Source organism: Arachis duranensis, chromosome 1 (genome assembly GCF_000817695.3).
Source record: "Arachis duranensis cultivar V14167 chromosome 1, aradu.V14167.gnm2.J7QH, whole genome shotgun sequence".
NCBI classification, from domain to species: Eukaryota; Viridiplantae; Streptophyta; class Magnoliopsida; order Fabales; family Fabaceae; genus Arachis; species Arachis duranensis.
In genome coordinates, this window is record NC_029772.3 from 104,803,912 (window position 1) to 104,864,529 (window position 60,618).

The 60,618-nt window shown below is 37.1% G+C and overlaps 6 protein-coding genes and 1 long non-coding RNA gene across 10 annotated transcripts; 3 read left to right on the forward strand and 4 right to left on the reverse strand.

Moving 5' to 3' along the window:
* Positions 1-7,411: 7,411 nt before the first annotated feature.
* LOC107467973 (putative pentatricopeptide repeat-containing protein At1g74580) lies at positions 7,412-12,272 on the reverse strand. Of its 2 annotated transcripts, XM_016087206.3 has the most exons (3): positions 11,445-12,272; positions 10,915-10,962; positions 7,412-10,194 (listed from the first exon to the last, which is right to left on the reverse strand). In XM_016087206.3, exon 3 carries the CDS (start codon positions 10,067-10,069, stop codon positions 7,748-7,750), a length of 2,322 nt encoding a protein of 773 aa, XP_015942692.1. In that variant the 5' UTR covers positions 10,070-10,194; positions 10,915-10,962; positions 11,445-12,272; the 3' UTR covers positions 7,412-7,747. The 2 variants fall into 2 exon arrangements, with proteins under 2 accessions (XP_015942692.1, XP_015942702.1); XM_016087216.3 differs by lacking the exon at positions 10,915-10,962.
* An 11,019-nt stretch (positions 12,273-23,291) lies between these two features.
* LOC107467965 (NAP1-related protein 2) lies at positions 23,292-26,237 on the reverse strand. The gene is made up of 10 exons (XM_016087195.3): positions 26,052-26,237; positions 25,835-25,957; positions 25,673-25,723; positions 25,492-25,563; positions 25,223-25,336; positions 25,056-25,117; positions 24,748-24,808; positions 24,529-24,585; positions 24,309-24,353; positions 23,292-23,573 (listed from the first exon to the last, which is right to left on the reverse strand). The coding sequence occupies exons 1-10, from the start codon at positions 26,172-26,174 to the stop codon at positions 23,484-23,486; spliced, it is 798 nt and encodes a 265-aa protein (XP_015942681.1). The 5' UTR covers positions 26,175-26,237; the 3' UTR covers positions 23,292-23,483.
* An 8,779-nt stretch (positions 26,238-35,016) lies between these two features.
* On the reverse strand, positions 35,017-36,824 carry LOC107470708 (probable methyltransferase PMT2). The gene is made up of 6 exons (XM_021129089.2): positions 36,742-36,824; positions 36,453-36,654; positions 36,071-36,359; positions 35,537-35,890; positions 35,380-35,457; positions 35,017-35,300 (listed from the first exon to the last, which is right to left on the reverse strand). The coding sequence occupies exons 1-6, from the start codon at positions 36,772-36,774 to the stop codon at positions 35,069-35,071; spliced, it is 1,188 nt and encodes a 395-aa protein (XP_020984748.1). The 5' UTR covers positions 36,775-36,824; the 3' UTR covers positions 35,017-35,068.
* A 2,273-nt stretch (positions 36,825-39,097) lies between these two features.
* On the forward strand, positions 39,098-39,786 carry LOC107467940 (uncharacterized). Its single transcript, XM_016087172.3, has 2 exons — positions 39,098-39,608; positions 39,674-39,786. The coding sequence occupies exons 1-2, from the start codon at positions 39,314-39,316 to the stop codon at positions 39,688-39,690; spliced, it is 312 nt and encodes a 103-aa protein (XP_015942658.1). The 5' UTR covers positions 39,098-39,313; the 3' UTR covers positions 39,691-39,786.
* Positions 39,787-40,432: 646 nt separating this feature from the next.
* Positions 40,433-44,024, forward strand: LOC107467950 (uncharacterized). 3 transcript variants are annotated; one of them, XR_001587930.3, is made up of 7 exons: positions 40,433-40,535; positions 40,792-40,919; positions 41,154-41,239; positions 41,342-41,430; positions 42,029-42,080; positions 42,189-42,245; positions 43,632-44,024. It is a non-coding gene; the product is annotated as an uncharacterized LOC107467950 (long non-coding RNA). The 3 variants fall into 3 exon arrangements; XR_001587926.3 differs by having other exon boundaries at positions 41,149-41,239; positions 43,632-44,018; XR_008001971.1 differs by having other exon boundaries at positions 40,474-40,492; positions 41,149-41,239; positions 43,632-44,019.
* Positions 44,025-44,422: 398 nt separating this feature from the next.
* On the reverse strand, positions 44,423-47,340 carry LOC107467931 (uncharacterized). Its single transcript, XM_016087161.3, has 4 exons — positions 47,167-47,340; positions 45,919-46,596; positions 45,736-45,834; positions 44,423-45,168 (listed from the first exon to the last, which is right to left on the reverse strand). Exons 1-4 carry the CDS (start codon positions 47,320-47,322, stop codon positions 44,809-44,811), a joined length of 1,293 nt encoding a protein of 430 aa, XP_015942647.1. The 5' UTR covers positions 47,323-47,340; the 3' UTR covers positions 44,423-44,808.
* A 1,600-nt stretch (positions 47,341-48,940) lies between these two features.
* Positions 48,941-49,768, forward strand: LOC107470699 (uncharacterized). The gene has a single exon (XM_016090113.1). The coding sequence runs from the start codon at positions 48,941-48,943 to the stop codon at positions 49,766-49,768; it is 828 nt and encodes a 275-aa protein (XP_015945599.1).
* Positions 49,769-60,618: the final 10,850 nt, after the last annotated feature.

The following is a 60,618-nucleotide window of genomic DNA, read 5'->3' on the forward strand; positions in this document are numbered from 1 at the left end:
GAACCACAGCCATATCAGGCACCTGAGCCCTACATACCACAGCTGGTAATTCCAGTCGATGGTCACTTTTATCCAATGGGTGGATCTGACACCCTCATCTTGTCTCAGGTCCTGAGAGATACAGATTATCTATTTTCGACGCCACCGCAAGAAGGATCTGCTCCATCTCAGCAGTTTGGCAGTCGTCGCGCCACATTAGGTCATGCCAGTGACTTCGACTTTGATCGATCGACGAGTCATGTAGATCCACCCGGTCCTTCCGTACCACTGCGTCCCCAGTTGTTTGATTTAAATGAGTACCCACAGCAGGAAGAGGGGGATTTGGGACATGACTTGTAGCACTGGTATGATCTTGGTGGAGCGAGTGCTCCGGGGATGAGTGGTTCCGGTTTGTATGACACTGGTGGTGCGAGCACGCCAGATTTCAGTGGTTTCGACGTTGGCAGTGGTCTGGATGCCAGTGTGCCTCAGGGTCATCCGTATAACTTACGGACACAGACTGCGCCTCCGGACAAATACACCCCATCCTTGTATTCGAAGAAGGCGCCGAGGAAGTAGTCTTGCAGTTGATCTTGTATTCAGTGTTGTATACAGAGTTATATTCAGTGTTGAGATTATCATATTTCACTTTTGGAACAAAATGTTTATTTATTAAAAAGTTACATAACGAGGTTAAAAACTTTATTTATTATAAATTGTTAACTAGGTTAACATAAATGACGAGGTTACATAAAAAGTAAAATATAATTGTGAAGTAGGTCATAACAAAGTTACATTGAAAAGCTTAACCACTAATGACCTCCAACGGAGCTTGGACCTGCTCGTTGAGGACATCGGCTGCGGCTATGTCCCTCGCGTCCACATATAGTACACCGGCCAGGACCACGCATATCATGCAAATCCATCTCATTCAAGTAACGATTTGACTTCGATCTTCCTTTTGTTGCGTGCCTCAATGTCCAGTTGGCGATCACATTTGCTCCTTCATATCTATCCCACGTAGATGGGTCACCCATCGGAACAAACTCGCCTCTATACACCTTGCAAATTTCAGACATCTTGTACACGTCGTGCACATATACTTGCCAATCAAGACGCTGGTTAGCGCAACATGCAAGAACGTGGCGACATGGGAGTCGCTCGACCTGGAAATGGCCACAGTCGTAGTGTCGTTGCGCAAGGTTAACAGTGTGAACAGAACTATCTTGCATTTCGCGAGCCTCAAACATCTCATTCCGCCTGTCGAACCGGTTGACCACAATGTTTCCTGCACATCGACAACTCTCTTCGTTGCAAATTTTAAATACGTGAATCCGTTGCGGACAAGCTCATGAGCCTCGGCACTCTTCCGAGTAAACAATTCATTCAGTCGATAGAAAGTAAACCTAACAATGGCAGTCACAGGAAGGTTGCGTGCACCATTCAGGACAAAATTTATGTACTCTACCAAGTTTGTCGTCATATGTCCCCAACAATGACCCAATCGAATGCCAATACCCATCTCTCAACACCGATGTCATCGCACCATTGAGTATATGTCTCACCCTGCTCTTTAAGCCTCTGGTAGTTTTTGTTGTACTCCTGTTCTGTCCTAGAATAGCCTGTTCAACAACTCATTTAATTGTAAGCAGAAACCACAAAATTACTATGAATAGGACCATAACAGCAAAATGAAATACATGTGTTAACCAACAGTTTATGCAAATACGGAGCCTTGAACCTCCTTAAGAAGTTGGACCCAATGTGCCTGATGCAGTACATGTGCCACGCTCTTGGTGGTGACCATGCACCGTTACTGCAATTTACTGCAGCGTCAATGGTAACAACATATCTCCGCAATTGGTCAGAAAAAACTCCCACGCATCTGCCATCTCACCCTCGACTATCGCAAATGTAATGGGCACAATGTTTTGGTTCCCATCTTATGCAACCGCAACTAGAAGTGCACCTTTATATTTACCGTACAGGTGCGTGCCATCAACTTGCACCAGTGTCTTGCAATGTCTAAATGCTACAATACATAGATAGAAGCTCCAAAAAATGAGGTGCAGTACTCTTACACCTTGAACATCCTTACTCTCACGGTAAACGGGGAGCGTTTTAATTAGCACACGAGACCTTGGCATCTTCACAGTCATTTCTTTTAACCATACTAGCAGAGTCTGGTAAGAAACTTCTCAATCACCAAAAACTTTTGTGACAGATTTCTGCTTTGCCAACCAAGCCTTGCAGTAACTTACAGTGTAGTTGAACCTGGATTGAACTTCTGCAATAATAGACTTCACCTTTATCGACGGGTCTGCTTCGACCAATGGCCTAATAGCCTCTGCAATTTTGTCTGAGTCCAACTTGGCATGATCTTGTGAAATTGTGCCCATGGTGCACGTGTATTTGCCATTGTATCTTCTGATCTGCCAACAAGTTTTCTTTCAAATCAAGTTAACTCGGATAAGCCAATCACAACCTGCACCATAACCCTTGCATTTCACATAGAATGTCTGCAGCTCAAAGTGATACACAGTGTAATCAACTCCTCTAAAGATAGTGTAGCTTTTAATTGTAGATATCACCGACTCTCTCGAACCAAATTCCATTCCGACACTAAACTCACCATCTTCCCCCGCAGCGTTGCCTTCACCTACGACATGGTCAGTCAGACAAGGCAAATAAAATAACCACCGTAGGTAACTTGAATTAATAATCATAACATACTCATGTTCACATACTCAGGAAATTCCGAGGCATGCATGGCTTCGAGATCTAGAGTCCGCATAAAAGACGGAACACCAAACGGGTGCTGGCTTACAATTGCATCCGCTTCATTCTGCACCACCGAATTGCCTGCCAAGTCTCCGTCATTGTTTTTGTCATCGACTTCATAGTTGGCTTCGAACTCCTCTTCACTGTCATTATTAACTTCTTCCCAATCTATATCCCTGAGCTCATCAACATTGACCTCCTCGCCAACTGCGCCCAACCCCGACTGCTGTTCGAACTCAATGTTCAGCTTTATCATCGGCACGTAAAATCGAGTTTATTGATAAATACATAACATTTGCTACATAATATCATCGTCAATGATGGGAATCATTTGAAACTGTATTAGCCTACCAAATACTTGTACAAGATTTCTATATAAAATGTTGCTCACCCTTTTCGAAATGTGGCTTTGAATGTTATTACAAAGCTCATTTTGCAACTCTACAAAACTCATTGTATATGGAATAGCAAATGGCAATAGACATTCACAAACAAAAGTCACTCCTTCATGTGTGTTTGGTATAACCTCACCGTTATAATACACTCGCAAATTCGCAATATTTTCCATAACTTCAACCTCGCCTAATCTGACTTCTTCGACACACCTAACTGCCAAAAAAAAACTAAAAACTACGACAAATGTGCTAAAAAAAAAAAAAAAAACTAAAAAATACGAAAAATGTGCAAGAAAGAAAAAAAATTACTACCTATAGCTAAACGCAGGCTGCGTTTGGGCTTAAAGGGAATAAAAAAAATTGAAAACCTTGGAAAAGACAGAACGCAAGCTACGTTTGTTTATTTCCATGAACAAAAAAAAGAAAAGGAGTAAAACGTAACCTACGTTTTGGACTGACACCATAGCAGTGCAAATTTTGTCCATACGTCTATTTCATTGCACAACACTAACACCTTTTCCATAAAGTATTTAAAATATTTTTATTTTAATAAATAATAATATATATTATTTCTAAACTCATTTCAAGAATACATATTAAGAATAAAGCTAGACACACTTATATGTGATGATATTTAGATGTGTCCAAGTATATTCGAAAAAAAATGTTTATATTTTATTAAAACATAGTTGGACACTGCAGACACGCGTGTCAGACAAATGTCGATGAGTATTGTGTCTGAAATGTGTCCAATACGCGAACACGACAATTCGGTATAGTGTCCGTGCTTTATAAATTTAGATTTTTTACACATAAAAAAAATAATTTAGGATTAAATTTTAAGAATTTTTAAAATTTAATATTTAAGATTTAAAATGTAAGATTTAAAATTTAGTATTTAAGATAGTTGGTTAGTAGCGATAAATAACCAACCTACAGAGGCGGTTTTGTGGCCGTTTTGTGGCCGGCAGTGATAATGATGATGAATGATAAATAGTAAAGAGTAAAGTTGTAGTGTTGAAACTTGAAAAAATGAGAAAGAAGTGGGAAGGAATAAGATAATAATTAAAAAAATAGAATAAAATAGCAATTCAATGGACTTGGCTGATGACATTGACCGATTTTTTGCTGGTTCTTAAATTTTAATTTAAAATATGTTAGATGATTAATGTAATTTATTATTTTTTGATTCGTAGTTAGTTATTAACTAATATTTTTGCTTTAATAGAAATATAAATTTTTTAAAATTATATAAATTTTGTCTTGATATTATAGATTATGACAGAAAAAATTTATAAAATTGCATTATTTTTATAAAAAAAATTATAAAAGACTAATATGATATTGTATCAAGAGATAGAGAAAACTAAATAGAAATGAAAGAAAATAGAATAGAGATTTTTAGAATTAGAACTAAGAGAAGAATTAGAGTTTTTAATTACATCATATTTATTCACATTATTATATCATATTCTTATTTATAACATAACTAATATTTTTATCCGTAATAATATTACAGGAATATAAATCTTTTAAAACTACGTCGGTCTTGACATTATAGATTATGTACAAAAAATCTATAGCATTAAACTACTTTTACAAAAAAGTCATAACGTAAGAGACAAAAGTTCCTGTCTATTAAGAAGACTAGAGTCTCTACAGATAAAAAAATAAATAATAAGTTTTTTAGTTATTATTTTTGTATGAAAGAATTTAATTTTTAACTAATAATTGATTTTAACATCGTTATCTAAAATTTGAAAGAATTTAACGTATACTTTTATATTTGATTAGGTATTAAGTCTATTACACAAATAGAAATAATTAATTTTTATGCTTGTTATTTAAAAATAATATTTTTATATATATAAAAATATAATTAGATATTAGCATAAAAAAATTATATTGATAATTATAAAATTAACTCAAATTTATTCTTTTCTAAAAACAATTGAATTTTGATTCTAATTTTTAATCACAATAATAATATTTTCTATAAATTATATGCAATAAAAATTTGAAGAAAAAAAAGTAAAAATATAGATTAGAAAGTAAATAGTAAAAATTTAAAACTAAATAAAAAAATATGCATATAATAATATTTTTTATTTAAATTATATTATGTTATTAATTTTATTTTTTGTAAAATAGAAAGGTAGAGATATAGAGAATGAGAGAAAAGAGAGAGAAAAAAAGATAAAACAGAAGAATAAAAAAGAAAATTTATTAATTTTGGAAGTTAAGAAAATTTTTTATTTTAATTATAATAAAAAATATCTGATGACACATTTTAGTTTATCAAATTATTAATATAAAATATAAATTATAAATTATATATACAGAACTCGATGTATTCAGGTAGTGGGGGCAACTGCCCCAGTAAAATTAAAAAAATTAATAAATAGTTCTTAGTGAAATATCTAATTTGCCCTCACTACCCAATTAATTTTGAATTTGGATCATCTAAAGTTTGAATTTTACTTTAGAGAGTAAATTGTGATCTCTCACCATTGATTTTAAAGGTGGGACCAATAATAAATATAAAAGAGAAACTATTCAAAGGTAGAAGATCACACTTTACTCTCTAAAGTGAAATTCAAACTTCAGAGGATCTAAATCCATTAATTTTGACTACACCCTCCTAATTCCTAATCCTTCTCCTCTTCACACCAGACGATCACATCTAAGGGACACGCATTTCCCTCCAGACCATGACACATAGACTTTAGTATGTGTAGATGAATCTTTCTTTTAGCACAATAGAATTTTCCATTATAAGTTATATATAGAGTAGAAAAAATGGAGAGAAATAGAGAATGAGAGAAAGATATATAAGACTATTGAAGAAGGAAATTTATTAATTTAAAAATAAAATATTTTATCTCAATTTTAATGAGAGAGTGTTATGTGTCATATTTTAATTATTAAATTAGTAATATAATATAACTATATTTTAATTTTAATATTTTAAATTTAATTTAATTTTAATTGTAATTAAAAAAATTATATATATTTTAATTGTCAAATTTATAATTAATCATTGATAATGATACATAAAAAAGATAGAATTAATAAGGGAATAAGAATGATAGAGAAAGATAGATACTTAGATAGAAAGAGGAAGAGAGGACTCTTTAATTTTAGAATAAAAGATTTAATTTTAATTACAATAAAAAAGTAACATTTGACATATTTTAGTTGTAATTTGTAAAATTAACACAGTATAATAAATGTTTAAAAAATGAGTTAAAAGCATTTCTCATTATTAAATTTTTAGATTAAAGAAATTGAACTGACTGCTAAAAATATTAGAAAAAAACAATCAACTCTGTTGGTCTGAGTTTTTCTCTTTCAATTAATCCAATTTGAATTTCTAAATTTCTAAAAATTTTGATTTGTGATGCGTGTTAGCAAAAATTGAGTTGACTCGTTAAATTACCAAAGTGCAAAGGTTGCTTAAAATTGTGTTATGGAGGAAAAGGAGGGTAAAATAAAGTTCAGAGGATTTTGTATGAGAATGATGATCTCTTTGTGAAGAATGATATAATTTAACTTATTATGAACTTGTTTGGAAATCCTTTAATATAAGAAAAAAATTATATTTTCTTTAAGAAAAGAATTTATTTTTATTTAAAATATAATTTTATAATTTAAAATGACTATAATATATCAATAGAATATAATTTAAATTTAAAAAGTGTGTGAATGGATTTGGAATTCAAATTTAAAAAAATGAGAATTAAAATTTTTAAAAAAATTCAAATAATTTATTTTTAATTATTCCAAAACAAAAAAATTCAACTTTTGAATAAATTTTAATTCCTAGCATTCCAAACAAGGGCGATGAGACTTCTTTTTTTCTTTCCCACAACGACAAATTAAAGAAGAAAAATTGCTAAAATCAGAAAACAACATATACCAATCACATAAAAGATATAACCAGATGCAATTTCTTCTCAATATCCTTTCAACCATTATCTTCTGTAGAATACAAATTCATGTAACCTTACTAGCAGAGCTATCTTTAAAGTTTAAACTATACCTAATTCTTGTAATTGTTTTTTTACCAAAAATAAGAAGACTCAGATCTACAATTTCTTAAGTGTCTTAAGTGAGTATAAGAAGACTATACTATTTGAATTATAAATCATTAGCTACCTAATTCTTGTAATTGTAGGTAAATAGATGCACCTTTTAATGAATTTTGTAATAATATAACTAACATGAAGAACTGAAGACAACTTTCGTCATGGCATTAAATTTCAATATCCTTTTTTTTTCTTGAGTAATTACAAAACAATTAGATTTCTGATTTCTCTGTACATGTTATATTCTCTCACACTCACACTCGAGGCCAAAATTTGGTTTAAGTGACACTCCAAGCAGAAGACACATCATACTTTGTGCCCCTTCAATTTCTTGCTATGAAAGTTGGTGATGTGCTTGACATGAATAATCACGTTTTCATGTCTAGATTCCTTGATATTTCCGGTTCCTCTTTTTGTCTTTCTTTCCCAAATGTAAAGAAGATTTTCCACCATGAAACTTCCTACCATTTTGGCAGGATTCTTCCAGTAGAATCAGCAATTTTCTTAAGTAACAGCTGCTGACATGGCCCTTCGATCGTGAGACTTCACTGTTGGAAGCGTTTTCTTAAGTATCTTCCTATCTCTAATGCCATCAAATAGTAGTTCATAGGAATGGTAAGTTATGTGGCCTTTCTTCAACAAATCTTCTACAACAATCTTGGGTGCTGCAACCACCTTTTTATCAGCTTCAAAGATTGTATTTACAATATCCGGGACGATACCCTTTCCGATCATAAGGTTGATGATACCAACTGCTTCATGAAGCTTGTCCTCCATGCAAAGACAATTTAGAACTCGTCCAAATGTAATTAGCGATGGAATAAACCCCTTTTCAATATTTTCCACTAGAAGATTATACCCTTGTGTAACATTTGCAGTTTTGCAAAAGCCATCAATCATGACCCTATAGGTATAGTTATCTGGTTCACAGCCATTTCGCTTCATCTCAGAGAAGAGCTTTATTGCCATTTTCATGTTGAGCTGTTCAGAAAACGCACAAAGTACAATGTTATATGTTGCTGTTGTATGATAAACATTGTATTGTTTTTCCATCCTTCTAAATAAGCTGTAAGCACCATCAAGATCCCCAATCTTACAGAAACCAGTGATCAATGTGCCAAAACTAACCACATCAGGTGCCAAACCCTTGCTTCTCATATCCCCAAGCAAATCCAAAGCTTCATTTACTTTCTTATCTTTACAAAGGCATTCAATGATAATGTTGTATGTAATTATGTTTGGAGCGGATCCCTTCTCCGCCATAGCCTTGAAGATCTCCATTACTTCATCACTTTTCGCAGCCTTGCAAAGCCCATTCAACAAAGTATTGTATGTGATAACATCAGGAGTCACACCTTGGCTCCACATTCTATTTACCATCTCAATTGCAGTGTCTAACTTCTGCTGTTTACAGTAGCCATCAATCAAAGTATTGAAGGTAAAAATGTCAGGTAGGCATCCTTTGGCAATAGCATCATTGACAAGATCATTGGCATCAGATACACAACCCATCTTGCACAGTCCATTTATGACTAAATTGTAAGTCCACATATTAGGGTGAGAGCCATTTTCTGCCATCTCCTTCATAAACTGCAAAGCTGGCAAAATCAGACCCAACTGAGACAACCCTTTAATCATGGTATTGTAAACAACAATGCTTGGCCTCAAACCCTTCTCAATTCCATGCTTAAAAATAGCCATGGCTTGATCAGGATCACCATCCTGGCACAATCCATTGATCAAGGAACAATAAGTAAACTCATCAGGCTGGAAGCCCTTAAAAACTGCATCCTTCAGAATCCTATTAGCATCTTGCACCTTCCCAGTCTTGCAGTATCCATTAATAATAGTATTATAGGTGAAACCATCAGGCTCAAACCCACAATTAACCATCTTATGCAAGTATCCCTCAGCTTTGACAACCTGAGAATTCCTACAAAGCCCACAAATCAAAGTGTTATATGTGACAACATCAGGACTCGAACCTTCTCTCGCCACAACACCAAGCAACCTAACAGCACCATCAATATGACCTCCATTACAAAGCCCTTGAATAAATATATTAAAAGTAAACAAATTGGGATTAACCCCTCTCTTTAAAACCTTGCTCAGAAGCCTTTCACTCTCTCCCACAATCCCCTTTTTACAGAGCCTATGAGCAAGCTTGTTAAAAGTTGTAACATCAGGAAACAAAAGTCTCTCGAGCATTTCATCAAACACCTCACGCGCATCATCAAAACACCCGGATTCATAAAACCCTTCAACAACGTTACAATACGCCACCGCATTCGAATTACACCCCATGAAATGCATGTTCTTAAGAAGCCTAAGAGCAGCATGGGGTCTCCTAGTTCTACAAAACGACTTGATCCTCACGGTGTAGGTGCACACATCGGAACAAACCCCTCTATCCTTCATCCTCATGTAAACCTTATGTGCTTGGTTGTGGTACCCGTGCTCAACCAGAATGTTCATGATAGCGTTGTAGGAGTGTACGGAAGGGTCGCAGTTGAAGAGGTCCATGTGCTCGAACGTGTCAACAGCTTCCTGAACTTTCCCTCTTCTTCCGTAGCTCCTCATGGCTTCGACGTATGCTCCTTCTAGAATCGCGTTGTTGAGGTTGGTTCTCATCTCCGAGAGAATGTTCTCCATGTTCTCGAACTCGCCGTGGAGACCAAGCTTCTGAACCATGCATTTGTATGTTAAAAGCGTATGCTTGAACCCTTCCTCGGTTTTCACCGAGTTGAACATTTCCAATGCCCTAAGAGGGTTCTTTTGGGATTTTATTACCGCAGCGACATGTTTCGGAAGAAGAACACGATTCATTCCACAAAAAAGAAACTATAAACATAGTCTTCAGAACCGAACTGGTGATCGAATCGGTCAGACTCCTGATTCACTAGTTTATTGGTTCAACTGATAGATCACTGATTGAACCGATAAAATCGGTCCTACATAAATAAAAAATATAAAATAATTTATTTTAACAAGTATTAAACGTAAATTAATATAAAATACATGACAACAATCAATTATCAATTTCTAAAAATACCTAAAAAAAATTTCAATTAGCATTAAACCTACATTAAAACAATTAAATAAAAATAACAATAAAAATTAAACCTACATTAAATCAGTATCAATCAAGTATTTAACCTACATTAAAACAGCAATAATCAAGTATTAAAATAGTAACAATCAACCGCAACAATTAAGTATTCTATACAAATTTCAATTAGCATCAAATTTTTATTTTAAACTTACATTAAAACAACAACAACAATTTATACACAAATTCTAATTGCTTTTAAATTTGTTATCAAGTGTCATTCTATACCAAGGTTCTGAAAACCGGACCGATTATCGAACCGCTTTAGATACTGGTTTACTGGTTCATTGGTTTACCGGTTCAACCGTGGTTCAACTAGAAAAATCGTTTTATAATAAACACCTGATTCTAATAAAAATTCAATGAATAAAGCAACTGGTTCTAAACACTCTTCTGCTGCATTTTTTTACTTCAAAGGGGGATCATAAACTACTAGTTCTATGAATAAACAAACTACAATGATATGCAATGCCAAAAATAGGCCAATGATGAAATAATAAAGGGCTTCACTCTTCAATTCTATATTAAAGTTTGTAGGGGACCAGAATCAACAGAGTAATACCGTTGGAATAGTCTTCCTTCTTAATTCTCATATACCTCAAAGAATTTCCTACAAAATGAAAATTGAACACAACACACAGCCTTAAAACAAAAACAGAACAACACTCAGAAATCAATCACCTCTTCCAAACACAGCCTTAAAACAAAACAGAACAACATTCAGAGTATGAGCATTGATCACCAAAAATTGATTTCTGAAACAAAACAAACACAGCAAAACCAGCAGAACAACATTCAAAGTTTGAGCATTGATCACAAAAAAAATTATTCCAGAAACTAAACAAACACAGCAAAACCAGCAGCACATCACTAATCATAATCAATAATCAAAAGACATTCAATAATCAATTATCTCACAAGACCTTCAATAATCAATAATCAGCAAAATCACAACACACAAAACAGCAACACAGGAGAACCAGAGCTAATCAGTAATCAAATAATCATTCAATAAAAATTTTAAAACACAAAACTTTCAAATAATCATTGAACAGGGCATAAAAAAAACGCAGAAGTGAGCAGTGAACAGACCTTCGAAGTCTGGGGCTCTGGGCAGAGTACGTTGCCGCGACTGACGACGCCGACCACACGACAGCAAGCAGGACGGCGAGCAGATGAAGACGAAGCATGGGCCGAGCTTGCGGAAGAAGGGAGGCAGGGGTTGGAGACGGGGAGAACAGGACGAAGAGAGAAGACCTGCGTGCGACGGACGGCGGCAGTGGCTAGACGGACGGACGGCGGCAGAGAAGGGGATTGGCTAGGGTTTTCAACTTTTTCTTTGGTTGAGGACTTGAGGTTGAGTTCTGAGTTCTGGAGAAGGAGAGAAGGGGATTGGCTCAGCGCCACTGATTGTAGACAAGACGAAGAGAGAAGCCCATGCTGCGTGCGACGGACGGCGGCAGCGGCGAACTCCTTGCGGCGGTGGAGGAGGCTAAGGTTTCTCTTTGGTTGAGGGAGAGGGAGAGGGAGACGCGTGCGACGCGGTGACGCAGAGGGAGACGCGTGCGGCGCGGTGACGGGGATCGGTGAGAGGAGAGAAATCAAGCTGAGGCGAGGCGACGACGCAGCGACGAAGGTGGCTGAGCCGACGAGGAGGCAGAGGAGCCGGCAATCGTGAGTGTGAGAGAGAGAAAGCGCCTCTGCAGCTCTGCGGAGGCTGAGTGAGGATGTGAGATTGAGAAAGAGTAAGGTTCACTTCACTGGCTTCAGGGAGGGAGAGGAACTGAGGGTTAGGTTAGAGTTTTCTTTGCATAGGTTGAAGGGAAGAAGATCAAGATGAAAGAGTAGAGGAGTTTGGTGTTTATCTGCTAGTTCACAGCACAGTTCTCGGACCGAACTGGTCGGTTTGACCGGTCTAACCATAAACCGAAAGTAATTATGGTCCGACTAACCTCATAAAATTGTTGAGCAAAAAATTAATGGTGAATTGCAAAACTGCTCGGTCGGATCAAATCGGAACTCAGCTGGTTTTTACTTTTCAACTAAAAAATTAAAAAGAAGCCTCCAGTAGGAGAGGAAGCAGGACCATAGGTCATCTGAGACGGGTTAGACGGAACTGTCCGGACTCTCGGAGTCGGGATAATCTTCTTCGGACCCTCGGACTCAGCCACCAGCTTCTTCGGAGGCAGCTGTGACAAAGACCCCTCCCCCAAGTCTTATTTGACAGATTTTGGCGGCCACCCTTTCTTGGCCTTCCGAAAAGACTTCATAGAATCCGAAGATTTAACCATCTCTAAAAAGAAGCCAGGGAAACAATTACACAGAAGGAAAAAGATAAATTTACAGACAATAGAAGAAAACTACCAGTGAAGAAAGAGGCTTGTTCCACAAAGGGGCTCCCCCAGTGCTCCTCTAAAACACCCACAAAGGCTTGTTCCACCTTATCTAAACTTTCCCAATGATACTTGAGAACTACTGTATCTTTTTGCCAACATAAAGAAGATGTTGGCTCATCATTTTCATCCAAAAAGAAAGGATGAATACCCTCAACAGTTCGGACTTTAAAATAGTAGTTCTTAAAGTCGCGGAAGGATTCATCAAACATCAAAAACACTTTCTTCCCCTGGGAAGCTCGGAAGGAAATCCAAGAAGCCTTCTTCTTGGCCACCCCGGGTTTGGTCAACACAAACAGGTAAAGAAAAAGGTTCAAGGTAGGTCGGGCACCTAACTCTTGGCACAGTAACTAAAAGATCTTTATGAAGGCCCAAGAGTTTGGATGAAGTTGTGAAGGGGCCACATTACAGTTCCATAGGAGCTCGGTTTCAAAAGGAGTGAAAGGAAGGATAATACCTAACTGGTTGAAGAAGTAGTCGTAGGCATAAAAGTAAGGGCACTCTTCCCGAGTCAAGGGAAGGAAACAAACCCTCTCCTCAGGGTCGGGCGACAACAGCTTATAATTTTTCTCATCCTCCCTATTACTACACACCCTATGGAACCTCCTAAATCTCTCACAGTACTCTGGATCGGCTATAGTAACACACATCAACACTATAGAGTCTAGCCAATTGGCCACGCCAGCAGGGACTTTGGTGGACATCTCGACAATATTCTTACGGGAAGACATATAGCAACTACACCTACAGTAAGAAAAAAGAAAAAGGTCACTACCAAACAACTCGGACAGTAAGAGAATGACAAGAAACAATCAACAAGCGTCAAATATGGCAGCAAAAGGGAACCTCAGGACTCGCGAAGAACAGAAGATCAACACCAAGAGCTTAGGGGCACCCTTTGGAGGCAACAATAGAGCAGAACGCAGAAAAGAAAACGACGCAAAAGTCACAGCCCTAACCCTCTCAAACAAAAGAAAATACAAGGAGGCGAACAGAAACCTAGGTACCAGCATTTCTTCATACAAACAGCAAGATAAAAAGACTGTAACTATCAAAAAACAGATGCACACAAAGAGACATGCAGAAAGCTTCAATATTCTCGAAGGAAGTCCAGCAAAGATAAAAACTTTTTCCAAAAAGATAGCATGCAACAGTTATTAAAACGCATAAAAAAAGGTATGAAGTAAAATACCAACCTGAAAAGAGCAACAAGAGATAACAACGGATGCGCAGCAAAAAGCATGAACGGTCCAACAGACTCTTTGGAACTCCAAAGAAAGAAGAAAGCAAGGGGCAAATTGAAAGCAAAGAAATAGGAGTCAGACAAAAGTCTCTTCGAAACAAGAAAGTAGAAGGAAGAAGATAAACTTCTCTAAATTCAAAATTGAAAGGAGGGAAGGAAATGGCAAAATAAAATTAAAAACCCTATTAATGGGCTTTTAAAGCGCTCGCACATTCCAAGGAAGTTAAACGCACCCCAAAAGCACGCCGCAATTAAAAGACTAGAAACGCTTCGCATTAAAGCAGAAGCAATGCTAGATTCGCCCAAAGAGGAGCTACTCACAACCAACTAAAGCAATGCTCGAGCACGACTTCCTCAAAGGGGTCAAAGTCTAAAAACACGACCTCAAAGGGAAGATCGAAACTCAAGTAGGGTCGAGATAGGCGATTTGGGTTGGACGAAGACAAAAACGACCGACCTCTTATAAGGGTGGCTCGTCACTGACTTCTTCTCAAAGAGCTCGGCCAAATCGCTATGAGGGCCTAAGCAGGTCCAAAGCAGAAGATCACAACCCACCTGAAGGCGGCTGGCCAAAGATAGGTGGACTCACCCATAAAAAAATAAGATAAGATAACTAACTTATCTCAGGGGAGTCACTCCACACTACTATAAATACACTGGAGCACTCAGGTATAACTCACACCATGATTCTACACAAAAAAAACTGCCTAAAGTCCGTGCTAACTTAAGCATCGGAGTCTCTTGCAGGTACCACCATCCTTCGGTGATCAAGGATCAGCAACATCTCAAGATTCAGCAAGTCGGACCTAGCAGCTCCGATCACACCCGAAGATCTCATTCGAGATCGACCTTCAGTTTCAAGAAACCCTCGGAACACCTAGCTTCAAGTAGAAACCTAATGATGTTATATCCAGGCAGAAAAAATGACGGAAACCTATGGTAGATCCAGGAGACAACAAGCGGCATGCACCCCGCAATGTCAGTCACATCACACCCAGCAATGGTGCAGAGTGAATAGTACATGTGTGCCAGCAGTGCAGACCCCAAGACAACTGCCTGCAACAATCAAAATTCACCAGCAATGTCAGCCATCTCAAAGGAACAAGTGTAGCTGACTTGTCTGTGAAAAGAAAGCCCCCGATAAGCATCATCAAGTAGCACATGACGTACTTACGGAGTGTCTCTAGATCTTCCCCATATGGAATGTGTGAAACCCTGTTCCTCAGCCAGGTCATCGTCAAACTGAAAACCTGCTTCCCTTCCCCTGGCTGTGGTGGTAGCTTGGCACCAAGTAAATCCTCAACCCACTCCCACGTGGGGTGGCCATGGTATTGCTAGAAGTCTCTAGTACAACCCCCAATTGGCTCATCCTCAATGTGTAGACCAAGATGATAGGAAACATCTTGAAGTGCAATGCTAAACTCACCCTGATGCACTACTATTTCGTGGTATATTTTGTACTTAATTGAGTGGATTTTATCCACTAAACTCACACTTATTCATATAATTCGCATGTTTTACATTTTCCTTCCTAATTTTATGCTATGATTGAAAACATACTTCTTTGGCCTTAAATTTGCTAATTTTAATCCTCTCTTATTACCATTCGATGCCTTGATATGTGTGTTAAGTGATTTCAGGGTTTATAGGATAGGAATGGCTTAGAGGATGGAAAGGAAGCATGCAAAAGTGGAAGGAATACAAGAAATTGAAGGAATTGTTAAGATGTCAACCCTAACCTCTTCATACTAAATCGACCATAACTTGAGCTATAGAGGTCCGAATGAGGCGATTTTAGTTGCGTTGGAAAGCTAACATCCGGGGCTTCAAAATGATATGCAATTTGCCATAGTTGCCATGCAGTTAGGCGACGCGTACGCGTGCATCACGCGTACGCGTGCATCACGCGTGCATCACGCGTACGCGTGCATCACGCGTACGCGTGACCTTGCGAAAGTTCAATCAACGCATACGCGTGACAGAGCCACGTGTTGGACGTATCAGAAATTGCTGGGGGCGATTTTTGGGCTATTTTTTGCCCAGTTCGAAGCCCGAAAACACAGAATAGAAGCTGCAGAGTGGGGGATTCATGGATTGATACAAACTTCTTATTCACATAATTTTAGGTTTTAGATGTAGTTTTCTAGAGAGAGAGGCTCCTCTCTCTCGGTTTTAGGATTCTTAGTTTTATTCTTTTTCAATTTCTGAATTATATCTTATTTCAATTTAGTTTCTCTTCTTCTTTTAATTGTTCTAGCTTTCTAGTTTATTTATTTCCCTTGTTGATTACTTTGTGTTGCTATTTTAGTTTATGAATTCGATGAAATCCCATAACCAATTATATGTACACTTCCCTGCAATTCCTTGAGAGATGACCCGAGGTTTGAATACTTTGGTTTATTTTATTGGGTTTGCTTAGTGACAACAAAATTTTTGTATGAAAGGATTCTTTGTTGGTTTAGAAACTATACTAGCAACGAGAATTTATTGTAAAATTCTAAACCGTCAAAAATCCGTTCGTCACACCCCTTCCAAGGTTTAATAAGATTCGGGTATCGCCTGATTTGTTGCATAAAGATAAAAGACATTTCGCTGAATTAGCTCCAGTTTTATTTATAGAATAGAGCAGAGAATCCATCTTGAGCAAGGACTTTCAAGGAGCCAATAGAAAATATAGATCTTATTTTTTCTTTGTTTGACTAGGTGTATATCTCTTTATTTATTTTTGGGTAATTGATGTGCATATGAAATGGCAGAGTTTCTTGTGCTTTCTTTGTATATAGCTTTTTGAAAAATACAATAGTCATTTCTTCTAACTTGTCTAAGTCTTCCTCCAACATTCCAAAGGGCGTTCTAAGTTTTAAAATTCTTTTTTTTTTCTTTTGTGTATGATCATTTTAGTGTGAAAGTAGCGAGTGTTTTGATCATCTTCCACTACCCATAAATATCTTGAGTTTTGCATCCACATCACTTCCTCCTTATCTAGACTTTCTTCTAATTTTTCTATTAGTTTTCCTCTCAAGTTAATTAAGAAAAGGGTTTCTCCCATAGCTTGCAACACGTTGAATGTCCCAAATTTGTTAAAAAAAAAAAACCTTTTCTATTTGTGGATGTTTCCAAAGATTTCTTTGTTACATATTTTCAGACCTTCTGTCAAATGAGATAAGGACACAAGTAAATCAATATACTACTCCCAATTCCTTACTATACAATCTCTAAGATCAGGGTCAAAATCTCACATTGTCTCATAGCGAAAGTGTAATGTTTTCAATACTCTTCCTGTGGGTTAAGAGTGACTAAAATCAGATGGTGGTTTGAGTTAGATCTCGCAAGAACTTTTACCTTTGCATTTAAGAACCTATTTTGCCAATTAGGATTTTCTAGAGCACGATCCAACTTTTTAAAAACTCTTTCTAATCCTTCCCACTTTGGACTTTTCCATGTGAACTTCAACCTGACCCATCCAAGATCAATGAGCCTGCAATTTCTAATCCATTCAGCAAATCTCCTACAAGCATTAACATTTATTCTATCTCCCCTATTTTCTCTATAGTGTCAGCAATTTCATTTTGAAATCCCCACAACTAAGAACTATTCTCTTCTCATACTTTGCACAATGTTCAAGAACTCCTTCCATAATATTCTTCTTTAACTTTCTTGAGGACTAACATATACTGCAGTGAAAAGTCATCTTTTTTAATTGTTCTCCTTCACCTCCATATGAACAAATTGAGTTCTCGCGAGAATTGAGATCAATAAGTTATGGTCATTCCAAAGAATCCATATTCCACCATTGAATCATATGGCTTCTTCTAAATGATACAACTGCAAGCCAAATTTTTTAATAACATCTTGGTCCTTCTGGCCACTACATCTCATCTCTAGTAACATGACAATAATAGATTTAAACTGTTTAATTAACTTCTTTAGGGTGTAGCATAAAATTTTACTAGCTACCCTCTACAATTTAATGAAAGAATATCATTAAAAGGAGAATAGAAAAGCAGTTACCTCAAAAGGTAGCATGGACATACTATCCTATGGGCTCATCACCATTCTGTTCTCTAGTTGCACTAGATGCTTCTTCACATTTCATATCATTGTTTCCTATATTTTAGATGATTTCTCTGTTTCTTGTCATAGCGGAATTTTTCTCATACATCTTTGTAGCTTTCCATCATGATATCAGAGTCAATAGAATGAAGATCCAAGGCTCTAGGTCAAGGGTGGCAAGGGCTTCTTTCCATCTGTTCTATATTTTCTACCACAAGTTCCAACATGTGTGTTGTATTCTCCACCATAATTTCGTCCATAGGTGTGACATGTGTGGTGGGTTGGGTTTGGATCCAATTTTTAAGGTAGTGTTAGGGGTTGTGTCTTAGGTGTTGTTGTCTAAATCAGTATTGGGCTAAAGGATGTCAGGTTCTGGAATTTAGAATTCTATTTATGGTTTGTGGACTTGGTAGGGGCGGGGTTAGGATTCTGATAGTTTTGTCTTGGTAATTCAAAAGGTTTCTGGTTGGGTTCATAAGTGATGAGTTGTGTTTTGTTCTTTGTTGGAGCTGCTAGGTTGTCTTGAATTGGGTCAGGTATGGGATGAGGCTGAGTGGGGTTAGTGCGACTTAGAATATTCTCTATAGTCATTGTTATCACTCCATCAACATTCTTATTATTTGGAACATTTTGATCTCTTTCATTGTCTTCATTCTCCATGTCATTGTCCTGCGTGCTTAGAATTGCAAACCTCATACTAGCACTGCTAATTTTTCTTTTGCCCCACTATCCATGCCACCATTGCTACTAACATCTCCTTCGCCTCCTTTTTTTCCGTGTCACTTTTTGAACCACCATCTATGGCCCATGTGTTTCATTGTTTTTTATTGGACTTATTTGTCCCTGTCTTTTCTAGTAATTCCAAAGCTGCCATTTTTTGCTCTCTCCTATTTTTTGCTGATCTAGCCTGATTCGCCGCCTTGATGCTTCCATTTCTATGGTTGTTCCTTTTAAATTTTTAGTGTCTTGACTTTTCAGATAGTTTTCTTTCTCATGTCCAACTATGCCACATCCAAATTAGATATTATGTAAACCTTCATATTCAATCTTGTTGTGCATTGATAGAACTCAATTTATTGACTAGAAAATGTATACACATAACCTAAGTTTTTAGAGAAATAGGCTATTTTAGCTCACTTTTTTTTTCCAAACTTTACCACAACCTCGTCGTGGCCACATTTCAACCTTGTTGAAAGTCCTCTTGAATATATATGCATGTAAATGGTTTCACATTGTAAATCCTAGGAGAATGACAAGTTAAGAAAAATATTTTGTAAGGTTGAGTAGGATGAGAGTTTAACTTATACACTTGAGAGAATGAATGATACACTATTTTGATCAATGCATGAATGAGTAAATAGCAAGTCAATTAATTTTAAATTATTTGAAGTATTAAATATTTTTTATTGTATATATTTAAGTTTTAAATATTGTCAAAGTTCAAAAACTAAGTTCTTAGATCCTATATATAAGGTATAGGATATTTTGTTGAGATGTTCAGGTACTAGTCTTTCTCTTTAAATTTTATTATCTTTTGGGAATTATTGCACCAGAACATGCAATGATTTAAGTGTGGATGATTTGATATAACTTAATTTATTAACTAGAAAAAGCATACATTCACTTGGATGTTAGTCAATTTTTTTTTTTACTTTTCATACAATTTCAATTAGTTTTGAATTCTCTCTTTCAATTTTAATAATTGATAATTTGAATGAATTTTGCATTTAATTTGAGAATAATTAGTTTGATATTCAACTGGTACGCGTGACAAATTTTGTTTGAGTATTCATTTTGAAATAAAGGGCATTATTTAAGGAAAAGGTATCACACAAAGAGCTATAATAATCGGATTGGAGTAAATTTAGAGTCGTTGAAAAGAAAAATCCAAGTTCTACAACTTTTATGTTGAATACTTTCTCCAATTCTCAATGATTCTAGGTGTAATTCATAACCAAATATTAGTGCTAAGAATGTTCTAGATGCAGTCAATCTTGACCTCTTCATTTTAATTTGATCATAACTTGAGCTACATTACAAAGGTCCAAATGAGGCAGGTACAGTGGCATTTGAAAGCTAACATCCGGGGTTTCAGAATGATGTGTATATGTCTATAGTGAACATTAAATATGAGCCGTGCATCTCACCGTTTTTTGGCGCCACGAATCAAGTCTCACATGACACCATTAATGAAGCCGTGACTCACATTTTAGGTCTTCAAAAGGCCCCAAACTTCATATTTTTTGAGTATTTAAAGATAACATATGAAAGAAGAAAAGGTAGGAGATTTTAAGGTGAGTTTTATTTTGAGGTTCATAGGTTTCTAGAAAGAGAAGTTCTCCCATCTCTCTAGAATTAAGGTACAATTAATTTCTTGTCAAATTTTCTCTAGTTTTAGTTTCTAGTTTTAATTTAGTTGTATTTATATTTTCTTGTTATACTATCTTAGTTCATTAACACTTTCTTGTTAGTTTCTTGTTATGTCATTTAATTTATGAACTCTTGTTGAATTTATATTTTTATGAATGAATTTGATATTTTATGCTTTATTCTTACTTACTTGAGTTGTTATCGTAAATTTCTTTAATTGGGTAGTCATAATTTTAATATTTCTTATAATTTATGAATTTTTTATGTTTATGCACTCTATATGTTTAATAAAACGCTTGACTTAGTTATAAAGTAGATTTTAGATTCTTGACTTGGGTTAGAAACTTGGGAGTTGGGAGAACTTGAGTTACTAATGTCCAAGTTGATTGATAATTTAGAGATGTTAGTTAATCTTATTTCTACTAACGTTAATCTTTTACTAATTTAATTAGTAAATTGGTTAGAACTCGTGGATTAGGGTTAATTAAGCCTAATTGATTTTCTTTAATTTGTAGAAGTTGACGAATTGGATTTGCTCTTTGTAATTATTATGTTGTGCTTAGTAAAAAGATAGTGATTCTTAACCCTCAATCCATAACATCTTGTGATTTAAATTTTTGCTAATTTCAATCAAATCTCCAACTCTCTTATAGGCAATGATCATGCACTAAATTGTGATTTAAAGGAGAACAAATCAGAATTAAACTCCCAATTATTGTTTTAATTTGTCATATTTTTAAACTAAACTTTGATGTTAATTATCGGTTTAAAACTACAACGAACTTGAGCTTTTTAACTTGTGAGTTTTTTAAACCGCTACTTAGCACTCATCACGCATATCATTGATAGAATATTGAGATACTAGGGGTTCTTTAGATCAAGTTCCACACAAAGTGTTGCAATTTTTTTTTCTGCTTTTATCAGCTGTGTTTGCATCCACTTTTAAGGTTCTACCAACCACATTCCCTATTTTCTTCAGCATGGACTCTTCATAGTACTCAATGGAAAGACCTAGGAGTCTCACTTATGCTGCAATGTGATTAATGGAGGTTTCCAGTGGATTGAAATCCGGTCTCCAGAAACGGATAGAGAGGTAATGATCGAATATTTTTCCAGGGTCCGTCTATGAAAGCATAATCTAGGTCTTCCTGAGAAAAATTTAACTATGAAAAAATCATTTCCCAGATCTATTACTTCGATGCTTCTCATCTTTCCCCACATTGCCTCTAGCCTTCTCTAGTGAGAACAACTAGTGAAATGTGCCTGCCAAGCAGTTTCACAATGAGGGTGTCCCACCAAGGATTCTTCAATTTCTTCCTAGCAGCTTCATTGATGGTGAAGTTGTATATATCCCTCACTTTCTCAATTTTTATTTCTGACTATTGTTTCTTAGCACCTTCTTCCTCTTTCTCATTTTTAGGATTACTATCTTTGACACCTTCTGCTTCTGTATGAGCGTTTTTTCTCAATAGCCTAATTTTCTCATCAGAATCATTCAAAAGCCTTCCCTTTCTTATAGTGTCGCTAAACGATCTCTTAGAAACAACTATTGTAGCTGTTGTCTCTTCTTCACCAATCATCCAGTCCTCTTCTCTGGGAATCGCAGCAGCCTCAAGGTCTCTAGAAAAGTGGGAGCTTCATCCTCAGTTCTTACCTTTTTTTTCCCTGGCGAAGCAATTGGTCTTATTTCCTTCTAAGAGACGAGTTTCGGTTATGTGACCGGAAGTGCCCTCTGCAGACATAGGCGCCCTTCATGAAGCCGGTAAAGGTGGTAGAAATGGTGGTTGTAAAGGTCTAAGGTGGTGTAGGGAGAGAAAACTATAGCTTGTATTTTTTCCTTTTTTCTTTCTTTTTTTTTTTTTGGTCATACTTTTATCTTTCCCTTATGTTTTTTCTGGTTTTTGGTATAGATGCTTTTTCCTATTCATATATATATTTGCATCTAAGTGGACCCAACGATTGGTGTGGCCCAATTGAGCAGTCTAGGGCCTGATGCTTTCTCCAATTTGCCCCCGTCACCAGTCTAAGAAAGCTGCTTTGAACTTTGAAGACTGTACTGTCTGTAACTGATAGAGCAGAATCAAAGAGAGTCAGTAATTTAAGAAAAAGAGATTCGGTTAGCATATACATACATATATGTGTGGAACTAGAACGACAAAACTGAGAAACAACTATGATTTTCTTTCTTTTTTGGATTCAATTCAGTGCAATTATACATGTATCATGTCTCTGAATGCTTTGGAGCATTCAATTCCACTGCTGTCTTCCAATTAGATTCCACTGAAAAACTAAAACAAATATAAAATAGGTTGCTCTGAAAAAAATTGATCGAGGTGCCCGGTAAGTATAAATTATAAAAGCGATGCTCATGGCTTCGGTAGCGGACGACCTGACAATACTGTTTCAGACGACTTGGAAATATTAAGTACGGCCGAAAAGTTTTTGCATACCGATTAAGGAGTTATTAACTTGTGTTAATGAGAGATTATCTCAATAATTCCCACCCCAGTTAATTTACTAGATTTTCCTAACTCAGTTGCAAATTATGACTGCATGGTCTGCATCTAAAATATGGATGGAAAAATGTTCTAATTTGAAAACTAACATTCAAATGTAGACTACTAAATCATCGTTACTACATTCCAAAGATAGTAAACGGTAGACGGAAAAAAAAAGCAAACAAGTTAACATTGAAACGACTACATATCAGTAAAATGCTTTAGAGCTAAGATGGTTTTCATGCTAAGATATCCAAACTACTATACACTAAATAGTAAATACTGTAATTTAACCATGTGGTTCCACAAGAAGAGACCAAAAAAGGAAAAGAGGGGGGGGTGTAACGAGGCTAATATACCATCAGTATCAAGAAATAGTGCATGAGGGATGAAACCAGAATAAATAATTTCACAAATATCATTATGGTCAGGGAACCTCTATCTGGCCGTCATAACTCTACCTGTTGACATGAGTTAAATAGCCTGGAGAATGGCCATGGTCACTATTGCCTAAATAGCCAACTCAAACTCATAACCAGTGGAAAATAAACAGGTAATACTATAATGTATGTTTTCAATTGCCATTATCGTCATCGTTGTCATCATCTTCCTCGTCATCTTCATCCTCTTGATCATCGTCTTCAGAATCATCCTCATCATTTTCCTGCCATGTGAAACATATAACCAAAGAAACACAATAAAGAATTGCTTTGCAGTTCAATAATATATTGCTTTTTCAAGAAACCAATAGACCTCTGCCTGTCATGTAAAATAAATATTCAACCATGGATCAAGAAACTGATACTAGAACCTCGGCCAATCAGAATTGAAAAATAAGAAGCAACAAAGAAACAAAATTAGCAACCACTTTACATAACTTCCACCAAGTTTTTTTTTTGGTGATCGCAGCTATACATCCCAGGTACAGCGATTCACCTTTTATTCTTATCTGTGTTGTTTGTAATAGAACTACCATGGTTACAAGTTTTTCCATGTTCATTATCAAACATCTTAAATGTTTGGAATTTTTTGTTGCTTGTGGACCATGAATATAACTAAACTTTTAGCATTCTACCAATGTTGAAAGCATGACTTATTAACTTAGCATCTACACCTTACAAGAATGGGGGGTGTTTTGAATCATTCAGGTCAACACCTGCTGTTAAATATATCACTACTGCTAGGAGGCACATGCACATCAGTACATGGTACACATACTAACAACGAAACATGCAGCACTAAAAAAATTAGGTACTTTGATAGTTTGATATTTATTTTACTTTTTTAACTATTAAACTTGAGAACCCACTGACTCAACTTGTATGGAGTTTTCAAAAGAAATTTTCCAACGTTTTACCAATTCACTATGTTTTGGAAAGAAAAAAGGAACCTCATTTACCTCATCATTAGCTTCATCATCACCATCCTCGTCATCAATCTCCTCCTGTTACCTCATATAATCAAATACCATTAGAAACATAACAAATTGGAAAACAACAGGAAAATGGGACAATAAATGGTAAAGTAAAATGGGTAAGATGTGAATCTGAAGTTATAATTGGTATTCAACACACAGAAGGTAAAATTATATCTAAAAAAAGAACTGCAAGATAACTAACATTGTTGACATAAGTGAGTGGGTTTGGCCATAAATCATCCTTGATTATTTCTGCAACCTGCAATTCAGATAGAAATATTGCAATTAGAATTAGAGTGGAGCAGAAAAAGCAACAAACTAAAAGAAATATAATGCGGGTGTTATAGAGATAAAAACGAACTATGGGGTGGTTGGACAATTCTAGAAAGAACTTTACAAGAGAAAAAAGATAAGAACATACCTCATCATGAATCTCATCCATATCATCTTTCTGCTCACAGTCACTAAACCAGCTAAAGAAACTGCATTCAATAGCATAAGAAGTCAACTTTGAAGTCTTAGAGAAGGAGTCATGACGATATATTTCTCACAAATACATTAGGTAACAATTAATCAACAAGAAAAGATTTCATCCTCAGTGACCTTCTTTAAAATTAAAAATCTCATCCATGAATCATGAATGAACTAATGTAAAAGACAAGTATGAATGTGACTATTATATTTCAATATTTCTGTACCCAAAAAAAAATTTTTAAAATAGAAAATAACCTGATATCATCAAGAGTCCGCTTGTTCCCTTTATCCTCATGACTGACTCCATTGGGTATGCCCTGCACATTTAAGAATTATATTTCAAAATAAAGCACAGAGAATACAACAGAAGAATCCAACAGGGAGAAGGTAAAAAAGTTGATACTTGATATTCATAGACTCACCTTGCCCTCTTTCCATTTTATGGGGGTGGCAGTAATTTTTGTTGTTCCCTCTTCAAGGAAATTAAAGGTCTTTACAAGCTTTGTTTCCTCAAAATAAGGATTTGGATTGAAATTCTGTACAAGAATTAAATAAAAACCGTTTACTATTATTCAATATAGTGAATAACTACTTCATATGGATCATGAAACACCCAACAGTAATGTGCAAATTAATTCTGCTAAGAAAGAAATCACAACTCCATAGTTAATAGAAGGGAAGGGTAACTTACAAGGGTGATTTTGAAGCCTGATTTGACATCTTTATGATCTTCAACTTCGAGAGAAGCCAAATACTTAAATATCTATCAAATAAGGAGTCTTTTCATTATTAACATATTACATATACAGTAAAGGTGTTAGTAGTAAGTATCAATGTTTAATTGCAAAACTTTAGTAGATATGAGGCAAAACCTTTATGTCTTCCTCATTCAGAAGCTCAGAGAGAGTGGGATGACTCATAAACTGCGAAAAGGGAAAAAATAAATTCAAAATTTTATAAGTATAAAATTAACAACAAAACTTGAACTATGAAATTAAGTAATTAACCAAAAGAGAATAAAAAGAGGAACTCACTGCAGTCAACCAGAAATCAGGAATAGATTTGATCAATTCGTTTCGTTTGTCGTAAATCGGTTTCCTAATCTCATTGTACTTCTGTTCTATCTCCAGAACTTCATCACCTGCCTTGTCATTAATCTACATCCCAAGTTTCATGTTCCAAATTCAATAATTCAATTCAATTTAATTACATACACTACGTTTACGAATGCAAATTGGAATAATATAGAACCTTTTCGAGGTCGTCTTGGATCTGTTGCAATTTCTCGATGTTGATGAGGAGCTGTCCGTGAACTTCGTCCAAATTCTCGGACTTTTCAGAAGCTTTGAGCTTCTTGCTCCTGTCGCCTGCCATCGTCAAAGTACAAGCTCGTTCGTTCTTCTGCCTCTCAGAGTAAGGAGTGAGTAGGGTTAGGGTTTATGTTTGGGGTTTATGCTTTTATTTGTGGGGTTACTTTAGTCATTTTAGGTCTATATGACATGGACTTTTGACTTTTGACTTTTGATCAGGTACCTAGATACGTTAATGGTCCCAGAAGAAGGGAAGAGATCAATCCATCAACTCGGGTCAAGGAGGGAAGTGTCTTTCCCATGGTTTTAAAACCGAACCGGACGAAATAGCGATTAATTGATCGTCGTCGCCCGTGAAAGGTCTACTCGCTTCTCCTCGATCCTTTTATCCTCAACGTCCACGAAGGCTTGTTCAGAGCTGTTGGTGTCGCCGCCACGAAGGATTTCTCCGTCATCGTCTCTGCTAGATCTGTTGGTGCCCATCTCTCTCTCTCTCTCTCTCTCTCTCTCTACTCGGTTGTGGAGGATTCACCGTGCCGTCACCTTCCTTCCTAGCGGTAAGAACCGGATTTTAATTAACAAGTTAATTAAAATAAAATAATAATTAACTTTCCCGAAATATGTTCGAAATTTAGAAATGTTAATTTGAAGTTTAAATATGATAATTGGACTCTTTAGATTTTTCTGAGTGAGAAAATGTAATTTTTTACGAAAAATTGCGTAAAAATGCGTAACGATAATTTAGCCGGCAGTACCAATTTAAGTCTATCCAGTACTATGTAAGAATAATAAAAGCAGTGGAAAAACTTGGGAAAACATTTAGAATTAAAAATCGGGCACTAATCTTAAAGGTTTTGGCCTAAAGTAGGCCAAACAGACTTAAAACATTAACGGGTTGGATTGGACCCAAGTTGGGCCAAAACCCAACATATATAAACACCTTTTAATGAACATTCAGCTCATTTTCAACCCTAAAACAAGAAAGGGGCGCTGCTGAAGTGAGAAGAGAGGAAGAAGAGAGTTGCACTATTCAGCCTATGAGAATGCCAAGCTCTATAAGGAGAGAACCAAGTTATTGCATGACAAGAAGATTGTCATCAGAGTCTTTGAGCCAGGACAGAGAGTGTTTCTGTATAATTCAAGGCTCAAACTCTTTTCCGGGAAGCTGAAATCCCAGTGGTTAGGACCGTTTGTGGTTACCAGAGCATCACCATATGGTCATGTGAAAATACAGGAAGAGAATTCTGACAGGAAATTTACAGTGAATGGCCAGAGGTTGAAACACTATCTTGGAGGTGAGATCGATCGCCAGAGGTCCGCTCATCTGCTAAATTAGCAGAACTGACCGTTAAGCTAGTGACGTTAAAGAAGCACTTGTCGGGAGGCAACCCGATAATTTCGTATCCTTAATTACTTCTCGTAGTAGTAGTTTTCTTATTTATGTGATTTTATTGAGTTTTCACTGTTTTTCTGATTATGCAGCTATCTTAGAACAGGAACCGGACACTTCCTTAAAAAAAACGAGCACACGACGCGGGAGCGTCGCTGACGCATACGCGTCATATGTGTGTGCATGAAAAATAAAATTAGACAGAGAGTTGAGCAGGAGTGGCGCTGGAACTGTGCTGGGCGCATAAGCCGCATCACGCGTATGCATCCTTGACGCGTGCGCGTCGTTTGCGCAAATGGCCACCCACGCGTGCGCGTCCCAGACGCGTACGCGTGACCCTTAAAAACGGCGTCAACGAGTGTTTGGGCAGAGAGTTGTAATGGCTTGGGGCTGGAGGTGTGCTAGAGGCACAAACTTGATCACGCGTAAGCGTCCCTTACACATACGCGTCCTTTGCACAAATGGGCATCCACGCGTGCGCGTCCCTGACGCATACGTGTCATAGGAAAATTTTGGTTCCCAGGCCACGCGAACAGAGAGTTGTGCGTGCGTGCGGCCACCTTCGCGCGATTCGCACAAATCAAGGACACGCGTACGCGTTCCTAACGCTCAAGCGTCACTAGGAAAATTGCGCGACCCAAGCGTACGCGTGCTGTACGCGTACGCATCGCCTGCGCCGCACAACTACACTAGTTCGCCGCCCAGTTTTAATTTTCCTTCTCTCTCCCAAATTCTAATTCTCTCTTGTTCTTTTATCCTTTTCTTCTTCTTTCATCATACTATTCCTTTTTGTTTTCAGATTTTCTTTGCTTGAGGACAAGCAAACCTTTAAGTTTGGTGTTGTCGCTTCGCTTATGGCTTTTCCATGGGACTAAAGGGAGGCGAATCGTCTTCCCTGAGGAGCATAGCTGGAGGAATGAGATGGCAACCAACATAACTGAGGTGGTTAAGTTCTTCTCATTCTATATTCCTTTCCGCTCTTGCTATGTTAAGTTCCGGTTTTCTACTATTTTGTCTCGTTTATTGCATGATCCTTTATTAGATAAATCCCTAGGTTCTAGTTTAGTTCTACTATTTTAAAATTTTTTTATTTGCTTTAATGTTGAAAGGTGCCTCATGTATTGTCCACTGAGCTTGAAATCAAAAAGAAAATACAAGAGTGATGTATTGCATGAGAAATTAAGTTTATATTGAAGAGAGTCTTATTTACTTAGATGTGGTGGTGTTTTCTGTGACTCTGAATGCATGACATGAACAGTGCATATTTAAATTTGAATCAAAGAATGCTGATGTACAAGGAACAGAAATTTGGAGAATTATTATGACTTCTCTGAAAGAAGTAAAAGTTTAATTCTTGAAGTAAAAGAAACAGCATTGAATAAAAAAAAAAGATATAAAAGCAAGGTCCAAGGCTTTGAGCATCAATGACTAGGGAGGTCAGACATGATTAAAAGCTCAAAGAGTTGTTTCCCTAGTCACATGTTTGTGGTGTTCTTGTGTCAAGTAATCCTTGAGACAAAACATTTAGAGTCGAGATCAATTGCAATTATCAGAGTATGCCAAAGGCTTTGAGCACCACTGTCTGGAATTAACTGAAAGAAAAATCAGAACTTCAAAAGAGTTCCCCAGTTAAGTGCTTGTGGTGTTTCTGTGTCAAGTAAAACTTGAGACAAAACATTTAAAGTCACGGCTAGGCTTAAGGTGCAAAGCACCAAAGAAAAGAAAAATTGCTGTGTTCAAGAGTTAAATTGAGTTACAAAATATCAGAGAATTCATAATATGATCCGGATTCTAATTCCAAATGACAGTGACATCCTTCTGATTCAAAGGAGACTGAGATGCCAAAACTATTCAAGATTGCAGTTGTAAACCCCACTATAAGAAGAGACATGAGCTTAATCGAACTCTCATTCTCATGCAAATTCACATCTAAAGCCTATATTAGTTTTGGTTGATTGAGGACAAGCAACAATTCAAGTTTGGTGTTGTGATGCGTGAGCATCTTTCCTATCTTTTCCTTGTGAATTTGCATTTAATTTGATGAGTTTAATCAAGAATTAATTATCTTTTAGCCACTATGGATGCTACTTTGAGTCTTGTACAATTTTGTTTATTTTAGGTAGCATTCGGATGGATTTGATGGAGTTTCTGCAACACAAGAATTAAAGGAGATGACAGTGAGGAGCAACGCGTGCGCGTACCTGACGCGTGCGCGTGATTTGGAGCTTTCCATGGCGACGCGTGTGCGTACTTGACGCGTACGCGTGAAAAGCGAAGTTGCTCAGCGACACGTGCGCATACCTGACGCGTACGCGCGACACACGAAGAAGATCAATGACGCGTACGCGTGACTGACGCGTACGCGTGACATGCACCACGTGCAGAATTCGCAGAAAACGCTGGGGGCGATTTCTAGGCTGTTTTTTTACCTAGTTTTTGGCTCAAGAAACACAGATTAGAGGCTGCAGAATGGAGGATTCAAGGGAACACTTCTCGTTACTTCCCAAGTTACGCGTGGACCCTACAAAGCAAGTGGTCCCCATCCATCAATTGAAGACTTGCTGATTATTTAATTAATTCTGATTTAAACTTAATTTTTATTTTAAAAATAGGAAAATATATTATTTTAGTTTTAGAAGATAGATTTTAAATTAATTAGGATTAGATATAAAAGGGGATGTGAATTATTCCATAGGGATGCTGATTCTACACTACCAAAATATATTTTATCAGAATCCTTATTTTCTCTCTGAACCATGAGCAACTAAACCCCCATTGTTAAGGTTAGGAGCTCTGTCTATTGTATGGATTGATACTATTATTTTTCTATTTTAATTCATGTACTGATTTATATTTCAAGAATTGTTTTTGTTCTTTATTTTATGAATTTTGGTGGAACGGAAGTATAACCTTCTTTCTAATTGAGTTCTTGTATAACTTGGAAAAGATCTTTACTTGAACAACAACTTGAAAACATATTCTCCTAAATTTTAATTATCTGGACTTAACGGGATACGTGACATATAATCCTCTTATATTTGGGTAATTAGGATTTTTGTGGCACATAAACTAGAAATGAACTTCACCCTCTAATTGGAATTAATTGACCAAGGAATTGGCGGTTGATGAATTTTAGAGGAGACTAGAAAGGTCTAAGGAATTAGGGTCTAGTCACATATAGTTTGCCAAGAATTAAATCTTGCATGATTAGAATAGATTAATAAGAAAAGTCAATCCAGAAAATAGATAACTCTGAAGCCTTAACTGTCTCTCCATATTTTATTCCCAACTTATTTACGTGCCTTTCTCTAATATTCTTTCTATTGTTTAATGTCTTTGAACTCTCAAACATTATTTTCTGTTTGCCTAACTAAGTAAATTAATCAATCATCGTTGCTTAATCCATCAATCTTCGTGGGATCGACCCTCACTCACCTGAGGTATTACTTGGTACGACCCGGTGCACTTGCCAGATAGTTTGTGGTTAGAAATTCTGCACCACTAAACAAGGAAAGATCGGCCTCTGGGGCAAGAACTTGGACCTGGGCCTTCAGGTTGGCGAACATCTCGTCCATCCCCTCAACCAGAGACTCCTTAAGTATGGCATATCCTTCCTTGGTTTTATTCAACTCCTCTTGGAGATCGAGCTTCTTCCCAAAAACTTAGGTGTAGCTCTCCTCGGCCTTCTTCTTCAACCCCTCCGCCATGGCCAAGGATACCTTGGCCTTCCTCATTTTAGCCGAGGTTTTCCAAATTGGACGTCAGTCCATCCCTCTCTTCCTCTAGTTCCTACTTGATCTCCTTTAGCCTCTCCACTTCAACTCGGGCAGCCACCAGAGAACTATGTGTGGTGCTTATAGGAGTCTTTTCTAACTCCCTAGCCAGAGCAGTACACACACCCGCCATCTGAATTCCATGTCGGGCCATGTGTTGATGGTGGTTTTGAATAGCCACATTGTCCATATTGATACAGCTATGAGAGAGAATATTTCTCTCACTCCAGGCAAACCCATCAAAACCCTTATCGTAAATACTATCCGCTTCAACAGTCTTTTGCCTTTTGGGAGGAGGTTCCAAGGATGAAGGAGAAGGACGGTCCCCAGCACTCCCTGAAGGATAATCGGAAGAAATTAACCGAGAAGCTAGAACGGGGATAACTTCCTTTAGAGCTGAAGGACCCGAGTCCAACTTATTGGGATTAGATCAGACAGAGAAACCCCTGACTTCTTTCTGCTAAATACCATGAGCCACAACGTTCTTCCTGTGGCCCGTATTGTCTTCATCGCAGCAGATTTTGGAGCCATTTTTTCTGCAAAACAAAAGTAAAAGTACATTAATTACCAACACAAATCACAATAAAAAATCAAAAGCCAAAGGTAAGAAAACTACATAGCTTGGACCGAAGTTGACCGGGGTCCCCTAAGAATTTTTTGGTGTCCAAGTGAGGAGCTCGGCCCTAGCACTCTTCAAACAAGTCAACTACGGCCTTCTCAAGCTTGTCTAAGGCATCTACACTATACTTAGCTATCATGGATTTTTTCTCCTAGTATAATGGGAAACAGGGTTCATTATTCTCATCCAAAAAGAAAGGTCGGGCACTCTCTACCGCTCAGACTTTGAAAAAATAATTTTGAAGTCGTGGAAGGACTCATCAAAAATGAAAAAAATTTCCTACCCTAAATGGCACGGAAGGAACCAAGCTAGCTATTTTGAACCAAAGGGCTTGGTCAGAACAAAGAGGTAAAAGAAGATCTTGAGAAAAGGTCGAACATCAGGCTCCCGACACTGGAGTTGGTATATTTTGAGAAAGGCCCAAGAATTAGGATGAAGTTGGGAAGGGACAACATTACAAGTCCAAAGAACATTACTCTCAAAATCAAAGAAAGGAAGCCTAACATCTAGTTTCGAAAAAAAAAAAACAATCATAAGCATAGAAAAAGGGACGCTCCGACTTATCTAAGGGGAAAAAGCATACCCTCTCCTCGGGATCGGCCACTACTATTTCATAGTTTCGCTAATCCTCCCGATTCTCACAGAGCCTATGATGTCTATAGAAGGTCTCAGCATATTCTCTATCGACTACAGGAACAATGGTAAGGACAGAAGTATCTTCCCAAGCTAAAAGGGAAGGAGGGACTTTTGTTGACATATTGTGAATAATGGATCGAAACATAAAACTATACCTACAAATGCAACAAAAAGAAGTCCTCACTAAAGAGCTTGGACACCAATCAAAAGAAGTCGGGTAAAGCAAAATAAAATAAATATACGATTTCAAAAGATCTTTTTAGAAATGGTGTCACTCCTGCACTAGCAATAGCAATGCCATTAGGGGACAACACGATGGCATTCTACAAAAGGCAACAATTTTTCAAAAATTCCAGAGACACAGCCAAAGTTCATAACTATGATCCCAGACGGCAAAACAATTTCAAAAGGGTTTTTTTAGCAATAAACAAAGCAACAACAGTTAAACAAGCTATCAAAATCTCAAGACGCCAGTATCGATAACGTAAAAACAAAATTCATCACCAACATTACTATTCAGGGGACCATTCAGAATAGTGTCATGAATGCAGAACAATCGAGACAACAAGCAAAAGTGGATAAAAACACCAACCTTATGAAATTTGAAAAACGGAAGGGCACGTTAAGTAGAAAAATCACGAACGATCCTCTTTGAAAGCTCCAAGAACTCTTCAAACGAATCAAAATAGAGAAAATCTTGAAACCGAAAAATGGTTACAAAACAAGAAACAAAGAAAGAAATTGAAGGAGTTTTTTGCAATGAAGGAAGCAAAATGAGCATTTTCAGAAATGGAAAAGGGAGAAGAAGGAGAGCGTGAAACATTATATAAGAGAGAAGGGGTAAAACAGTCATTTCACATTCCTCTTTAAAGCCATGCGCGGATTGCAAGGAAACTGCCACGTAACGTTCGCCCCTCATTTAAAGTGGTAATGTTCAAAATTTCAAAACACGTCGAGTACCCGACCTCTTGAAGGCTGCGTACCTGACAACGAAAACTGAAGCCACGAAATGCTTGAGCCCGACCTCATGAAAGCTCGGACTCAAACAGGGGCACTGTTCATACCCTAGCCCAAAACATAGAGCTAGGCTCAACAAGGACAAAAAGGCCCACCCAAAAAGGGTAGCCTCTACCATTTACCCGACCTCTTTAAGAGGTCGGACACGGCGACAAGGACCAGTGTTACTTATCTAAATAAGTAATTGCCTCCCCAAATCTCTGCTGCTATTTCTGTCTCTCCTAAAAGATAGATCCCAACGAACTCTCAAAAATAAAAGAAACGGTTATCCATCAATTAAAGGTGAAAGTGGAACTACTCTAAAAAATGTGGTCATCAAACTCTACTATAAATACACTGACACCCCCCTTAAGTATACACACGCTCTATTCTACTAAAACCCTACTTAAAATCCTTACTAATTTAAACATCGGAGTCTCTTGTAGGTACCATCTCCCACCTCCTCACGAGGAACTCGGACGCTGTTACCTCAGCGCAACAAGTCAGATGCTGCCTCATAAAGAGTCTGAACCTCACATTCATACCCAATCAACGTTTTATGTAATTCTCGGAATGGAAACTAAAAGTGAGATTTGTCATTCTCCTATTATGTCTCGATTCAATTAGAATTTTATATTATTTTTAATCATTTTATTAAAATAATTATACAAATAACAAAATTTTATTGGTTCTCTATTAAAGTGATATTAATATATCATCTCTCTAAGGTGAGATTTATTTTATTTTGTCTATTAATTTTAAAAAGTAATACTTTAAAAATGCTCTATTAGACTTAATATAAAAGACCAAAAGTGTAGATAAGAATTTGAATTTACACATTAACGATTATCAACGACACATCATCAAAAAAATTAATGAAAAGATTAATTTATCTCATATGATATTTTCTTAAGAGACTATTAATCCTATAAATTAAGAATAAAAGATAGAGCAATGCTAGGGGTTAGTAACTTTTGTGATTGGTAGCCAATAAATAGCCATCAATAATAATTTAATGGTGTGAGATTGATGTGAGATTTCATCCAACGACTCACATTTCTCTGCTGGTTACATGTTGGCCAAAATTTAACAAAACTGCTAACCCCCTAAACTTTTCCTAAAAGATATTCATATATAATTAACTTAAGATAAATAAACAATGAGAAAGTCTAGGGATCAGCAATTTTTGTATTTTTTAGGCCAACACTTAACTATCAAAAGAAAATTAAGTTATTTCTCACCATTGAATATAATCTCACCCCATTAAAAACACTATTAATAGCCAATTAATAGTTACAAAACATAAAAATTGCTGACCTATTACTCCTCATAAACAATGTCTATTTTAGATTCATATATTATTAAATATGAAATTCGTAACTCGTAATAAATTTGTAATAAATGATTTTTTTTTTTAGGTTCTTTAGTATAATTGAGGTAAAGGCCATGCCTTTGACCATAATTATGAATGGAGGGAAAATAATCTAAGTGAAGTCAAATATTCTCTTAGAAATACAAGACATGCCCTATGTCCTATGATATTTTCATGTGGTGGTGATGTTGGTGTCACCTTCAACCCAATACTGCTTGACAGCAAACAAAAGCTTCTCTTGCTCAAGTGGACCATCCTCGTGATCCACCATTTTGGTCTTCCATCTCATTCCCCTCACTATTCTCTGAACCTTCCTCAACACATTCTCTTCATCTCTCAATATCACTGCTCCTTCCGGCCGCAGAATCCGGTCCATCTCCAGTAGCATCTCTTCTGCACTACATCTGCATAAATCAATTTCATTTCAGTTACACATTCATGTGATTGTTAATGAAATAACAGAAACAACATTAACCAACTTACACATTCTTGTACAAACTGAAAACACCATTTGCGTGGATCAGATCATATGTTCTTGGATATGTGGAAAATGCTTCACACCTTGTAGAGGCAGAATTACACAAATTAAGGTTTATGAAAATGTTGTGCTTCACACAAAGGAAAGCATGTCTAAATTTACCAATCATGATAAATGCCGATCAATCCACGCTCCAAGATAACATCAAGAGAAGCTTTTTGAGAAATGGTAGGCACAACATTCATAACCCACAATTTGGTTGAATCCAGAGCTGCAGCAAAACTTCCCAGACCAGCATTCATGTCCATGATGTTGCGATACCTTCCCGAGTCAATGATTTTGTTGACCCTCTTGTAAGCATTTACATGCTTCTTCCACAATCGGCTGTCCTCCTTGTATACCTCCACATATTCTCTGCTTACGCTTGATGGAATGGCGTTGAGCCTCTCTGGGAATGGTTTCCATGAACGGCTTGGTCCGGGGCTAGGAGTTACACACTTTTCCATCTTCTTGTACCTAGTAGACAGGATCAATAAAGATCAAATTCTAGAGATCATAGAAACTGTGATATCATATAAAAAAAATTACTTATTTCAAAAGTTTAAACTGATAGAAAAAATACACGAATGATTATATATCTATCACATTGAAACAATGTTTCTCAACTGCTCATGAGGTTGAAGTGAAGCAAGTTACCAGACATGATCAGCATGGGTGGATTTGCATACTGCTGCCGCCGTGGGTGGAGTGTCTTGTTGGCTGCAATTTAATCTTTTTCTCCATATGGCAATGTCACCCTTTTCATATTTCTTTTCCCAGCAAAGAAGTTTGGCAATATCTTCAATGTTCCTTTGCTCCTTCTCAAGTTCCAGTTGGGAACGCTGCCATTCTTGGTAGTTATTCTTCCAATTGATAGGTGGACCGGAAAGTATCCAGTAACCACCAGGCCTGAGAACTCGGTCAACCTCCATCATGTACATTCCATCTGTGCAACAATAAGTTCCAAAATTTCAGATCTTGTCAAGGAACCAGTGAATAGTAAGTAAATAAGGAGCATCATATCATAGTTTATCATCACCTTCTGTGTCCCATGGAATGAGACAGTGAGAACAATGTGCCATGTCAAAAGATCCTGAAGGGAAAGGCAGCTTCATGGTTGCAAGAACGCCAATGATAGCAGGAATACCTCTTTCCATTGCGTATTGCACTTGAGATTCATGTCCTCCAATTGACATAGTAATTACATTTTTCTTAAACATGTATGCACCAAAACTAGCAACCTAACATCCATAAAAAATTATTCCAAGTCTAGAAGGTAGAAAGCAATTAATTATATCAAAATTAAACTCATGAAAAACAAGACTTACCCTACACTCAGTATCCAATGCAGTTCTAATCATTCCCGTGTGGAAGGGTATAACAGATGAAAGTTCATCAATGTATGCATCAAGTTCTTCAACTTTTCTTGCTGAGCAGGGCAGTGCCTTTCTTGACTTTCGCCGCTGCGACGGTGACACGGCGTGTGATCGATGAAGCTTGCATCACACGGCTTGTAGTTGTATTCCTTGATATGATCACCATCATTGTGATTGTTGGGAGTGTCATACATGAGATCAGAGAGAGTAATGCACTCTGTTCTTTTGATAACTCCAATGGCTATTCTATCTCCCTTTCCGAAACCGCTTCGTTGCCATAAACCAACTACGTAGAAGAAACCGCACAATCCAACTACAATCAAAACTGAAGTTAATGAACAATTCTTTTTAATGGTGTCTCCTCCTTGTACTTTGCCCCTTGTTAACATGATGATTCTTTGTTTTCTCCGAACTGCAGAAATATGTATCGTATAATGGGGATTAGTTTGTTGGTTGCGACACTCAACTGTTACGCCTGCTTCTTGTATGCATTCCGTTGGGTTAGTTGACTTGGCGGTTCAACTCTTCACCAGTCACAACCCTTCACTTCGTTTTTAAGCTTTTTGAATTGAAAAATGTTGTTAAAATAGTAAAACCGAGTCTAATTATCTTTAAAATAAAATTGATAATTTTTTAATTTATTTCATTATTTTATAATTTTTTTAAAGTAGTGCTAGGGAGCCAATGGGCTAAGTTAATTTTGGGTTCACCAATGTTCGAACTTTTGACCCTTTTGAATTTGGAACTCTAATACTATATTCTAAAACCACTCATCCCAAAAGCGTAACTTGATAGGACAATGTAACACTAATAATCATATCTCTAATACTTTCTAAACCTTCATTGTACACATTGTACGCTTAGGTCATTGGCTCCCTATACTTTCTCATTTTTTTATTTTAGAGGATTTTTTGTTAGAATTTTTAAGTTTATTTTTTTATTAATTTGTTTAATTTATATACATTCTATTTTATTGTATAAATATTCTTGAATAATTTATTTGATATGTATATTTTATGTTTGTTGTATAGATATTCTTAAATAATTATTAAACATATATTATATCTTTCGTATAAATAATTTTCAATGATTTTCTTTTTAAGTCTACGTTAAAATATCGCATATATAAATAAAAATAAACAAGTTACAATACAAGTACAATTATGAATAAAAATAAAATAAGAATATTGTGAATTGAATATGACAAATATTTAAATTATTATTCTTTAATAAATACTGTAATTATAATATAAAAACAAAATATGAATACATGAACTAACATTGAAGAAGCCACGTTTATGTTCTTTATCAATAAATATGTATGGTTACACTAATATGAAAAATATAACGGAAATTTAACAAATTTAAAGAGTATAATGAACCAAAACAATGAAAACATAACAAGAGAATATAGTTTCAAGGTGGATTATAGCATACAGATGCTATTTCATAAAGAAATAAAAATATTTTTATTTGTGGATTGGTTATTCCACACCTAACCCTTCTTTCTTTAGGTAGGGAGCAGCTTGACAAAATTTGGTAAAACTTGTCCCAATAATGACTAGTGATACTTGTGACGGAGTCACATGTGAGATAATAGAGCCTTGTAACCAAGTCTTCTTATAAGGAATACACGGTTTTATATATTTTAATATTGTAAGTAAAAATACTGTTCACCACTTAAATAACAATATTATTAAGTTGAGGTTTGTAATCAATAACTTTTATTTTGATATATTAAAAAATATTTATTCATTTAAAACATAATAATTAATAATTTTTTTAATGAATATATTTTGAGTTTATTAAAATAATTGTCTTGTAATGGATGCGCAATTTGACTTGTCTTGAGAAACCGGCAAGTTGTGGGAATACCAAGCCTACAGCATATGCAGCATCTTCTTCATGATGCTGCTCTGCAAGAGTTGCTTATTAGAGAAATGAGGGACAACCTTGATTGCCAGTTCCTTAACTGCCTAGCCTCAGTGCAAACAGTAACCATATCTCATGTAACAATTTAGAGGAACTGCCACTACAAGAAAAATATCCATTTAGCCACACTTTTTTTAAGCTATATTTGAAAAGCGTAGCCTATTCATAGAATAGGCTACGCTTTTCTCTGTGTTGCCTTTTTAGATGAGAAAAAGATATACAATTGTGGCATCATTTAAAAAGTGTAGCCTTAAGTATTTTAGAAATCACTTATAAAGCGTAGCCTTATCTAAATATCTATGAATACACTTTTCTCATCTAAGAAAACGCTTTTAAAGAGTAGCTTATTTATTCTGTTTCAGGTGCGCTTTTAAAATGTCTCCTAATATGATCCTCAATAAACACTTACTAAAATCCCCCTCACTCACGCAGCAGTGCAGCACACACTCTCATCCTCACTCAACATACACAAACACGAAAGAGAGAAGAAATCAGAGGGAGAAGGAAAGGAAAGAAAGAGAGGACGACGCCGTCTAGGGCTCCGCCGCCGTCGCCGTTGTCGTCGAGCGCCAGTGAGAGAGAGAGCTCGAGGATGAGAGGAAACGCGATGGAGGAGAGAAAAAGGAGGTGCTCCGTCGCCGCTGAAACTCCATCACCACTGCTAGGGCTTGTTTCAGTCGCCGTTCTGCCACCGTCGGGCTTCTGTGCCCCCGCCGAGGAGCTCGAAGGGAGGAAGGATGGATGTATCGCCGCCTTTGTGCTCTGTCGCGGCGCTGCCGTCAACTGGAGCTCGCCGCTGAGCTGCTGCACCACCTCCAAGCCGTTGCGTCGCCGCTCATCTCTTCACTGTCACTGCTCAACACCATCGTCGTATCCTCTGTCACCAGGTAAGCATTCTCTGTTCTGCATCCTCTCTTTCTTGCTCATTCTCTAACTCGCTCTCACTTTGTAGTTCAAAGGTGTGTATGATTTTGATAGTGATGATGAACTGCAATGGCTAATTGAGATACAGAAGGTATGTATCAATTTTCAATTGGTTCTGTGAATTTTTGGGGGGTTTTGGGTTCTAATTTAATGTGATAAGGAGAAAGAGAAATTCAGCAAAGAAGTTTCTTAAGCAAGACGCCATTGATCTGCTTGCGAATCATTTACAGGTTGCTTACAATAGAGTAATTGATTTATTTTTTCTGCTTTTGTTTCATGAAATTTAGAAAACCTGTATGCATAAACTAGCGATTTTATTTTTTAATTGTAATTACTTTCGCATACAATTAGTAAATTACGTGTTTGATATATGAATTACTATAGTTGTTATTATACTGAGCTAGGACCAAATACAAAGTCTGAGTCTATTTTAACATTTTTAATCAATTTTCAGTATTGAAACTGTTCAAGTGGATTTGGCATGTTATCACACAAGGCTGTGCACCTGATTCAAGGCATAAACGAGCAAAAGGCAAGGTTTCTGATTCACAATGCTTAATTGCTCAGATAATTGTTGTTGCTGGATTAATTTCTTTATTTTGAAATATGAACTGGTTTCTAGTCTTCCACATAGTCCAGCTAAGAAAGCCTATGTTACTGATTAAGAACTAAGAACACTATTCCATTTAATTGTAGCGAAAGAGAGAAAATCCTAATGAACCAGGTTCACCAATTTTTACTATGTACTTATGTACTATCCCTTATTTACTCTGTGATGTCCCTCATTAGGTTCATAGTATCTTTTGTAGCAGCAATGCCCTCTGGATCCCTTGCCACAACAAGGAAGGTATCAACTTGGCCTCCTTTCTCTCAGAGAATAAAGCAAACAGGTGCTTTTCATTAATATGTACCAAGTTTGTACCAGATTTTGTGGGCTTAACCCAAAAACTATATATTTCAAGTCTTTATGTTCATGGAAAACTTGATATACAACTCTAAACTGAAATGCTAATGAAGTAGTATGTTTCATCATTAGAACATGCATATCTATTATCTCATTGTTTCCATCTTAAATAGTAGTTTGTTATTCTTTCTTAAACAAGTTTTAAGATCACTTTTGCAGTTTCTAATTCTTCACTTTTATAGTTATGCTTCACTTTTACTCCGCTAATTTGATGCGTGACGCCTCGCTCAACGACCGAGTGGAGCTCCGAATTTTGGGTGACGTTGGTGCCAAGATCCTAGTCATAAACTTTGATACCCCTGGTGTTCAGGTGCCTAATTTCTTATGCCCATTCCCTTTTTCTCTTCAATTTTTTTATTTTTCCTACTCGGTAGTTGACGAATCTTGCCATGGTTGCCTCTAGTTACAGCTTACAGTTTATAATACAACTTTCCCAATTTAGCTTCGCTTTTTTTTCTTTTCTTTACCTTTTTGTTTTGGCTTACGGATTAAGCTTCCATGTCGGTGGTTTCGATTTTGATTCTTAAATGTGATTGTAGTTTAGGGAGAGACGGAGAGAGAATGAGAGTGGCGGAGGCCGGAGAGACGGTGCTTGTTGCTCTTCCACCTTTTAATGCAGAGCATCCTCAGGTTTAATAGCATACCTTTTGCCATGATTTTTGCGTTTCTGTTCTTGTTTGCTGTATGGTTTAGCTCTTACTGACAGATATTTCTTTTTGGGGGTGTTTGTAGACTATATTTGATAATATTCTTAATCGTAAGATACCTTGGCCTGCAGTTCCTGAAGAAATGAGTCCTGAAGCTCAAGATCTTATTGATCGGTAATAATCATGTTATCTTCATGTTATATGTATCTGGCAATTGCAAACTGTTTATTCTGGTCAGCATTTTAGAATATCAATGCTTTGTTTATGTTTCCAATACTGAGCATGCTTCCATTAATTTGGATATTTTAGCTTGACTGCTCAAGCCGAAGATAGCATTTGTGAATGTATATTGTTTAGCAATCCTGGTGCCATATCTGCTAAATATGAACTTTATGTTAATAATCTTGTGACAGTGACCACTACTGTCTCACCTTTCACATGGCATTATCCTTAAACCATGAGAACAGCAATCCCATTGTATTTGGTGTTCTGAATTATTTGACTGTTGTCAACTACATAACAAGCCCATGATTCGTTTTTTACCCCCCCTCTTAACTGTGGCTTTGTGTAAAAATGAAAATATGATTATAGTTTGTACAAAATCTAAGTTTTATTCTATCTAAAGCTTTTTCTTTATGCTCCCTTTGCTGGATGCCGATCTGTTATAAATTATGGTTTTTTGTCCTGCGTTATTGTGCTAAGTTGAAGTCACGATTAGGATAGAAAAATGAATATTTTCTTGGATTAGTACCTGAGATGTGTTTATTTACAGATTATTGACTGAAGATCCTAACCAAAGACTTGGAGCTAGAGGTGCATCAGAGGTGATTTAATTTCTTATTAGCATACAGATGCTTGTTCCCCATTTTTATGATCATATTTCATTTTACTTGCACTTCAAACGTCACATTGATAGATGCTTAATTATCCAGGTGAAAGAACATGTTTTCTTTAAGGATATAAATTGGGACACACTTGCTAGATAGAAGGTATGTAATGCTTCTCAAGTCATAATTAAGTACTGTTAATTTCATCACTTCAATGCAATATGCGTTTCAATTAAAATTATAATTATTCCCTAATATAATGAATTATATTTCATCACTTCAATGCAATGGTTTATGGTTTGGATTTGTCAGTTTTATTTTTCTGTTTCGACAGTTAAGTCTTTATTTGTCAGAGAGGTCTATTCAAGAGTCAGGATTATTCTGTGAACATATTGCATTATTTTCTGAATTGAAGAATCTTAGTCTCATCTATCTAATTGCTCATTTTGATTTTGAGAGGTCTATTTCCAAAGTCAGCAGATTTTTGTTTGTTATGAAGTAGTCTCTGACCTATTTTGGCACCTTATATATCATATTTGTTAGTCATTACTCATTATTATGTATTCTTGAAATGTTAGCTCCAACTCTTTTAAGTGTCTATAGCTTTTGAGAACCTTGTGTTTCTTTGGTGATAAATCGAGTTAAAATTAAGATTAAAAAAAGGTGATTTCTTTGGTGGTCTTTTTATAATTACGAATGTCATTATGAATATTTTTTTAACTACTTTTCTATATAATTATGCAGGTAACAATGAAGATTAAGCTGCCTATTATTGTGGTTTATTGGCTAAGATAGAGTGCTATTTAGAATTTTTACATGTATGGTTGACTAATGATTTTTATTAGAAGATACTTTTATTGGCTAAGTGATATTATGGTTTTGATATGGCTATGCTTACTTTAATTTGAGATGTATAAATTTTTACAGTTAACTTTATTCTTGTACTTTTGGATCAATATTATAAATATATTTTGGTTAGAGATAATTTTTATTATATAAAGAAATTATTTAATATAATTATGTATTATTTTTATTTTGTAATATTCAACTCATTTAAATAAAAATGCAGAATTATTATATATGTAATCATATTAACTATTATGTTGTATTAATAATTATTATATATATATATATATATATAGAAAAAATAGTATACAAAAAAAAAAGAGACCTAAGGCTACACTTATATACAGTAGCTATAGTATATAAAAAAAAGAGGGACTTAAGGCTACGCTTATAAAAAGTAGCTATGATATACAATGTGGCTATGCTTTAGAAGTGATGCAGTAGTGTTGAAAAGCGTAGCCTATTCTGGAAAAATAAAAGCTGAAAAGCGTAGCCTTTGGTCCTAGATAGCATCACTTGAAAAGTGTAGCCTATTCTCAAAGGCCAAAAGCGTAGCCCTTGGTGCAAAAAAGCGTAGCCTTTGAGAATAGGCAACGGCCGAATAGGAATCACTCCAAAAAGCGTAGCCGTAGCCTAAGGCATCATTTTTTTCACTTTTGGCTACACTTTTCAAATGTACCTGAATGGGTATTTTTCTTGTAGTGTGCCCCAGTGGATTTGCATCTTCTCACAGCTTCGGGATCTTCGCATTCATTAATGTCTTCCCTTGCCAATTTATACACACCGGAAATACTTGGCTGGCCTCTCACATGAAAGATGCTACAGGAAACAGGAGCAGATTAGCACAAAATTGCTCACATCTCACTCATAACTCTGAATGACTAGAAAACCAGATACATAAAAACTTAGCTTCAGCATAAAAATTTTATCAACAATGTTAGGGAATCAAGAAGGTATCAACCAAAAATCAGCCAGATGGCTCTGGGTGAATCCAAAACTTCTACGTAAATGATGCTTATGCTAGGTATTAGGATGTTTCTTCTATTAAGTATCAGAATGTTTCTTTTTCATACTAAATTAAGAATCAGGATTGTTGGAAGTTCCATTATCTCTGCCCTTATTTCTCCAACGTATCATTCAGAATTTTAATTTGGGGTGAGAAGCAATAAATATCAAATATTATAAATTAAAAACAAATAAAATTAGTTAAGTTATTTACTTTTTGACTGATCACCTCTTAGTTCATATACTTTTCCAAATTCAAATTTTATATTATCTTGTTTCATATACTTCATTATGTTGGTTAAGACACTTCAATTATTCTTGGGAAAAAATGTCCATTTTGTACTTGATTAAGCTAATATAGATTTCTTTTACAGTAAATATGTCGTACTTTTAAATTACATTGCAACTGTTTGCTGTTGGGGATAGTAGCAATGAAATGTATTGATACGTGTTCAAAAACCTTAGTTTATAAGAAAGGAAAGGAAATATGCATGTGAAATAAATAGTAAATTTGGTTGAAAACTTACCATTATAGTACCTTTAACAAGCGTTCTTAATAAATAATTTAGGCTAGCATTAAACAGAACAACAAAACATCTAACAATCTGTTGCACTGTTTTTTCAGTTGTTCAAACACCACTGGCCCTTCTGATTTCATTGCTAATCACGGTGTACGCTAGTCATGCAAATTTACTTCACTAAAAAAGTCACACCGCAAAATCTAAAATAGAAACGGATAACACGTATAGATTGATAGTGTCATCCTGGTGGTATTAAAAGATCTGCCTAAAATTCTCATCTTCATTTACTTCCTTTCCTTCGTAGAATCCAAAAGGCTTAGACTGAAGTATGCAAAAGCTACATATAATTCAGTTCATTGGTTACTCCTAAAACATTCACCATCATCACTATCGTATACTCCATTTGCAGAAGATGCTTTCCAAAAATTTTCACTTGAAGCTGCTGCTGCCAATTGGTTGTCCATCATAAAATACTTCATGTCATTGCTTTCATGTTGCACCCTCCCAGTAATCTCCAGGCACAAACTGTTGCTTACGCCTTTGTTTGTTTGCCTATCTTTTGTATGCTTCTTAGTGAATCCTAGGTCTACAAAAATGGGCTGTACTCTAAGACTTGGATTTGGTCTGATACGGTTCACTTCCTTTTCATTTGGTGGACGTAGTATTCTATTGTCAGACTCTAGTTCTGAAACTTCATCTTCATTCAGAAGAACCTACAAAAAGCAGACCCCTTTAAACTCTGTTCGCAGTAAACAAGTATATCAAGTGCATATTTCATAACAGATCTTTTCTTTGCAGCGAGAAGTGAAAATTTTCTATTGTGTCAGAATCAATTTTATAAGAACTTCCAAAGGTAATCAGTTTGCATCAAAATCAATTATACAAAAGAAGAATCAAACATGAACTTGTTGCTAATTTGCTATAAGGGCCATTAAAGAAAGACAGAGAAGAAAACATGTATCCTAGGTACTTTACAGTTTAGGCTAAACTACATACCAATAATTGTAGTATAGCAAAAACAACAAAGCTTGTTACATGAGTATTTAGTGTCATCTTCAAGACTTCCATTCAGTAAACAACATAACAAATAATATGTGAAACCTCAGAGAAATGGAAAAAGCAGGATAACTTGAGATACATATATAAATAACAGGAAAAAATATCATGGTGAAAGGTATCTATTTCTAGTCATACTCAAAGGACATAGGATAATTCATGTCATCCCGCAGTGAATCCAGTTTAGTAAACTTTTAAGCAGGAAGACATGGCAAAATACTAACCTTGCGTCCAACCAGATCAAAAGTCACAACCACTTTATTCCGTTTGGCTCGTTCAGCTTCTTCCATCTCCTCTTGTTTCTTCTTCAACATCTCTTTCTCCTGAAGAAAAAGAAGAAAAAATTTGATCAGACTACCAGATGTATACATCATTGCAAGTTGCATACAAGTAGTAAAATATAGTACCTCCTTTGACAACCAACTGTTTCCATCAATCTCATAATAGTCACTTTGGTCATCGATAACAGTTGTACGAGCAGTAGCATTTCGATCATATTCGACAAGCCTCTTTGCATAAGCTTCAGCAGCAGCTTCGGTATTCGATAAGGGGGGCAATGTTTCTTCCAGACCAGCGTACGAGCTGCCCTCTTTCAACACAAGTGCGCCGCAGAAATGGCAAGGCCCCTCTCCTTCTTGTTCACAAACTATTTTGCCACATGATAAGCAATTGCTGACCAGCCTGTGACGACGAGCTTGACAAGAGCATGGTCTTCCCTGCTGAAACACAATTGACCCTTTGGCTGCCTCGGCAAGAGAAATGGCTTTCCCAGCCTTCTTCTTTTTGGAATTCCCTTGGTTTCCTTTCTGTGATGTACTCGATTCACCGCCTGAAGTTGGAACCTGATTTTTCTGATTGCTGGGAACTGCATTCTTGATGGGTTCGGCATTACTTCTTTGGACTGTAACTGCTTTTGGTGCTCTCGATGATTTCTTACTTCCACCTGCAGATGCCTCAACTGAAGGTTTGACATAGGCATGCAATTGGGCAGTTGGAACATTGGATTTGGTTGTGAGTTCTAAGTGACCCCTCCGTCTTAAATATTCTTCAATCACAGGCTTCCCGGCTTCCTGACCAATTATATTCTGCAGAGGAGAATAAAGATAAAGTAATTCAGAGTTAAATCTTCTACTCAAGTGAGACACTAAAAGACACGACCCACTCATAAAAAGATAATCTCTTTTGCAAAACCTACTCTACGACCAAATATTAAGGTGCCATAAAGTTTATTTTTGTACATGAAAGCCTTAAGTCATAGATTTGTGACTGATTTGTAAAGCTCAGTTATGAAACAAGGTTCTTGAATCCAACTATTAGATCTCAAATTACAAGCTAAATCATGATGTTCATTGTTGACCAATATAAAAGAAATGCATTCAGCAGATGCAGTATACCTAATCTCATCACGAATTTTTAATCACAATTTAATGTAATCAAAATTACACATAATCAAACAAAGAAACATCAGAAGAGCCCAAAATTGGTATTACACAGCATCCTAATCCTTCTGCAGTATAAAGTAAACATAAAATAAACTAGAAAGTAAGTTAGATTCTCAAACAAAATTAATTCATAGCAATTGAACCCTAAATCCCGTAAAACATAATTCGAAGTGTGTATATATATATTCCAGCTGAAAGGAAGAGATAACTTACATCAAGGTACTCCTTAGCATCGCGAGGCTCAGCAAGGTCACAGTAAGAAACAAGTCCCTTTATAATCTCTTCATCCAAACCCAAACCCAATCCCGTCTCTATCTTCGAACACAATTCCACCAGCGCCTTCTCCAGCCACTCCCCCGCCGATCCCATTCCTCTTTATCTCTCTCCCAAAATCGCAAAATAATGATTCCCTACATCGCGGTCCTTACATAATTTATATAAGCAGTTAAGCACCCATTATGATCTTGCCACGTGAACAATCCAAGACCCACTCGAGGACCCCACTTTTTTTATGACGTGGCAATCACACTATGAACCAAGATTCTGAAAACCAGATCTTGCTTTAGTTAATAATTTAGGATACATTTCAAGTGCACCGGGAAACACCGGTGCACCAGTTATTTTAACCGTTGATTTTAATTAATATATATTATATATATTTTTTATAGTTTAGATCAACGGTTAAAACAACTGGTGCACTTGAAATGTTTTTAATAATTTATTAATTTATTAGTCCAATCAATTCAACTATACTTCAATCAAAATATTATTTTATAATAAAATATAAATAAATACAATAAAATTATAAAATATAATTATATTTTAATATAAACTTTAAAATGATATCTAAATTAAAAGTATTATATCACTCAAAGTATTATAATTTTTTCTAAATACAAACTAAATAAATATCCAAATATTAAAGATAAATATTAAAATTTATTATTAATCATCAAAATCAAAAACCAAGAGTCATATTTAAGAACCTTCAACTATTTCGTTGAATCACATACTCCCAAATAATAATTTTTTATTACTCTTAAACATATCTTTTAACTTTGTTAGGAGCAATTCTTCAATTTAATAATCAAAGTACAATACAAAGAATATGAAAAATTAAACTGCACACAGTATAAGAATTTAAAAATATGAAAAACAGCAACACAACAAATAAACAACACTATAAAAAATAGCAACAATCAAGAACAAGAACAATAAAAAACTGACATGTACCCTATAAACTCGGAAATGAGATCAAATCGAAACTGACCAGACAATTCGAAAAAATTAACAGAAGAGCTCAATTACGCAACTCGGTTGCAGTTTTAAATTAGTCAAATATTATCTGCAGTTCGTTACCAATAATAACGGCACCCACAATATTACTAAAAGATCGGAACAAACAAAATCTATATAAACGAGCCAATAAGTTCGGTAAAGGACAAGTCACACAATCCACTTTATTTCTTCTTTGCATTGCTTTCTTAACACCTTATTCTAACTTAAGCGTCGGAGTGCTTTTTGCAGGTGCTTCCGCCGTGGTGTTTCATTTTGCTGAAGTGTTTCATCCTTCACCTAGAACGACGTATAACTCTACATCGAAGCTGAACGTCAGCGGAAGGAATCTTCATACCTCGACTGCACATGAACAGAACATTTGGCGCCCACTGTGAGACCAAAATTTATCTAACCCTACTATTTTCTTTGCCTAGCTTTTTACTCTTTTTTGCAGGATTTTCGATCCTCAAGTATGGCCGATAATGGGATTCAACAACACACACAAGCAGAGCTCCTAGCTTAGAATGCTGAGCTTCAGGCAGAAATTCAGAGAATAGTCGAGCTGTCTTCTGCCAATAATTCTGGAAAGCATGAGGAATCAAACTCCAAAAGCTTGGCTCAGGGTAATACAGACCCTCTGAATATCAGCCCGCCAAAGGAAAAGTTGACCTTAGACAACCCTTTTTCCGAAGAGATCACCAAGTTTCAGATGCCGCAAAACTTTGTGTTACCCACCGCCCTTGAGCCATACAAGGGGTTTGGTGATTCCGGCGCTCATGTTAAGAAATTCCAATTTATGATGTTTTTTAATGGCACTAACAATGAACATGTGCTTTGTCGAGCTTTTCCAACTTATCTTGATGGTGTTGCATTACTCTGGTTTTTCAAGTTGTCTGCAGGTTCAATTTCTTCTTTTGAGGAGCTGGCAAGATCTTTCATCGATTACTTTGTCGCATCAAGAATATATGTGCATGGATTAGACTACCTAGGCACAATCAGACAAGGGCAACACGAAAGCCTAAAGGACTACATGACTCGGTTCGCTGAAAAAACCATAGAGATTCCAGACTTAGACCCGGCAGTCCACCTACACGCCCTTAAAACCGGCCTCAGACCTGGCAAGTTCTCGGAGACGATTGCAGTAACCAAACCAAAGACGCCGGAAGAGTTCCGAGAAAGGGCTGCATGTCAAATGGATGTCGAAGAACTCCGTGAAGCTCAGAAAACGGACAGACAACCACCCAGAAGAGAAGAGGAAAAGGCTTTCAAATTACCAAGCAACAAGGAATCAAAGAAACCTTTCAAGCTCACACCAAAATTCGATACTTATACCAGATTCAATACAAAGAAAGAAAAAATAATCAAAGAGATTCTCAATGCCAAAATAATAAAGCCCCCTGCCCGAGCAGGAAGTTACCAGGATCAGCGATTTGTAGACAAAAGTAAACACTGTGTTTTCCACCAGAAGTATGAACACATAACGGATGAATGCATAATTGCCAAGGCAACGAACCTCGGAAGAAAAAGATTACAGTAGATGGTCCAACCTTAATCCACCAAAGGGGGTCATAAACTGCATATCCGGAGGATTCGTTGGGGGAGGTGAGACAAATGTGTCACGAAAACGAAGTTACCGGGCAATGCTGGCAATTGAAGAAACAGTACCCCAAAGAAAGGTGGATACAACAGAACCCAAAATAACTTTCAGCCAGGCCGACCTATCCTCACCAGGCCCAAACCTCGACGACCCAGTAGTGATTTCCATCCAAACAGGAGAGTTGTTGGTAAGAAAGGTCCTCCTGGACCCAGGTAGTAGCGTTGATGTCTTATTTTATTCTACTTTCCAAAAATGAAACTATCTAAAAAAACTATGCAACCTTCATTCAGAGAACTGGTTGGGTTCTCTGGGGAAAGGGTCCCAATAAAAGGCTACATATGGTTAAAAACAACAATGGGAAACACCCCATTATCAAGGACCATTGATGTCCAATACCTTATAGTCGACTGCCCCAGTCTTTACAATATTATCCTTAAAAAAAGACCTGCTCTGAACACATTCAGAGTAGCGGTATCTACTTTACATCTATGTGTTAAGTTTCAGGTACAAGATAGTGATATACCACTATTTTATTATATATTTTGGACTGAATTCAGTGGGTTTTATCAACTATTCTCATACTTATTTATGTAAATTGCATGTTTTTAAGCTTCTTTCCTAATTTTGTGCTATGATTGAAAACATGCTTCCTAAGCCTTAAAATTGTTAATTTTTAATCTTCCTCTATTACCATTCGATACCGTGATGTGTTTGTTAAGTGTTTTTAGGTTTATAGGGCATGAATGGCTTAAAGGAGGAAGATGAAGCAGGTTAAAGTGGAAGGAACACAAGAAATTGAAGAGTTGAGAAAAGAGGAGCGACGCACACGCATGGCTGACGCGTGTGCATGACTAGGAGCGTCGTTAAGCAACGCGTACGCGTGACTGACGCGTACGCGTGGCCAGGTGCAAGGTTCAGCGACGCGTATGCGTGGCCGACGCGTACGTGTGGCCGACGCGTACGCATGACAGGGCGTCACGTGCTGCACTTAACAGAACTCGCTGGGGGCGATTTCTGGGCTGATTTGGACCCAATTCAAGCCCGAAAACGCAGACTAGAGGCAGGGATGGAGCTGAGACTGACTACACTTTCACTTTCACTTTAGTTTTTGATTGGTTTTTGAATTCTAGTGAGAGAAACTCCTACTTCTCTCTAGGGTTTTGACATTCTTAGTTTTATCTTCTAATTGGATCTTGAGAGAGATAAGGCTACCTTCATTCCTCATCATTTTGTTCCTAGTTTCTTCTTAAATTCCCTTATTTACTCTTTTCCATTTGATTATTGAATTCATGTTTGATCTTGTCACTTTTGAATCTTATTAATGCATTGGAGTATTTTTATATTTATTTTTATTACTTGTTTGATTCATGTTAATTATTGTTCGTGCCAATTTTTATTTAATTAATTTTTCATAATTATCATGTCTTTTATTTACTCCTATTATGTGTTTATGAAAATGGCATTCATGTTAATGGAGTAAAACTCCCAACTTGGTTGGGGGTTGGGTAATTGGAAACACTTGAGTTGTGATACTCAAGTATTAATCTGTAATTGGGGATTGCTGGCTAACTCGATTTTCACCAACTCTAGTCCTTCCCCATGAAGTGACTAGGACTTGTGAGTCAGAGTTAGTGATAGCCACTTGACTTTCCTTCAACTGTTAGAGGATAACTAAGTGGGAGCAATGAACCTTTACTATTATACTTGGAAAAGACAACAAGGATAGAAACTCCAATTCTATCCCCTAACCAAGGCTTTTTATTTTAAATACATATCACCTCTTGTTATTCATTCATTGCTTTAATTCCTATTCATTGCTTTAATTCCTAGCCATTTATTTCTCCATTCTCAAATTCAGAAAATATTCAAAAAAATCCTAACCAATAATTTGCATCTCATGTCAACTCTTAGGGAAACGACCCGGGATTCTACTCCCGGTTATTTATTATTAATTGTGACACAATTTAAATTGATAGTGGAAATTTCGTCGGTTAAGACTGTACTTACAACGCTGTTTTAGAAAATATTTTTCAGGAATTCTTAACCGGCATTTTTTCTCCCATCAGATGGCAGAATAGCAACAATACACTCAGATCGACAACAAGCTCGGCAATGTTACAATGCAAGCTTAAAAGGGGCCAACATAGGAGGAAAACCTCAACAAGAAGTGTAGGCTGTCCACAGCACAAACGAAGTACTATCATTAGTAGAACTCAATCCTCGGGAAGATTCCCAGGAAAGACCTTAACCAGCAGATGAACTCCAAAGGGTTCCTCTGACCTCAAAGGCAGAATAGTTTACGTATATTGGCCGAGCTCTTGAAAGAGAGGAAAAATCAAAACTAATAAAGGTACTACAAGACAATGCCAACTTGTTCGCTTGGACCCTATCAGACATGCTAGGGATAGACCGAGCATTATTTGCCACAAATTCGCCATCGACAGAACAATCCGACCCATGGCTCAGAAGAAAAAAAAAACCTCAGAGTGGAAAAGGCGAAGCCAGCCCTGGAAGAGACAACGAAGCTCCTTAATGCTGGCTTCATCAAAGAGATCCGCTTCACCACATGGCTCTTAAATGTGGTAATGGTAAGAAAGAACTCAGGTAAATGGCGCATGTGCGTTGACTTTACAAATCTTAACAAGGCATGTCCAAAAGATGCTTACCCATTGCCTTGTATTGACAAACTAGTAGATAATGCTTCTGGGTTTAAAAGCTGAAGCTTCATGGATGCATACTCTGGTTATAACCAGATTCTTATGCATCTAGAAGACCAAAGCAAAACAGCTTTCATAACAAAACATGGGAATTTTTGTTATAAGGTAAGGCCATTTGGCCTAAAGAATGCAGGTGCAACATATCAAAGACTAATGGACAATGTATTCCATCAGCAAATAGGTCGGAATATGGAGATCTATGTAGATGACATGGTGGCCAAGACTCCATCAGAAGGATCACATTGTGACAACCTAGAGAAAATATTCAAACAGATCCGAGCATATAATATGAGACTCAATCCAAAGAAATGTCCTTTTGGGGTACAAAGAGGAAAATTCCTCAGGTTTATGCTGACTTCACGCGGGATTAAGGCGAACCCTGAAAAATGTGAGACAATACTCAACAAGGCAAGTTCGAAAATAATCAAAGTATAACAGTTAGCAGGAAGGGTAGCCGCACTGTCACCATTTCTGCCTGCAGTATCAAACCGATCATACCACTTCTTCCAGATGATCTCCAAGAATAAAAAGTTCAAATGGACCAAAGAATGTGAAACATCATTTTTCGAGCTTAAGGCTATCCTATCCTCACCACCAGTACTACAAAGTCCAGATATCGGCAAACCTTTGTATTTGTACTTATCTATTTCTAATCATTCTGTAAGTCCAGTTCTTGTTATCGAGACAAGAAAGGCACAAAAACCAGTATACTTCATTAGTAGAATCATGCAACCAATCGAAAAAAGGTATCCCAGAATAGAACAATTGGCCCTAGCATTGGTAACAACAGCAAGGAGGCTAAGGCAATACTTCCAGAGCCACACAATAGTCGTAAGGATGAACCAACCATTACGGCAGATACTGACAAAGCCAGAATTGGCAGGACGGCTGACCAAATGGTCCATTAAACTTTCTGAGTTTGATATTCAGTTTCAATCAAGACCAACTCTGACATCACAGATCTTGGCAGACTTTGTTTCCAAACTTACCGCCAATGAGCAACATGACGAACAGATTTGGAAGTTACAGGTGGATGGAGCATCAAACTGCGAGAGGAGCGGAGCTGGGATAGTACTAAAGGAAGGAGAAACAGTAATGGCTGAACAATCACTTCAGTTCCACTTCTCAGCGAGCAACAACCAAGCCGAGTATGAGGTGCTCATAGCAAGTCTAAAGCTCACCCTCAGTTTCCATGTACACCACCTAACAGTATACTGTGATTCCCTGTTGGTAGTTCAGCAAATCAAAGGAGACTTCCAGGTAAAAGATCCTCTGTTAGAGTGGTATTGGCTCATAGCAAAGGATCTTATTTCAAAGTTCGATGAATTCATTATATCGCATGTGCATAGAGAGAAGAACACTAGAGCAGATATATTGTCCAAACTCGCTGCTACTAGAGCAAACACACACACGTCGGCACTAGCACAACTTACACTAGAAAATCCTAGTATCGAATCACTGTGCATAATGAACATCACTCATACAAACGACTGGAGAATGCCTTTTCTTGAGTATATTAGTGTAGAGACCATTCCCAGAAACGAGACTAATCCTCAAATCTTTAGATGAAAAGCAAGTTTTTATACAACTGTGGCAGGAGAAATATACAGACATGGTTTCTCACAACCACTACTAAAATTCCTCGGCAAGGATGAAGCCAATGAAGTCATGACCGAGGTCCACGAGGGCGTGTGTGGCAACCATATAGGAGGACGAGCACTGGCGGCCAAAATTGTCCGAACAGGATATTAACAATGAAAATGGACTGCATAACAAAGGTAAAAACATGTGACAACTGTCAAAAGCATGCCGCTATTTCAATGAAGCCTGTCGAAATGTTACACAGCATGGAGGTAAGATGGCCTTTCTATAGATGGGGGCTCGATATCCTCGGCCTATTCCCAAAAGCACCAGGACAGGTAAAATTTCTTTTAATTTCAATAGATTATTTCTCAAAATGGATAAAAGCATAGCCATTAGCAAGAATAACAGCCAAAAAGGTACAGTCTTTCATATGGAAAAATATCATATGTAGATTTGGAATACCTAAAGAAATAATATCGGATAACGGTAGGCAATTTGCAGATAGCAAACTTGAATCATTCTTGAAAAACTTTAACATACAACATCATTTTAGCTCAGTCGAGCACCCATAGACAAATGGGCAGGCCGAAGCAGCTAACCGAGTAATCTTGAAGGCAATGAAAAAGGCTCACCGATGCGAAAGGTGAATGGGCAGACTTGATCCCAGAAATATTGTGGAGCTATAACACGATAATACAAACCACTACAGGCGAGACTCCATTCAAATTGGTATACAGAACGGAGGCACTAATACCAATTAAGGTCGGCATCACTACCTTAAGGGCCGAGCTATACAGCCAAAGCCACAATATTGACACAAGGAAAGCCGAACTAGACCTCATGGAGGAAGATAGAAAAATTGCAGCTATAAAACAAAGAGCAATGAAGCAACTTATTGAAAGACAACATAACAAGAAAGTGGTACCCATAACATTCAATGAAGGAGACCTCGTCCTCAAAAGAATAGAGGAAGCAAGACGACCTTTATCACATGGCAAACTCGCAGTAAATGGGAAAGGACCATTCCGGGTTACAAAAGTACTCGGAATGGGGGCTTATCAGCTACAAACACCAAAATGCGACTCATTATCGGGAAACTGGAATATTTCTTCACTAAAAGTGTATAGATTGTAAACTTTTCAATCAGCAGATGAAGGTACTCTTTTTTCCCCTTAGAGATTTTTTTTTCCAAATACGGATTTTACCTAAGGAGGGTTTTAATGAGGTCAGACGCCCAATATGTCAATTGTCAATTATTACAAGGACAGAGAGTTTACTGACGTATGAATAAACGATCTCTTGTTCCTATTCTACTTTCAAACAATTGCGCAAATGCAAACAAACAGTAGTCAAACATGCATACTTCTAAATATCAAAATATCCAAGGTTTAACCTGTTGAGTTTGGAAAACTTGAATGCTTTGTGATGATCAAACATTATTATTAATATATTAATTAGAAAATTATAAAATTATTATTCTCAAATTGTTTAGCTAATGGATTTTGGTTAGTGTGCAGTTTTAGCATTGGGCCAGAATTTGATCAAGCCCAAATTGGAGCAATGATGAACAGCCTTGTGAAATTCCATTTTGAATCAAAAGCTAATTGGGCCAGGAAACCAATGTGCAGCACAAAATAATCTTTTTGATAGAACAACAAAGCCTTTGGTCTGAAATTGAAGAAAGAAGGAATGGAAAGAGAAGTGGTTCGATTATCCACTTTCTTTTGATGGTGAAATTTAAATTTTAATTAAATTGAATGCATGCATTGGTTATTGGAACAAAAAATTCAATTTGATTAAATGCTCACATAGGTAACCGAAGTCCACAATTTCAATTTCATTAAATTTTACATTGAATGCTTTGTTTCTTCTCTTTCTACTCTCTCTTTGTTGTTTCGGTTATCACTTCACTCAGGAAAGAAGAGTGAACAAGTTATCAGAGAAAACAATGAAGCTATGAAGAAGAAAAAGGCTAGGTTGATGATGGTTTCTGAAGAAGGAAGATCCAAAGCATGGTGTGGCTAAGATCTTTGCCATTGAAGGCAAGATTTCAAGAAGAAGCTTCAAGATCTTCATGCCAAGAATAGACAAGATCTATCTCGGTCAGAGAAGAAGATATCAGTGGGTAAAGCTCATTTCCATTTTTATTCATCCAAGACAGAAGGTAGCTATTGGAACTATGAAGAGGAAGAAGCAAATATGGAAAAGAAGGAGCTGTTAAAGATTAGAGGTTCATCAAGGGTCAGTGTTCTTTCTTGGAGCCAAAGTCAAGATCAAAGGCTCAGATTGAAGAAGCTTGATAAAAGGGTTGAGAGAGGTACATGCATGTTGATTTGATTTCAGTTTTCCCTCTCTCTTCTCTCTGTTCGAACCGGCTGTGTGTTGGAGAAGATGTTGATAGCTTGGTTGAACCGGTTTCAACCTTGGAAGCTTTTTCTTCTATAATAAAGGTAAACGGCCAAGGGTTGAAGCAAGGAGAGTAAGCACAGAGTTCTCATAGCTATCCGAAGCTAACAGAGGATCCTCATCGTCATCATCAGGGGCAAGCATAATCTTGCCCTCCTCCACAATATTATCCATGCTAAACAAAGAGAGGTCGACACCTGGAGCCAGAACCTGGACTTGGGCCTTCAGATTTTCATACATGACAGTCATGCTATCTACCATATGGCCCTGAAGCTCGGCATAGTCATCCTGAGCAGACTGCAGTCTCTCCCTAGTCTCCAACAGCTCGCCATAGGTCCGAGTATAATTCTCCTTGTACTTTTTAGCCGTCTTCTCAGCCAGATTAGCAGCCGCCTCTGCGGCAGTAGCACGAGCCTTCTCCCTCTCCACTTCAAGCTCCAACCCAACAACTTTGGCCTCAAACTCCTCCTTAAGACCCTTTATCCTCTCATACTCGGCCTTAGCATCCTCCAAAAAAGCCTTAGTAGCACGAACTGGAGACTCCATGACAACTCGGGACAAGGTCGCACTGAGATTGGCCATCCGGATACTGTTGCTTGATATAAAGTCCACTTGGTGAAGAATCGACACGTCGTCAAGAGGAACCTTGCCATAAGGGGCAATCAGCTCTGTGGCAAAGGCCACACCATCAAAATCCTTATCATCCAAATCGTAAGGACCAACAGTCCTTGGTTTCTTGGGAGGAGGACCAGCAGAAGTAGGGGAGGAGGCAGCACCAGAGTTCACCGGGGGCGGATAAGAAGAAGCTATCCAAACTTGAGGGGTCGGGATAATTTTTCTCGGACCTTGAGAATTAGAGGCCGGCTTCTTTGGAGGCAGTTGTTGCAAAGAACCCTCCCCCGACATCTTCCTCGACAAATTCTGAGCAGCCACCGCTTTTTTTGCTTTGCGAAACATTTTCATCGAGTTTGAAGATGACACCATCTCTGAAAAGATGCCAGGAAAATAGTTACACAACAGAAAAGAACAAGATCACAAATAATAAAAGAAAACTTTCTATGAAAAAAAGAGGTTGGATGCTACCTAGTTCAAAACGGAGGAAAGAAGGATCTCCTAGAAATCTCTTCGTGTCCAGATGAGGAGGCTCCCCTTAATGCTCCGCTAAAACACCCACAAAAGCCCTCTTTACTTCATCTAAACTCTCTCAGGGGTACTTAAGAACTACTGTATCTTTCTGCTACCATAAAGGAAAGGTCGGCTCATCATTCTCATCCAGAAAGAAAGGGCGAATACCCTCAACAGCTCGGACTTTAAAATAAAAAATTTTAAAGTCTCAAAAAGAGTCATCAAACATGGAAAAAACCTTCCTCCCTTGGGTAGCCCGAAAGGAGATCCAAGAAGCCTTCTTCTTGGCCACTCTAGGCTTGGTTAGTACAAACAAGTAAAGGAAAAGGGACTGGGAAAGACGGATACCTAGTTCTTGACATAGTAACTGGAAAATCTTTATAAAAGTCCAAGAGTTCGAATAAAGTTGTGAAGGGGCCACATTACAATTCCACAAGAGTTCGGTTTCGAAAGCAGTAAAAGGAAGGGTAATACCTAGTTGGCTAAAGAAATAGTCATAGGCGTAAAAGAAAGGACGCTCCGTCTGATCTAAAGGAGGGAAGCTAATTCTCTCCTCAGGGTTAGGCAACACCAGTTCATGATCCTTCTCATCCTCCCTACGCTCACAGATCCTATGAAATCTCCTAAGTTTCTCACAATACTCTGGGTTGGCCACAGTAACACACATCAACACTATAGAATCTAACCAGTCAGCCATACCAGAGGGGGCCTTTGTAGACATCTCAACAATATTTCTACGTGAAAACATAGAACACTACACCTACAGCAAGAAAATAAGAAGTGCCACTACCAAACAACTCAGACAAGATCAAAACCAGGACGAAAGAGTGAAGCAAGCACACAGCAAACAAAAGGGCGTCCCAAGGTTCGCAAGAAACAAGAAGATTATCACCAAAACCCAGGAACATCCTTTGGAGGCAACAATGCAGATACAATAAAGGAGGAACATAGGGAATCAAAATCAAAACCCTAGTCCCTTCACCAAAAAGAAAAAAAAACGCTAACAGTTCACCCAAGCACTAACATTTCCGCAAAAACAAAGCAACAAAGATAAAAAGATTTCAAAGAAACAAGGCATGCAACAATCATCAGAAGCCAAGCACAGAGGAGAATAAGCAGGAAAACCCAGAATAACACAAAGAGGTATGAAATAGAAGTACCATCTTGCAGAAAGGAGAAGAACAGAAATGATGGGTGTGCAGCGAAAGCACCAGCGATCCACAAGCACTGCTCGAAAGAAAAAAGGAAGCTTGGGGCGAAAATTGAAAGGGCCAGACGAATTAAAAATCTTTGCAGAGAAACAAAAAGCAAGAACGCAGAGGAAAGAAGGAAGTTGGGAAAGTAAAACCTTTTCTTTGAGTTCAAACAAAGTTAAAGAGAGAAACGAAACAGTAAAAGGAATAAAAAACCTAATCAATGGGCTTTTAAAGCGCTCGCACGTTCCCAAGGAAGTTAAACGAATTCCGAAAGCACACCGCAATAAATAAGATAAAAACGCTTCACGTTAAAGCAAAAGGAACGCTAGACTCGCACGAGGAGGAGCTACTCAAAACCAACCAAATCAATGCTCGAACACGACTTCCCCAAAGATTGAAGCTCGAGCAAGATCACTGTTCATACACCGGTCTGAACTATTGGGCCGAGTTGGATGAAGGCAAAAGGACCGACCTCATGAAAGGTTGACTCATCACCGACCTCTTTGCAAAGAGCTCAGACAAACGCCTCGGAGGCCCAAGAAGGCCCAGAGCAAAGGAACCACCGCCTTCCAGAGGGCGGTTGGACAAAAGATGAAAATCTTCACCCAAAAGATAAGATAAGATAACCAACTTATCTCAAAGGAAGATCATTACTACTATAAATACACTGGAGCACCCAGATATAATTCATACTCCAATTCTACTAAAAACCTGCCAAAAGCCTGTACTGACTTAAGTATCAGAGTCTTTTGCAGGTACCACCCCCCTCCGGTGATCAAGGACCAGCTGCATCTCAAGCTCCAACAAGTTGGGCACGGCAGCCTCGGTCAGATCAGAAGATCTCATCCGAGATCGACCTCCCTGTTTTAGGTAACCCTCGGAACAGTTTACTTTTGTTTCTTTGTTAGTTTTTGCTAGTTTTAAGAGTTTGCTTTCATTATTTCTTAGTGTTTATTTTTAATTTCTCTTGTTACTATGAATTTTCACCCTTTTGGCTATGAGTTTGGTTACAACTATGTTGCAGGAAATGCAGGCTTCAATGATGATATGTGCTATGGGATTGGAAATCAATCGAAGGAGGAGTTGCATTCTTATGAACAAACTTCATGGTATCCGTACCAATTTCCTCCGGCCGATAATGATTATAATCCGTCCTATAATTCACACCAGCATGAACTAACCCCTCAACATAGTTATCAACCTTTCTCACAAGCCCCATTTTACCAAAGACCTTCCTATAACCCACCTCTATCATCTTGTCAACCTTGTATACCTCAACCATATGAGTCATATGAACCATACATAGAACCACTCCTATTCCAACACCAATACTCCTGATGAGTGGATAATTTATACGCTTTTTGGCATTGTTTTTAGGTAGTTTTTAGTAAGTTCAAGCTACTTTTAGGGATGTTTTCATTAGTTTTTATGTTAAATTCACATTTCTGGACTTTACTATGAATTTGTGTGTTTTTCTGTGATTTAAGGTAATTTCTGGCTGAAATTGAGGGACTTGAGTATAACTCTGAAAAAGGCTGACAAAAAGGACTGCTGATGCTGTTGGAATCTGACCTCCCTGCACTCAAAATAGATTTTTTAGAGCTACAGAACTCCAAATGGCGCGCTCTCAACGGCGTTGGAAACTAGACATCCAGAGCTTTCCAGCAATATATAATAAAAACACGTCATGTACATGCTGCTGAACGCCAAGTAACTTGGCGTTGAACGCCAAGTACAAGCTGCTGTCTGGAGTTAAACGCCA

Excerpts from the sequence above, each read along its gene's own strand:
- LOC107467940 (XM_016087172.3), top strand. The coding sequence starts at position 39,314 with ATGAGAGGAAACGCGATGGAGGAGAGAAAAAGGAGGTGCTCCGTCGCC.
- LOC107470699 (XM_016090113.1), top strand. The coding sequence starts at position 48,941 with ATGCCGCAAAACTTTGTGTTACCCACCGCCCTTGAGCCATACAAGGGG.
- LOC107467965 (XM_016087195.3), bottom strand. The coding sequence starts at position 26,174 with ATGGCAGGCGACAGGAGCAAGAAGCTCAAAGCTTCTGAAAAGTCCGAG. Across the intron at positions 25,118-25,222 it reads TAAAATGGAAAGAGGGCAAG|GGCATACCCAATGGAGTCAG; the intron begins GTGAGTCTATGA and ends TTAAATGTGCAG. Across the intron at positions 24,354-24,528 it reads CACTCACTTATGTCAACAAT|GAGGAGATTGATGACGAGGA; the intron begins GTTAGTTATCTT and ends ATGAGGTAACAG.
- LOC107470708 (XM_021129089.2), bottom strand. The coding sequence starts at position 36,774 with ATGATTAGAACTGCATTGGATACTGAGTGTAGG. Across the intron at positions 36,360-36,452 it reads CATTCCATGGGACACAGAAG|ATGGAATGTACATGATGGAG; the intron begins GTGATGATAAAC and ends ATTGTTGCACAG. Across the intron at positions 35,458-35,536 it reads ATCGGCATTTATCATGATTG|GTGTGAAGCATTTTCCACAT; the intron begins GTAAATTTAGAC and ends TGCCTCTACAAG.
- LOC107467973 (XM_016087216.3), bottom strand. The coding sequence starts at position 10,069 with ATGAATCGTGTTCTTCTTCCGAAACATGTCGCTGCGGTAATAAAATCC.
- LOC107467931 (XM_016087161.3), bottom strand. The coding sequence starts at position 47,322 with ATGGGATCGGCGGGGGAGTGGCTGGAGAAGGCGCTGGTGGAATTGTGT. Across the intron at positions 46,597-47,166 it reads ATGCTAAGGAGTACCTTGAT|AATATAATTGGTCAGGAAGC; the intron begins GTAAGTTATCTC and ends TCTCCTCTGCAG. Across the intron at positions 45,835-45,918 it reads ACAGTTGGTTGTCAAAGGAG|GAGAAAGAGATGTTGAAGAA; the intron begins GTACTATATTTT and ends CTTTTTCTTCAG.